We start from the raw sequence: 72,089 nt of genomic DNA, 5'->3' as shown, positions 1-72,089 counted from the left end.
ATTAGGGGTTAATAATTTTAATATAGCTGGCGGCGGTGTAAGGGGCTCACATTAGGGGGTAGTTAATGTAGATGGCGGCGGGGTAGGAGCTCACATTAGGGGGTAGTTAATGTAGATGGCGGCAGGGTAGGAGCTCACATTAGGGGGTAATATAGATAATGTAGGTGGCGGCGGGGTCCGGGAGTGGCGGTTTAGGGGTTAATAACTTTATTAGGTGGCGGCGGGGTCCGGGAGTGGTGGTTTAGGGGTTAATACATTTTTTATTGTTAGGATAGTGAGGGGGATAGCGGATAGAGGGTTAGACGCGTCAGGCTATGTTTGGGAGGCGTGTTAGACAGTACGGGTGATTTTATAACTTAGTCAGTTTTTGTAGGCGCCGGCAGTTTATAAAGTGCCGTAAGTCACTGGCGACTCCAGAAATTTGTACTTACGCAGATTTCTGGACATCACTGGTTTATCAGACTTACGGCACTTTAGCATCTGACGGCACCGTATATAGGATAGCTCGAGTTGCGAGCTGAAACTACGGACGGCGGGGGTTCCCTCGCTGTGCCAAAAACTACGATCTTTATCGGATCGCGCCCCTGATTGGGCCCCTGATCTAATCTAATATCTACAGCACTTCTTTGTGAAACAATGAAACTCTGATACTTCAGACAGCTAATGACCTCATTTGGTGGCTCCAAGGTGTACATAAATGATTTACATAGTGTCTGTCTGTATTTACATATAACTACTATAGATTTAGATATCATATATGAAGGGCATCAGGACATCACTGTAATCATTTGAACTAGTGACTATAAGAGAGAAATTCTTGAAAATTATTTTTAAAACGGCTGAAACATAAAAACACTGCAAACATCTATCTGACTTGGAAAGCAACGTCTAATTTATATGTGAAACATAATATAATAGTGAAAACATTGTCGTTCAAAATGCATCACAGAATTGATTTGCATTCTGGGATGTATTAGAATGGCAAAATAATATAGTGCAGATAAAGCTTTCCTATTAAACTGCAATATGCCACAGGCATGCAAGGGTGTCAATAATGAATTTGGACTGCATAATTTATGTTGTCATCTTGGATTCTGGGATACAAATAGAGAAAGCTAAATCAAACTAGTACTGTGTGGATCTGCTGTGAATGGAAAGTAGGGTATAAATGACAGTTCTATCTATGTTGTGACAGCTTAACCACATATCAAGCTTCCCTGGAAACTATGGGTTAGGTCCTTATATCTCTATTCAAGAGGAATAGGGTTTCAGGAAAAATCAAGTTTATATTATGCTAAAAAGTGATGAAATGACCATATGCTTTTTCATTCCTTTCCTGCTAGATTGGCTTTTAACACATTTAGGAACAATTGGGAGGATAGAGGAAACCCTCAGAAGATGTCAAGAAACTCAATAGGGCTTATCAAAATAAAATACCTGTAACCCTAGAACCCAATTGCTGGCATCACTAACAGCAGACTGAAGCTCCACAGTTTATACCTAACCCTGCAAATGGGCCATACAAAGCATGGCACATAGCATACCATTATAAACTTCATATTTAACCCTTTACACCCAACCAATTAATCATAGCACATTGAATGGCATTAGTAGTAGAGATATAAGGGTGATATTCTAATTATTTAAGGCAGAACTTTTGTCTGGCTAATAAAATATTGGCCCAGATTACAATGGCCCAGATTACAAATGGAGGGCTAGCGATAACGCTGGGTGATATATCAATATCTCTTGAAAGAGAAATTTAGCGTTAAAATTGTTATTACAAGTTCATGGTAAATCAGATTTAGCGCTGGGGAATCTGTTGGTGCTCTACAAATAACCAATAATAATTTACCAGTGAATGTTTCGCATGGATAAGATACCTTTAATGGATATCACAACCACTATAAACACCATTCAAAATATAAGTACAAGCAAAAGTAGCGCTGGAAGAATTAGAGTGACCTGAGATGAAGTAAAATGCTAGGGTTAAAATAAAAGTTTAACAAAACACATGTAAAACATTAAAATAAAGTATTACATTAATATGTAAATATTTTTATTCAAAAATATGTTTAATATTTTTTTTTTAAATGAGCACATGTACATTTATTTTTTTTTTTTAAAGCAACTTTATTGAAGATATTATTTCAGTAATACAATTGGTGGAGACGCAGCTCCTAGTCAGTATTATTTCAATCATTATTGCATTTTATAGAGTTACATTCTTATATTCCTTACATAACTTATTTATTAGAGAAGTCAACTCAGTTTTGCTTCAGTCCTTTTTATAGTTCCTTCCAAATTTGTGAAAGCCGTAATGGCTTTATGAACAATAACAGAAAAAAAATTTGTATAATTGGGATAAAGAAAAAACAAAACTCAAAAGGGGAAAAAATAAAAATTGGGGTCCCGTCCCGTCCAGCCCCTCCCCAGTGTCCTGCTATTTTTAAAAGTGTGTACTCTCTTTGACCCACTTTAATTGGCCATTCTTTGAAGTAATTTAATTGTTCTCTCTGATTTCTTATATTCCTCCCATATCTGGGATAGTTCCGCGTAAATTTCCATCTTTTCGTTTTTTAAATAATAATACTCTTCTAGTTCGACTAGGTCTGAGGTCTTCCTAATCCACATGTCTAATGAGGGGGCATCTCTATGTTTCCAGTTTTTAGCGATTAATATTTTAATTCCATTTGTCATAATTTTAAACAAATTAAGATTGGGTTTGTATTTAATGTTAGGGGGTTTATTCAACAACCATATCAGTGGGTCTAGTGGCATTTCAATGCCTAATATATGTTCTATCTCTGAGATCACCAGTCTCCATAAGTTTTGTATGGTGTTACACCACCACCACATGTGTGCTGTGTCACTATTGATATGGCCGCATCTCCAGCATTGGTTTTTTTGCAAGCGGAATAGTCGGTGAAGTTTTCTGGGAGTGAAGTACCATCTATGTAATAATTTAATGTTTATCTCTACAACGGAGGAGGAGATTGAAGTTTTCAGGGTGGCTTGGAGCATGGAGGTGCTTGTTTGAGGAAGTATAATAACTCCCAAATCCGATTCCCACCTCTCCATATATGGAGGTATATAACCGGGTGGCTTTTGAATTAGTATTTTGTATATGTCGGACAGGGTGTGCCGAAGAGGAGGGGGTAGGTTACACAGGAGCTCAAACTTCGTCAATGGTCTAGTCATATTCTCTCGTCCCTTGTGTTTAAGTATATAGTGTCTTGCTTGCCTGTAGTTATACCAGTCAGAGAAACATTCATGACCGTCCGTTATTAAATCAGTTTGTGTTCGTATGCTTTCGTCAGCGATCATTAATCGTATTGTAAAGTCTCTATTTACTGTCTCTAGTGTAGTGGAGCGTGAGAAAGGTCGTAATGTGTATTCTCCATTTTCTATTAATGAAGTCATTGGTGACGGTATAGAAGAGACAAATAAAGAGGTATCTATTACTTTTTTCCAGACCCGGAATGTTTCTTGGGTTATGGGGTTATTCCATTTCAAGGATTTAAAGTAGTCTGGGTTACACCAGCATAGTCGTCCCAGGTGTGGTCTCTGTGCTATCATGTGTTCCAGGGGGACCCAGCGCTTATAATGGAAGTGGATATTCCAGTCCATTACCCTTTGAAGAAATATGAATTGTCTATATAAATTGAGGTTCGGAACTCCTAGCCCTCCATAGGACTTGGGGGTTTGCATTATGTGTTGACTAATCCTTGGTGTCTTCCTATCCCAAATAAAGTCACTGAATGCTTTTTGTATTGAGTCCAAGTAGTTTCTTGGGAGAGAAATAGGTATTGTCTGGAGGTAATAAAGTATTCTCGGGAAAGCATTCATTTTAATGACTTCAATGCGTCCTAACCAGGTTAACTTTTTGGATCTCCATGAAGAGAGGTCATTAACTATCGTACGTTTAATCGGTACAAAGTTCGAATTGAACAGGCCGTCTATTGTGGGTGATAGTTTTATCCCTAAATAATTTAAGGCTTGTGGGCACCATATAAACGGGGTTAGATTTTTGACGGTGGTCAGTGTGGTACCTTGTAGATTTATGTTTAGGATCTCAGATTTAGTTTCATTTATGGAAAAATTGGATAAGTCATGAAATGTCTCGAATTCAGTCATTAGTTGTGGTATGGATTCCTTTGGATCTGTCAGTGAAAAAAGCATGTCATCTGCAAAGAGGGATACTGTGTATTTCTGAGAATCAATATTTACTCCATGTATTCGGGTATTATGTCTAATGCTTGTCGCCAGTGTTTCTATTACACAGGTAAATAGAAGGGGTGAGAGTGGGCAACCCTGACGTGTACCATTTGTTATGGGAAAGGGGTCTGATAAGGATCCATTTACCATTACTCGTGCACTGGGTTGGGAGTATAGAGAGAAAATTCTATGCATGATGAGGGGTCCCAGTCCCATTTGCAACAAGGTGGCTTCTAAAAAATCCCAGGCAACACGGTCAAAGGCTTTTTCAGCATCTGTTGATAAAAGTACAGTTGGAATATCATGGTTTTTAACATGGTGAATTAGGTGTATGGCCCGGACTGTGTTGTCTTTAGCTTCTCTGCCTGGTATGAAGCCTACTTGGTCTTGGTGAATAATATCAGGGAGGATTTTGTTTAGTCTAAGGGCTAAAACTTTTGCAAAAATTTTAATATCTGTGTTCAGTAATGAAATGGGGCGGTAATTGGCCGGAAATTTAGGTGATTTATTTGGTTTGGGTAGGAGCATTATGTGGGCTTCTAAAGCTGCTTTAGAAAAGGCTTTGGGGGAGTCAATATTGTGGAAATAATTCAGTATATGCGGTGTGAGAATTTCCTGGAATGTTGTATAGTATTTATGTCTGAAGCCATCTGGTCCCGGAGCTTTTCCCGTCGGTAGGTCCTTAATAACTAATTGAATTTCTTCTAGTGTTATAGGTTCCGCTAGTCTATCTTTCTGTTCAGAAGAAATGTTAGGTAGATTTAATTTTTTCAAATAGTCATCTATTTTTTGTGATCTTATAGCGTCTGATATAGAATTGTTTTTGGTTGTCGTTTGTATATTATATAATTTTTTAAAATAATTTTTGAAAGTGTGGGCGATGTTTGGTGTTGAGTAACGTATATGTCCCTGATCGTCTGTGATTTGTAGAATGAATTTCTTGTGTGCTTTGTGTTTGAGGTATCTGGCCAATAAGCGTCCTGACTTGTTGCGTCCTTCATATTGTTTTTGTTGGATTTGTAGTGCTTTCCTTTTGTGTTCTTTAGATAAGTATTGGGCTAGTTTTTGTTTTTCTAGCGTGAGTTCCTGAAGCAAAGTCCTATCAGTCGTGTTTGTTTGTGTCTGAGTTCTAGGTTCTGTATTTTGTCTAGGTATGTTTTTATGGAGTCTCTTTTTATTTTATTGATATGTGCCTTAATGGCCATCAATTCCCCTCTCACTACACTTTTGTGGGCTTCCCACACAAGTTGTGCAGACAATCCATTTACGGCGTTAAATTGGAAATATTCAGTTAATACTTTGTTAATTTTTGAAACGTTGTGTGCGTCTGCTAAGATAGTATCGTCTAACTTCCAAATATAGTCTCGGATGGGTTTTGAGGGCCAGGTTAATGTGCATGTCACTGAGGCATGGTCTGACCATGTTATCGGTTTTATGTCTGATGTCCTAAATAGAGATAAGCCTCCCACATCTGAAAAAACGTACTCAATTCTCGTATATAATTGATGTGGGAAGGAGTAAAATGAATAATCTCTGAGCTGGGGGTGTAATGTCCTCCATACATCATGTGCTACTATCTTTTTTAGGTGTGAGTTTATTTTGTTAATTTTGGTTCGGGGAATCGATGAGTGACCAGATGAACTATCCATTTCAGGGTTCAATGCAACATTGAAATCCCCGCACATGACAAGCACTCCCTTTTGGTAGTCTAATATTTGATTGGTTAGTTTCCTAAAGAAGGGATGTTGACCTGAATTTGGGGCATATAGCGATATGAGGGTTATTGGTCTATTATATAACAGGCCTATTAGGATAATGAATCTTCCTTCTCTATCTCTGATAACTTGCAACTCTGTGAATGGAATGCCCTTTTTAATCAGAATGCCTACTCCCTGTTTTTTAAATTTATCATGGGATGCCCAGTAACATGTACCAAATGCATGGGAAAAAGTGGAGGGTTCCCTACCTTTTCTAAAGTGTGTCTCCTGGAGGCATACTATATCAGCTTTGAAATTCCGGAAATCTTTTAAAGCTATAGTTCTTTTATGAGGGATATTTAGGCCTTTAGCATTGACGGAATATATGTGTAGGTCGTTTGAAGATGGGTGTTGAGTTTGGTGTTTAGCTATAGTTATTTATGATACGTGTGTATATCATTATCATGTTCTCACATTTTAAGCGGTAGTGTCTGGTATGTTTATAAAGACAGGTGCTGGACGGGTCGGGACTAGAACAAAAGAAGATAGAAGAAAAGAGGGAAGGGAATAAAAACAACAGAGAAAAAACGAAGGGGAAATAAATCAAACAGCGACATATTTCCATACAAGAGGTAGCATGTCTCCATTAGTGTCCACAGCTCTTACATAAATTCTATAAAGCAAGGCTAGGGGGGTCCCCCATAACAATTTTTAAACTGGTGGTTTTTTGATTTGTCTGAACTTTATAACTTTCATTGCTGAAACATTAGTCATATACATCTTGGGAAACAGTACAGTTTTCTCATTTCAACTCATTATTCGGCATATTAGGTGGTATATCTATCAATATCTGTGATAAAAACCAAAGTATTAATATCCTTCTCTACCAAAGATAAAGTTGCGTCTTATTTTGAAACTACCATTATACTTGTACCACTAATAAAAGATTTAAGTCTCATCTATAAATAATTAGATAGATAGTACAATGATCCATTATATCCTATGGTTCTTATTGAACTGGGGGATCTAAAAGGTAAACAATTAGGCTGTCATCTTTGTCTACAGACCCTGTCCCTGTGAAGTTTTGGATCATATAATATTGTTTTGAGATCTTTTTTTTTTTTTTTTTTTTTAACCATAGTGTAGCTTGATGAGATCTCTCACAATTAGTATATAACTGAATGGTCTTATGCCTTTAACTTTAGCTATTTGACATTGATGTAATCCCCAGACCAACAATATGCATAACAAACACTGCAAACCATAACTTAATATCTTAAAATTCTAGATCGTGTTTCTAAAGAAATTAAGCAATACCTAAAGAAGCTGATCCTTTGGATCTTGCCATGAAGAACATCACTGTTATAAAATAATGTGGGGTCAGGTTTCATACGTGGATTCTCCTGTCTTTTTCTTCTTGTGTTGTACCGTTGTCCATTGCTGCCTTTGAGGGAGGGGGATGTTTTCTTGTCGTAGATTCGAACTCTGTGGGGTAGAGTCACTTTGCTGTGAAAAAGTGATGTTAAGTCCCTTGGAAAAAGAAATCAGGTCGTCTGGTTCTTTATATATATGCGTTCTTCCTTCTTTTTGGACTATCAGGCTGAATGGGAATCCCCATCGATATTTCACTTTTCTCTCTTGAAGGGTTTGTGTGATATAGCGAATCTCTCGTCGTCTAGCTATGGTGGCTGGACATATATCTTGGAAGATCTGAATACTATAGGTTTGAAACCTAATTTCACGCTGAAGTTTCACTTGTTTCCAGATTGTTTCTTTGTCTAAGTAGTTGGTAAATTTTATTATTATGTCCCTCGGCGGGTTGGGGGGAGTAGGTAAGGGTTTTAGTGCCCTATGAGCCCTTTCCATGGATGAGTCCGTGAGTTTAAGGGCTGGGACTATATATTCGAATAATTGTAGGAGGTAGGAAGTGATAGATTCCCTAGTAGCCTCTTCTGGTACCCCGCGTATTCTCAGGTTACTCCTCCTGTTCCTATTGTCCAGATCTTCTACTTTTAATTGGAGTGATTGTATTATTGTTTCATGTCTTGTGAGTTGGCGATCAACATCAGATAAGTTAGTATTCAAAAATTCTTGGCCTTCTTCTAGGCTTTCTAGTCTATTTCCCATTTCATTGAGATCTTTCCTTAGGGATGACATCTCTGATTTGATGAAGTTTTTTAAGTCCGCTAAGTCTGATTTAGATGGGAGTAGTGAGATGGTAGATTGTATCTGTGCTAGTTGATCAGAATGTGGTGCTGGGACTTCTGACATGTGATCCATTTCTGGGGTATCAACGTCTGGACTGTGCGGTGGGTCTGAGGTTCCTGCCTCTTGTTTATGAAAGAATGTACTCATTGTATTAGACAATGTAGATGTCTGTTTCTTGTCCTGTTTCGTATTTCTTTTAGAGGCCATTGGATGGGCCTGATGTCTGAGGGTGTTAGTTTCAGTGATGAAGGGACTTGTTTCCAATAAAATGACAGTCAGTAATCCTGTTTATCAACACTATTTTTCAGGCCCACAGTATATCATTAAGTTTTGTTAGGACACTGCCACTCTGCTGCTGTTGTGTTCACAGTTTCCTTTTGCTACGTAGTGGGAGTGTGCTGTGTTATGAGGCTAAGATTCTAGGCCTTACAATGATATGATTGGGCAGATTGTCTGGCTTATTTGCTGTGTATCTGTTCCAGGGTAGTGTTACTTAAAGTGAGGGCAGTTATCAAGTGGCCCCCTCGATGACACTTTATCACTTTGTTCCTTCACTACTTCATTTTCATACTGTTTCAGTATGAACGGTTACCTGTCACGTGGTGCGCTGTAATGGCGGCGTTCCTGTCGCCCGATATCTCTCTGTCTTAGAGCGCCGTTCGGTATCCTCTCTTCAACACCTATGCAGTGTCGGCTTCGGGCAGAGGGTTCTAATGAGGGAGCGTTCCCAGCTAGTTACCCAATGGGAGATGGTATTCCGGTTTATCGGTCCGGATCAATCTTTCATATTCCTCCGATACCGCCAAGATGGGCAAGCAGCTGTGAAGCGGTATGACCCCTGTTCTTTCTCACTGACCACTTGTGTCGATTTAGGTTCCCCCTTTCACCTTTTATACTTTAATCTTGCTGGGACTGGAGACATGCACGGAGCTTTTTCAGTTTGCGGCCATGTTCCAGCACGGCTACGCCCCGCCTCGAGCACATGTACATTTATATACATTTATGTTAATATGTATAAATATATATGTGCATGCATCCATACTGTATATTCATTTATTAATATATATATATATATATATATATATATATAAAATTACAAAAGATATACGGTACATACTGTATATACAGTGTATATATATATATATATATATATATATATATATATATATCTGTGTGTATATATATTATTTTTTCAAGAAAAAGAACTTTTTCTTCTAAGTAACGAACAGGTGTTTAAAGTATTGTTAAAGTGAATGTAAATTTTGATGCTGAAGTGCCTGTTTTTTAAAAATTCGATTAAAAACAGTGACACTTTAATTCATCAAAATTTACATTTCACTCGTGTTGTTAAAAAAAATTACCTTTTAATCTTGACAGCAGATCCAGCTTCCTCCACCCGTCGCAAAGCCTCTTCCTGGGTCTAAAATGAGGAATCCGGCTTCCTCTAATCACGGCATTGAATCAGACACTGATTCCCCGGGGGGGAAGCCATGATTGGAGGATGCCCCATCCATCATTTCTGACATCAGAAATAGCTTGCGACGACCGGAGGAAGCTTGAGCAGCTGTCAAGTTTACAAGGTAAGTAGCATCAAAATTTACATTCACTTTAACGCACCTTCAGCTTTAGCGCAGTTGGCGTAGCACACCTTTGCGTTAGTGTGCAAGCGATAAAAAGAAGAGTTTTTTTTAGCAAACCCACAAAAGTCTATGGAGAAAGTGAGTTAGCACAGTTATTATCCGTCCTCCAGATGTTAGAAAGTCTTTCCCTTTAACGATAACTTTTTACTTTTAACTTGTAATACAAGATCAAACATAGTAGAATTATTAATTTACTTTAAACTGTGTTAGTGCTCAAGAAGGCTAAAATAATTATTGATCCTCTTATAATCTAGGCCTCCTATAAGTCTCCAATACAAAGATATAAAAACCTAAAGCTAGTAGATATGTGCAATTCGTTCGGATCGATTCGGAAATTCGGAAAATTCAGCAAATTCGGAGATTCGGATCGAACCGAATTTCTGAATTAAAATACTGTCGAATTTACCGAATAAATACGAATTAGTTCGGATTTATTCGGTAAATTCGGATGGCCATGGATTACACTAGTATTGCACAGTATATTTGGTTATATCACTCTGCTATGGGTTACACTTAATATACAGTACATAATACTAGTCTAATCCCACCTAACACTTACCGAAATTCCGAATTTCCAAACCGAATCCAGCCGAATTTCTTCAAATCCGAAACGAATCCGAACCGAATCGATTCAAAATTTTCCGAATTCGAATCGATCCGAACCAAAATTCGAAAAATTCCGAATCGATCCGAACCGAACCTGAATTTTTTCGCCATGCACATATCTAAAAGCTAGTACATTCCACAGCTCCCTCTATAGGTTGTTTGTATAACTGCTATGTAGGGCTTAATACATGTACACTCTCCACAGGCTCTTTGTATGGTTACATGGAAAGAGCTACGGTTCAGTAAAGGTTTCCAAGGGAAAGATAAATTTTATATTATTTAATTAGACAATACATTTTAAAATGCTGAGAATAAAGCTAATTTTCATTTATTTTAGGGCATGTACACCAACAAATTCATATTTCTTTCCAATTTTTTTAAATTTGTGAATAAATATATTTGTTATCAAAATATCAATTGAAACAGTTAGTTCTATTTAACTGCTCTAAAGGTTGTGCACGTCATTGATTGAAAGAACATAATGTAGAAGGTGCAGCTTGTGAAACACAACTTGTGTGTTTCTATTGATTATGCAACTAGAAGTGCTGGTGCACTATTTCTGACTGAGGTCTTGATGAACTAAAGCTCTTCATTCTGGGGAAATTAAAATAACATGAAATCCCTTTTTATTTATTACATGATTCAAATAGAGCACACACTTTTAAAAACTTTTCAAATGTACTTCTATTATCAAATTAGCTTCTTTCTCTTTGTATCCTTTATTGAAGGAGCAACAATGCACTACTGGGACATAGCTGAACACATTTGGTGAGCCAGTGACAAAGGACATAGCTGTGCAGCCACCAATCACCAGCTAGCTCCATCGTAGTGAATTGCTACCCCTTAGCCTACCTAGATATGTTTTTCTACAAAAGATACCAAGAGAATGGAGCAAATAATACAGATGAAGTAAAATAAAAGTTGTTTAAAACTGTAAGCACTGTCTGAATCATGAAAGTTTCCTATTTCTTTAAGAAATCTCATCTGTACTGCAAGGTACCTTTTTTGAAAGTTTAATTTTAGCTTGAGAGATGTTTAGCTACCCAGGGAACTGGATGTGAGGGAGAGGCACCTACTTTGCAATATAATACTTAAAGGGACAGAAAATCACATTTTTTTTCAGGATTTTGATATAACATACCATTTTAGACAACTTTCCAATTTACTTTTTTATGGAATTTGCTTCATTTTCTTGTTAGCCTTTGCTGAAGGAACAGCATTGCACTACTGGGAACTAGCTGAACACATTTGGGGCGCGATCCGATATAGATCGCAGTTTGCGGCGCAAGCGAGGGAACCCACGTCGCCCGCAGTTTCAGCTCGCAACTCGAGCCATCCAATATGTGGCGCCGTCACTTGCTAAAGTGGCGCAAGTCTCACAAACCAGCGATGTCCAGAAATCTGCGTAAGTACAGATTTTTGGAGTCGCCAGTGACTTGCGCCACGTTAGAAACTGCCGGCGCCTATAAAACCTGACTAAAGTCTAAATCACCCGCACTGTCTAACACGCCTCCCTAACATAGCCCGACACGTCTAACCCTCTATCCGCTATCCCCCCTCACTATCCTAACAATAAAAAAGCTATTAACCCCTAAACCGCCGCTCCCGTACCCCGCCGCAACCTAATAAAGTTATTAACCCCTAAACCGTCACTCCCGTACCCCGCCGCCAGCTATATTATATCTATAATCCCCTAAAGTGAGCCCCTAACACCGCCGCCATCTATATTAAAATTATTAACCCCTAATGTAAGCCCCTTACACCGCCGCCATCTCTATTAAAATGATTAACCCCTAATTTAATCTACCTACCCCGCCGCCAGCTATATTATCTATATTAACCCTAAGTATATTATAGTTAATATAGGTATTACATTATATATATTAACTATATTAACCCTAATTATGGCCTAGATTTAGAGTTTGGCGTTAGCCGTGAAAACCAGCGTTAGAGGCTCCTAACGCTGGTTTTAGGCTACCGCCGGTATTTGGAGTCACTCAAAATAGGGTCTAACGCTCACTTTCCAGCCGCGACTTTTCCATACCGCAGATCCCCTTACGTAAATTGCGTATCCTATCTTTTCAATGGGATTTTTCTAACTCCGGTATTTAGAGTCGTTTCTGAAGTGAGCGTTAGACATCTAACGACAAAACTCCAGCCCCAGGAAAAAAGTCAGTAGTTAAGAGCTTTCTGGGCTAACGCCGGTTTATAAAGCTCTTAACTACTGTGCTCTAAAGTACACTAACACCCATAAACTACCTATGTACCCCTAAACCGAGGTCCCCCCACATCGCCGACACTCGAAAAAAATTGTTTAACCCCTAATCTGCCGACCGCCACCTACGTTATACTTATGTACCCCTAATCTGCTGCCCCTAACACCGCCGACCCCTGTATTATATTTATTAACCCCTAATCTGCCCCCCTCAACGTTGCCTCCACCTGCCTACACTTATTAACCCCTAATCTGCCGACCGCAAAGCGCCGCCACCTACGTTATCCTTATGTACCCCTAATCTGCTGCCCCTAACACCGCCGACCCCTATATTATATTTATTAACCCCTAATCTGCCCCCCACAACGTCGCCTCCACCTGCCTACACTTATTAACCCCTAATCTGCCGACCGGACCTGAGCGCTACTATAATAAAGTTATTAACCCCTAATCCGCCTCACTAACCCTATAATAAATAGTATTAACCCCTAATCTGCCCTCCCTAACATCGCCGACACCTAACTTCAATTATTAACCCTAATCTGCCGACTGGAGCTCACCGCTATTCTAATAAATGTATTAACCCCTAAAGCTAAGTCTAACCCTAATACTAACACCCCCCTAAGTTAAATATAATTTAAATCTAACGAAATTAATTAACTCTTATTAAATAAATTATTCCAATTTAAAGCTAAATACTTACCTGTAAAATAAATCCTAATATAGCTACAATATAAATTATAATTATATTATAGCTATTTTAGGATTTATATTTATTTTACAGGTAATTTTGTATTTATTTTAACCAGGTACAATAGCTATTAAATAGTTAAGAACTATTTAATAGCTAAAATAGTTAAAATAATTACAAATTTACCTGTAAAAGAAATCCTAACCTAAGTTACAAATAAACCTAACACTAGACTATCAATAAATTAATTAAATAAACTACCTACAATTACCTACAATTAACCTAACACTACACTATCAATAAATTAATTAAATACAATTGCTACAAATAAATACAATTAAATAAACTAGCTAAAGTACAAAAAATAAAAAAGAACTAAGTTACAAAAAAAAAAAAAATATTTACAAACATAAGAAAAATATTACAACAATTTTAAACTAATTACACCTACTCTAAGCCCCCTAATAAAATAACAAAGCCCCCAAAAATAAAAAAATGCCCTACCCTATTTTAAATTACTAAAGTTCAAAGCTCTTTTACCTTACCAGCCCTGAACAGGGCCCTTTGCGGGGCATGCCCCAAGAAATTCAGCTCTTTTGCCTGTAAAAAAAAACATACAATACCCCCCCCAACATTACAACCCACCACCCACATACCCCTAATCTAACCCAAACCCCCCTTAAATAAACCTAACACTAAGCCCCTGAAGATCATCCTACCTTGTCTTCACCATACCAGGTTCACCGATCGGTCCAGAAGAGCTCCTCCGATGTCCTGATCCAAGCCCAAGCGGGGGGCTGAAGAGGTCCATGATCCGGCTGAAGTCTTCATCCAAGCGGGCCAGAAGAGGTCTTCCATCCGATTGAAGTCTTCATCTAAGCGGCATCCATCCGGAGTGAAGCGGCAGCATCCTGAAGACCTCCACCGCGGAACATCCATCCTGGCCGACGACTGAACGACGAATGACGGTTCCTTTAAATGACGTCATCCAAGATGGCGTCCCTCAAATTCCGATTGGCTGATAGAATCCTATCAGCCAATCGGAATTAAGGTAGGAATATTCTGATTGGCTGATGGAATCAGCCAATCAGAATCAAGTTCAATCCGATTGGCTGATCCGATCAGCCAATCAGATTGAGCTCGCATTCTATTGGCTGTTCCGATCAGCCAATAGAATGCGAGCTCAATCTGATTGGCTGATTGGATCAGCCAATCGGATTGAACTTGAATCTGATTGGCTGATTCAAGCAGCCAATCAGATTTTTCAAACTTAATTCCGATTGGCTGATAGAATCCTATCAGCCAATCGGAATTCGGTGGACGCCATCTTGGATGACATCATTTAAAGGTACCTCATTCGTCGTTCAGTCGTCGGCCGGGATGGATGCTCCGCGGCGGCGGAGCGAAGAAAGAAGATTGAAGATGCCACCGGAAGAATGAAGACTTTGCTGACGCTTGGAGGAAGACGTCGCCGGAGGAAGAATTCTTCTTTGCCGCTTGGAGGAAGACATCGCTGGAGGAAGAATTCTTCTTTGCCGCTTGGAGGAAGACATCGCCGGAGGAAGAATTCTTCTTTGCCGCTTGGAGGAAGACATCGCCCGGATCGGATGAGGAGTTCGGCCCAGTGTGGTGAAGACAAGGTAGGGAGATCTTCAGGGGGGTAGTGTTAGGCTTTTTTAAGGGGGGTTTGGGTGGTTTTAGAATAGGGGTATGTGGGTGGTGGGTTGTAATGGGGGGGGTTATTGTATTTGTATGCAAAAGAGCTGAATTCTTTGGGGCATGCCCCACAAAAGGCCCTTTTAAGGGCTGGTAAGGTAAAGCGCTTTGAACTTTTTTAATTTAGAATAGGGTAGGGAATTTCTTTTATTTTGGGGGTTTATTATTTTATTAGGGGGCTTAGAATAGGTGTAATTAGCTTAAAAATCTTGTAATCTTTTTTTTATTTTTTGTAATTTAGTGTTTTTTTTTTTTTTTGTAATTTAGTTTAGTTAATTTAATTGTATTTTTAGATAGATGTTTGTAGTTTATTTAATTTATTGATAGTGTAGGTGTATTTGTAACTTAGGTTAGGATTTATTTTACAGGTAATTGGGTAATTATTTTAACTAGGTAGATATTAAATAGTTAATAACTATTTAATAGCTATTATACCTAGTTAAAATAATTAACAATTTACCTGTAATATAAATATTAACCCTAACATAGCTACAATGTAATTATTAATTATATTGTAGCTATCTTAGGGTTTATTTTATAGGTAAGTATTTAGATTTAAATAGGAATATTTTAGTTTATAAATTAATTAGATTAATTTAATATAAATTTAGTTAGGGGTGTTAGGGTTAGATAGAGTTAATATAGTTAATATAAATACTATAGTAACTATATTAACTATATTAACCCTAATATAATTAGGGTTAATATAGTTAATATATATAATGTAATACCTATATTAACTATAATATACTTAGGGTTAATATACATAATATAGCTGGCGGCGGGGTAGGTAGATTAAATTAGGGGTTAATCATTTTAATAGAGATGGCGGCGGTGTAAGGGGCTTACATTAGGGGTTAATAATATTAATATAGCTGGCGGCGGTATAGGGGGATTAGATTAGGGGTTAATAATTTTTATATAGGTGGCGGCGGTGTAAGGGGTCAGATTAGGGGATAGATAAGGTAGATGACAGCGGTGTAAGGGGTTCTAATTAGGGGATAGATAAGGTAGATGGCGGCGGTTTTAGGGGCTCACAGTAGGGGGTTAGTGTATGTAAATGGCGGCGGGGTCCGGGAGCGGCGATTTAGGGGTTAATAACTTTATTAGGGATTTCGGGGGGGGGATCGCGGTTGACAGGTAGATAGACATTGCGCATGCGTTAGGTGTTAGGTTTATTTTAGAAGATCGCGGTTGACAGGTAGATAGACATTGCGCATGCGTTAGGTGTTAGGTTTATTTTAGAAGATCGCGGTTGACAGGGAGATAGACATTGCGCATGCGTTAGGTGTTAGGTTTATTTTAGCAGCCAGTTTAGGGAGTTACGGGGCTCCAATAGTCAGCGTAAGGCTTCTTACGGCTGCTTTTTGTGGCGAGGTGAAAATGGAGTAAGTTTTCTCCATTTTCGCCACGTAAGTCCTTACGCTGCATATTGGATACCAAACTGCGCTGGTTTGGTATACCTGCCTATAGCCCAAAAAACTACGGGCGACGCCAGAAATATACGTGCGTAACTTCTAGGTTACGCCGTATATGTGATACCAAACAGCGTAAATATTGGCGTTGCCGACTTTTGCGGGTGACAATTTTTATCGGATGGACCCCCTAGTTAGCCAATCAAAAGAGACAAATATGTGCAGGCACCAATCAGCAGATAGCTCCCACTAGTGTAGGATATGTGCATATTATTTTTTAACAATGGATACCAAGAGAAATAAGCACATTTGAAAATCAAAGTGAATTTTAAAGTGTCTAAAAATTTCATGCTCTATCTGTATCATGTAAGTTTAATTTTGAATTTCCTATCCCTTTAACAAAAGCCCCCAAAGATGTAGCATGGTTTCTCTCCATGTTGATGCAGACCAACCAGCTTTTAAAGTCTGATGATAAAAACTTGCTAGCATGGAGAGAAATCGCGCACATACTGTATTTAAGTTTTTTTTATTTTTAGAATTATATTTAAAGTATGTTTCTCTCCTTCCCATCCAATTCAGAGCACTGCATAGCAAGATAAATGGTTTTCAAGCTCAAACTGTCTTTCTAAAATTGTTTGAAAAAGGCCGTACTGAGAAGACTTCTTAGATAAATCTTACCCCAGTATAGAGCTTTTGATAACTGTCCCCTTTTACATTCAATCCAAAATTTGCTAACAATTTACCTAAAACAGATCCTAAACAGTCTTTAACATAACATACTGCATTACTGATAGATACACTACAGATTGAGTCTATCTGGTGGTCTTGAAACTCGACCGCTACTCAAGGCCACAGGGATTTTGCCTGGAGGAAGCTGTTCCGCTCCAGAAGGTGTTAAGAAGAAATTGCTGGTATACGAGGCTGCATTATGCCATCCTCATTATATCCTTCTGATATGACAGCAGTATTGTCTCTGCCTTGCTTATGCGGTCCAGTAGGACTAGGTGCATTGAGAGCCTATGGAATCTCAAGTGCAGGATGTTTATAGACTTGTGTGGTTAGATGTTCTGCCACTCACAGGTCCAATCAATTGCGGCAGTAGAGATTGCCTTAAACAACCACAAGATATGAGCGAGGAGCAACCCTCTGAACACAGGTACCCAGTCTCCAGCAAACAGTCCTGTCACCAGGGAGTGGCTTTATACAAATTGACTCTCCAATGCTTAGTTTAGGTAAGTCTTTGGCAGACAAATCGTATGTCAGTTTGGAGATCTGTTTCCTCCATCGCAGTTTCTCCAGTATCCCTGTTAACACACAAGGTTCAAGTAATTTATTTTCCACTGGTAATAAAGTCTTCAGCCTCCTTGACATCAAGCGCTGTGCAGGACTGCTGTCTATGCCTTCAGTTGAGGTGCTCCTCCAATGTAGAATGGCTTTCCATGGGTCATTACCTTCATACTTGGCCTTTTTGCAAAGATTCTTCACTATATTTACAATGATTCCACTTTGCCATTAGCTTGAGGGTGCCATGGGGAAGAGATAAGATGCTCAAACCCCTAATCTGTAGAGAACTGTCTGAATTGTTCACATGCAAACTGAGGTCCATTATCTGAGATGACCCTGTCTGGCTGTCCATGACATGCAAACTGTGCTTTACAACGCTTGATTGTAGTTTCAGCAGACAGGTCGGGAAGGAGCTTAATCTCCCAAAAGCTAGAATAGTGATCAACGATTAGGAGAAAATATTGCCCACCATAATTCAGTAAATCAATGCTTACAATTTGTCAAGGCTGTGTGGGCAGCACATGTGACATCATGGGTTCTTTCTGTTATGCCTGTGCATATTCATTGCATGCTGAACAACGGCTAACAAAGTCTCTAATTTCATTTTGCATGTTAGGCTAATATAGGCTTACTATCTCGTGCCTGCCTATAACATGCTTCTCCACCAATGTGACTGACATGAATACGTGTCAGCATCTCTGATCTTAATGATTTAGGAATGATGACCCTTGACCCCTTTACAGTACACAATCCTGAATGCCGATTTCATCTTGGAAAGTCCAGTATTCTTTTACAATTAATGTCACCTCTGCCTTTGAATCTGGCCAACCATTCAGAACAACATACGTAAGTGCTTGCAAACTCTCATCAATTTCTCTACAGGTTGTTACTATAACTGTACTGAAATCACTGCTACTATGTAGGGCTGAAACAATACATTTGCACCCTACACAGGCTACCTCAGATGCTCAGAGCTGTGGTTCAGTAATGGTTTCCACGAGAAAGAGTTACATTTGGTAATATTTAAATAGACAATAAATTAATTATAATTTAAAATAAAAAAAAATTTCAAATGCTGAAAATTAAGCTCTGACATCATCACTTAGCATATAATTGATGTCAGCACATTTTCAATTATTTTTGAGCATCTAAACCAACAAAATCATCATATTTCTTTTTAACCTTTTTAAATTTGTGAATAAATATATTTCATATCAAAATAATTTGAAACAGTAATTTCCATTTAACAGCTTTAAAGGCTGTGCACATCATTCAAGAGATTGTCTGCTTCTGTATAGACAATTTACAGTTTGAGCAAAAAACATAAATATTGTGTCAGGTGCTGATAAGTGAAAGATGATTTAAATCTTGGGATGATTTATTTTGCAACTGTTCTAGCAAAAAAACATTATTTAGGGCTCCATGTACGAAGCAGCGAAAGCTGCTCCGGAGCCTTTGCGGGGCAGGTTCGCATATGCGAGCCTGCTTCCCGCAATGTAAGAAGCAGCGGTCATTAGACCGCTGCTTCCTACACCCTACGCCACCTCTTAGGTGGCGAAGCAAAATCACCGAGAACACGCTCGCTCTCAGTGATTGACAGCCCCTTCAGTCGCGTGATTAGTCGCGCGACTGAAGGGGCGGGCATTACACACTCCGCTGAGTGTGTAATGATATATACGGGCAAACGGATCAATAGATCCGCTGCCCGTGTGTAGCGGAGGCGGGCAGACAGCTTTGCGAGTTAAGAAGCTGTCCGCCCGCCTCTTAGTACATGGAGCCCTTAGAGGGTGCAACTTGTGAGTTTCTATTGATTACATAACTCGATTTACCAGTGCAGCATTTCTGGCTGAGGTCTTGATAATCAAAAGCTCTCCATTCTGGTGAGATCAAAGGGACATAAATACCAATTTTTTTACATGATTCAAAAATGTTCTTCCTTCTCTTGGTATCCTTTGAGAGCAGACCTCATTATCATACACAGGCAAAGGTGGCCATTTTTAAACAACAAAATAAAGGCAAATGAGCTATTTGTAAACAATTTCATACACTTCAACAGGTAAAATAAATCTCTGGAACATACTAAAGGGGGAACACAAAGTACACTCACTGTCCCTTTAACAATTTCATAAAATACACGTAGTTCTTTTAAACTACATAACATGTAAATATGACAAATGGAAACATTGCAGATTTCTAACTTTAGGTGATCACACAGAAAACAAGTTACACAATCTGAACTTTCATTTTATTGTGTGATTTTACTGATCCATATTGTGATCTGGAGAACAGAATTAAAAAAGTGCCTCACAGTGTCTCATAGTGTGACTAGACAGAGCATGTGATCAGGACTGATCTGATTGGCAGAGATTTGGTAAATCCTTGAAATCCTGTACACATCCATCTTCTTCTGCATTCGGCAGCTAGCAAAGCTGCCAAATGCACATGCCTTATATTTACAGTTCAGTGGACCCATTGATCAGTGTGCCTAGAGAGATATGGGTGCACCTCTCTGACGAGGCCCACAATAGGCCGAAAAGTACATCTGGGGTTTTACCATTTCTCTCGCTCAGAAAGAGATTGGCTGTTATTTTGGGGCTGGACTATACTGTTAAGTCAGGATCAGACTGATAAACAACAGGAAAGTTAAAGGCACATGTTAACAAAAAGAGGCTGCTTCCTGGGTGGTAACTGGCCATAGAACAAGCTATTATGCTATTGTTCGTTCCCAGGTTGAGTGCTTTTCTGTTTTTTTTTATAATATTTACAGTTTGTATACTTTATTTTTAGCATATTTTAAGGTATTTGATTTCTTTGCACTGTGAATAAAATCAAACGTGACCTATTTAAAATCAACAAAAATGCATGGCTGGAACAAAATTTAGCCTTAGCAATAGGAATTTGGAGGATTTGAGTCCAGTATACCCATGGGCATTTAATTACACATAAAAACAACTAGGAATATATATAAAGGTTAAAGGGACTGTCTACCCAAAAAGGTTTATGGTTTAAAAATATATACAATCCCTTAATTACCCAGTCCCCAGTTGTGCATAACCAACGCTGCTATATTAGTACACTTTTTACCTTTGTGATTACGTTGTATCTAAGCCTCTGCAGACTGCCACTTTATCTCAGTGCTTTTTACAGACTTGCATTTTAGCCAATTAGTGCTGCTTCATAAATAACTCCAAAGGAGTTTGCACAATGTTATCTTTATCGCACATATGAACTAACACTGTCTGACTAAAAAAATTTGATAAAATGTACGAAAAAACAGTCAGAATTGTAAATGTTTAAAGTTTATAAAGTATATTAATAAAACAATGTTGGTTGTGTAAATCTCCTTTCCTCCAGCCCTAAATTGAGACCTCTTTTCAAAAACAATTTTCTTGGAATAAATAGAGCTTCTGCCAGCTCTGTATATGGGCATTAAAGGGAACCATAACACCTGCTTCAAATATTCTAAACTAACTTGTTCTAATACTGCAAAATAAACTAACAATTATGTATGCAGTCTTCATCTTTTAATTCTGTTGTAGAAAACCAGCCTCATAATTTAAACAGCTTAATCTGCAGCCTAGCACTTTGTATGTAAGCTGCCATGTTATAACGTGCGTTCTACATCAGTACTGTAGGTCACGTGACTCACACGGCACCTCCTTTTTCTAATGCTGAGGAAGCAGAGCATGACTGCAGTGTCTAAGAAGAACGGCTTCAGGCACTGCTATGATTATAAATACCAAGAGCAGGGGAGGAAGGGGGAGGGAGACTCCTGAGACTGTGAGTAACTTAGATGAATGCAGATGTTTCTTTTTACATTTATATCTGCAGCAAGAGTTTGGGTTCTGTCTCCGGAGTTTTTCTTCCCCCTGTGCATTCCTCTCCCCCTCCCACTTCCTTCCCTGCTCTTGGTATCTATAATTATAGCAGTGCCTGATGCCGTTCTTCTCAGACACTGAATGTTATCACTCTGCTTTCTCAGTGTTAGTAATAGAGGAAGGTGACGTTTTTGTCACATGACCCACTGTAGTGGAAAGTAATTGCCAATATGGCAACATACATAGCAGATTGTAGTCTGCAGATTAACATTAAAATTATAAAGGTGTTTTCTGCAACAGAATGCAGTAAATTGATGACCACACACAGAATTGTAGTTAGTTTATTTTGCATAATCAGAAAAAGTTAGTAAAAAACATTTCAAAGCAGGCATTATGGTTCCCTTTAAATAAAGTTATATAAAGTAATCATGTCACCTCTCAAAGACCTTTTTATAGAGAAAATAGACCCAGTTTGGCTAACCTGTCCTCATAGCTTAAATTCTCCATTCCCTTTATTAGCTTTATGACTTTTTTCTATGCATGTCTTTTTTTGAGATTGGTCCCCAGAACTGCACTCCATACTCAAGTGTGAATTCTTACCAGGGATTTATATAGTGACAGAATTATGCTTTCCTCCCTTGCATCAATGCTTCTTTTAATTAATTTTTGTATCTTATTAGCCTTAGAAGCCGCTGCCCTGTAATGTGCACCCATCTTTAGCTTGTTATCTATTACTACTCCCAAATCCCTTTCCTCCTCTGTTTAGCTAAGTCTTGTCCCATTTAAATAATAGATTGCCTGCTTATTCTAAAATGTATAACCTTGCATTTTCCAGCATTACATCTAATTTTCCATTTACCTGCCCATTCTTCTCATTTTTGTAGTTCCTCTTGCAAAGCAAATTCATCCTGCCCTGACCTAATGAACTTACACAACTTAGTTAGTATCATCTGCAAAAATAGAGATGTTGCTATTTAATCCTTGCTCCAAGTCCTTACTTCCTTGTAGAATCTAATTAGATTAGTTTAACATAATCTATTTCTCCTAAAAACATGCTGATTTGAACTCATAATCTTGTTTACGTGAATATACTCATCAATATAATCCCTTATAATGCCTTCAAGTATCTTCCCCCATATTGACATCAGACTAACTGTCCATAAAGAAGCAAAGACCCAGATAAAAGACATTCTTTATTGATGAAGTTAAAAAACGAATAAATCCCATCACACATTAAAAATAGGTTGCAGGTGCACCTACAGGCATAGGTAAAGAAAAAGACAAAATGAGGTCAGGTAGCCCTCACATCTGACGCGTTTTGGCAGTACCCGTAATCATATATAGTTAGTTCAAGTAATGTCTCCTTTATATAGTAGATACTCTTGTCTGATAGCCCCCTATGCTTGAGAGATCATTATATTTATAAATAGCATTAGATGCAAATCTGGACAAAGATACATAATTACAAAAAATACATTACATATTATTTATAGAGCACATATATTCATATAACATTAGCGGTTTACATCACTCATTGCAAAATGTAATTAATTTCATATGCTCAATGTGTTAACTCATAGATGCAATACTACAAAACAATGTCTCCTAAGCAGAGGGTTACGCTATATCTAAAAACTGCTTGACACACAAAGGCCTACTTATCAAGCCGTCAACTGTGCTACATTCGCCAGCACCAATATGCTCGCCTGATATCACCTAACTTCGCTGCCGCAGACCTGAAAATGTTCTCCATATTTAACAAAAAAGCTGTCAAAAAGCCACGCACCAAGTACGGGGCGATGAGCAGCGGACTGTTGTTAACTAACAGTCATTGATCTCGCTGCTATTCGGCTTTTTCCCAGCTTTATTTGTATACTGTCACTAAACACCCACACTCCCGCTCCCGGACCCCTGCCGCAAATAAATAAAGTTATTAACCCCTAAACCGCCGCTCCCGGAGCCCACCGCCACTCTAAGAAACTTATTAACCCCTATTCCTCTGCTCCCGGAGCCCACCGCCACCTACATTATAAGTATTAACCCCTAATCTGCTGCCCCCTACACTGCCGCCGCCTACATAAAGTCATTAACCCCCTGCTGCTCCTGGAGCCCACCACAACTAAATAAATGTATTAACCCCTAAACCACCAGCCCCCCACATCGCTTAGATTTAAATAAAACTATATTAAACTATTAATTAACCTATTCTAACTATTATAATAAAATTAAATTGAACTATATTAAATTAATAATTTACCTAACCTAACTAATATAATAAAATTGCATTAAACTATATTAAATTAATGATTAATCCAACCTAACTTTTAAACTAAAATTACATTAAACTATATTAAAAGAAAAATTAATCTAACCTAACTGTTATACTAAAATTACATAAAACTACAATTTAAATTAAATATATTATATATTTAATCACATAACCCTACTCAAATAATTTAAATCAACACTAAAAAAAATACAAAGTTACAAAAAAGTAACTAAGTTACAAAAAATAACAAACACTAAGTTACACAAAAAAATAAACACTAAGGATTTTTTCAACCTTAATTCCAGTTGGCTGATAGACAATCGGAATCTAAGGGACGCCATCTTGGATGATGTCATTTAAAGGAACCTTCATTCGCCTTATATCCACCAACTATATGAGGGCCCTTTAGTCAAAAATCCAAAGTATGCAAAATACCAACAGTCTGAAAAGACAACAGCTTCCAGAGGTATTGCTGTGTATTCTAGGTCAAACAACAAGTTTTACTTTATACAATTCCAAAGTACAATGACCTCCCTTTACCAGGGTTCTCACTCCTTTTCTTTTTGGTCCCCCTTATCTATGGTATTTAAGACCTAGCCCCATATATATTTATAACCTCCTAGGAAGGGGAACATATTTACATTTAATACCTCCATATTTTTACAAATTTTTATCCTTCCTTTGATATGGGGCTCCATTCGTTACTGTTCCAGGTAGCTCCAGGTCTTGTTTAGCAGGCTGATGCATCTGCTGTTTTACGGTGTGTTAGTTATGCCACTCATGGTGACTCTATGCGCGTTTGTCTTGCGCTGTGGTATCCGGTCGAGAAAAAGTAGGTCTCCTTGTTTCCCTCCTCGGTTGTCCCCCCTACTGCACAGGGTTCAAGGCATACTTCAAACCAAACGCCAAGGATTAGCGAGGCTGGCTTTTCCAAGCTCAGCGCAAGTGCAGCTCCTCTCTCCTGCGTCAGCTCCGCCCACCGGATATCTGACCAGCTGTACAATTAATGTCACAAGTACAATAATTAGTATTGGTTTGGTATTTAGCCAGCTCTGGTAATGTTAATTTAAGAAAAGATATCAGGATATGTGTGACACTCAAGTGTTTTTCTAAATTTCAAATAAGTAAAACAAAACACTAACTGATTGGAGAAGCCTAAACACCATCAAAGATACCTGCAGAAGCTACATTTATAAGGGTAAAGACACCATCAACATTGAAGATAGAGTTACAAACAAATGCTTGATTTATATGCAGTCAGTTCTGGCAATTTTAATTCACCACTGGAACTGATTAAAAAAAAGCTCTAGCAATGACTGTGAAATAATTTACTATGGGCTAGATTACTAGTGGAGCGCTATTTTAACGTGCTCTCTTAAAGGGGCAAATTTGCCCCTTTACAGGCGCACATTAAATAACCAGCCTTTACAAGTGACTGGTTAATGCTCTCCCGAGCTTGCGATTTAACTTTGCGCTTAGCGCAATTAACCAGAGGTCAGACCTCTGGTTAATGAAAAAAATGTGCCCCAATTGCCTCCACAATAAAGAGGACAGTACTGTACAAATTAAAAAAAAAATATGAGCATCTTTATTTTTATTTAAAAAACTTAGCAAAGCAGTAATACAGGGTTAAAGTGAGGGGATGTGGGGTGTTAGAAAAAAAAAAGCACTAAAAGTGCCTTTTATATTGACATCTGCGGGGGACTATGTTTTCACTTTAAATGAATCTGTATATGCTTATATACATAAATATGTACAGTATGTGTTAATGTGTGTATATACACACATATAAACACATAAATATGTATGTATTATATATATTCATATACGTATATTTTTTTTATTTTGCTGCCCAACGCTTTCACAAATTGCCACCTAGTAAGCAGTTTATTATATAATTATAAAAGTATTGTAAGGAAAAGAGTAAGGAAGAGATCTGGGGGTCGATCCGATAAAAATCGTCGCCCACAAAAGTTGGCGACACCAATATTTGTGCGGGTTTGGTATCCTATATACGGCTTAAGCTAGAAGTTACGCGCGTAGATTTCTGGCGTCGCCCGTAGTTTTTTGGCCCATAGACTGACATACAAAACACGCGCAATTTGCTATCCAATATACGGCGTAAGGACTTACGCTCGCAGATTTCACAAAATCTACTCCATTCTCAGCTCGCCACAAATTGAAGGCGCAGGAACCCTTGCACTGACTTAGAAACCAACGTAACTCTCTGAAGGCCTAACAAATGCATGCTTAACAATATACATAGCAGCAGCTTGATCACAAATAGTTAACCTCTTAAAAGCATTTATTATTCCTGCCCCTGCAAGTGTGTCAAACCAATCACAAACAGCACAACCTCTCAACTGCAGCCTTAAAACACCTGCAAATGCACACCCTCATTAGCCACCATGTTTCCCTTGCAGTATATTGCATTTAGAGTAAGACAGTGTCGTGGGGCACAAGGGGTGCTGGAACCCTTACAAGCCCCTGTTTTGGATGGTATCCCTGCTGCTGAGGTCCCTGGTCATGGTGCTGTAGCTGTCCCTGCTCCAGCTGCTGCTGCTGCCCTCCCTGCTCCTCCTGCTGTTGTCCCTGTTCCTGGTGCTCCCCATGCTGCTGTTGCTGCAGCTGGCCATAGGCCAGCAGGGCCTATAAGACGAAGGCATCAGCAGAGGGGAAGAGCACCAAGGGTACACAGGGTTAGGGTCACCCTGTTTGGGATGACAGAAGTGGAGGTCAGGGAAAAGTATCGCTTGACTTCTGCAAGCCTCATTAACCTATATGAGGTCTTGAAGGATGATATTGACCCTCAAGCGTATAGGAACCGAGCTCTGACTGGTATGCAGAAGCTGTTGTGTGTTGTACACTTCCTGGCAACCGGCTCATACCAGTCAACAGAGGGACTTGTGTCTGGCCTAGCGCAGTCTACCTTCTCCAGGATTCTAGGGGAGGTTCTGACTGCTCTAGATAACCAGACACAACAATACATTAATTTCCCCCGTACCCCCCAGGAATGGAACCGTCTTAAACAAGGCTTCTATCGACTGGGGGGTATTCCCAATGTCATGGGGGCAATTGATTGCACACATGTGCATATCGTGGCCCCACATGAGGAGACAATCCTCTATATTAACAGGAAAGGGTTTCACTCATTGAATTGCCAGATGGTCTGCGATACCAATCTGAAATTCTTACATGTGTATGCAGGCTTCCCGGGGAGTGCACATGATTCCTACATCCTGCCCCAGACCTCCTTATTCAATATGTTTGAAAATGGAACACTCGGGAGGATGGCTGCTTGGTGAGTACCTTCATTCTGTCTGTATATTTCTAATAAAGGGACACGAAACACAAATATTAATCTCATGTTTCAGATAGAGAATACAATGTTAAACAGCATTACAATTCACTTCTATTATCTCATTTTATTTATTCTTTAGATATCTTATTTTTACAAAAATAGCAATGCACATAGATGAGCCAATCATATGAGGCTTCTATGTGCAGCCACCAATCAGCAGCTATTGAGCATATCTAATATGCTTGTCATCAAAAGTTATCTATAGAATGGAGAAAATGATCTAATCTAAGTAACTTATAAAGCTGATAACAATTGCAGGTTCTTATTAAATGGACAGTCTAGTATAAATTGCACTTTTATTATTCATATAGGACTTTTAATTTTAATAAACTCTCCAAATTACTTCCATTAACAAAATGTGCACAGTATTTGTATCTTTTATATTTTTGAGTCACCAGCTCCTACTGACCATGTGCAAGAATAAGTGTGTATGCATTTGTGAATGGCTGATGGATGTCACATGGTACAGGGGGAGTTTCAAAATACATAACACTTTAAATTGTCATAAAAAATAACTTTGATATTACACTAAGTGCTATTGCATTGTCTTGTTATCTTGCATAATGAAAATCTACTGTGTTGACTGGTCCTTTACAATAGATTTTTGGTCTAGAATAATACTGGCATAACAGTAGATTGCTTATAATGCACAAATTTAATGTTTTTATTAAATCTATCTTTTATATGAAATCCATGTTGTGTCCCTTTAAAGCACATGATGTACCTGTAGTAATCCAAACACATATGTTACATGACAGGTGACGCAGGGTACGGCTGCAGACCATGGCTATTAACCCCCTTGGTGCACCCCATTACAGAGCCACAACTCAGGTACCAGGAGGCACACATAAGAACAAGGAATGTCATTGAAAGGAGCTTTGGCCTATTAAAAACCAGGTTCAGGTGTCTGGATGTTACAGGCGGAGCACTACAGTATAACCCCAACAAAGTGTGTTCCATTGTCAATGCTTGCTGTATTCTACACAACATTGCTGTGGACACACGTTTGTTGGGGGACATTGACCCAGAGCAGCAGCAGCAGCTGGTTCCTGTACCTGAGGATGTGGACAGGGGGACACTGAGGGGGAATGAAGTGAGGGATTATGTCATCCGGGAATACTTCACCTGTAAGTTACTTATTCATAAGTACAGTAAACCGTAACATTCACATGTCGATTTGCATGTTGGAAATGACTCTCAGCATTTGTGATTGGATTTGTACCATAGCAGTTACAGATGCTGCCATGTCCCTTTGCAGCTCAATGGAACGCTGTTGTAATCGCTGTTGGCTCCTATGGAACCTGCGTTGGTCCCTCTGCATTCTCTCGCAGGTTGACGTTAGACTCTCACAGGTCAATGTTTGTTAGACTCTCACAGGAAATGTATTCTTCACCCATGGTGGAAGTCAGTGGATCCATGGGCTCTTCCCCAGCAGCGACTAGTCCCATTGGCTGCTGGTGTGCATCCACTCAGCCTGCTGGTAGAATCCCTGAGTGGCATGATATTCTTGTGGGGGGGGTAAAGACATCTACCCTTTGGGGCTGGCTTGGCTCCCCCTCCAAGCCAAAGGAATATTCCTCCGGCCAGGGCTCCTGCCAGGTATCCTCCTGTAATGTAGACGGCATAACATTGGAATTCTCAATTGAGGCAGTCCAACCCATGTCATGCCTGGCATACTCCTGCTGGTCTCTCTGGACCGGTGGCCGAGGTGGAGATATACTTTGATCCGGTGTTGGAGGGGGATGCATGGGCGTTGGCACCCTGGTGACTGGAGGTTCTGTGGAGGAGTCAAATGATGAGAGGGATTAGTACAGTCAGATATATATCCATGTGGGCATACAATGTACATGCTAGGGCCTATCCACATTCTCATGTCAAACTCTATAACATGCATGTGCACATTGAGATTTGTGATATGATGGGTTTTAATATGCAAAGTATACATGTATGTGCTTCATACAATAGTTCTGTGTACATGTCAGTGATGGAGAAAATGTGTTCTTTAAGTGACACTATGGTTATGATGACTATAGTGTCCATTTACTGAAAAGTCTACATGTGGCTTGTGGCCTGTGTTACTCTGAGACATGTTAGTATTTCACTATTCCACCTCATATCATGAATTTCAATGTGTTAAGTAGCATTAAATTGACATGCAACCCATATTTATTCTTTCATGATTTAGCTAGCCAAGCATGGAATTTTAAACAACTTTGTAATTTACTTCCATTAGCTAATTTGCTTCATTCTCTTGATATTCTTAGCTGAAAAGCATTTCTAGATAGGCTCATAAGCTGATGATTGGTGGCTGCACATCAATGCCTCGTGTGATTGCCTCACCCATGTGCATTGATATTTAATAAACTAAGATTATGAAAATAATGATGAAAAATAGATAATAGAAGTAAATTGGGATGTTGTTGAAAACTGTATTCTCTATCTGAATAATGAAATAAAATTATTTGGGTTTCATGTCCCTTTAATGTTAAAACTCATTGTATATTTTGTTGTTAGTAAGCAAAATACCATGCTCATCATTGTGTACATGAATGTGTGACAATATAGGATGTTATAACTCAAATACATATAATACTGGTGTGTGGGATGTTACTCACCAGCATGCTGTGCTGATGTTGCAGCCCCTGAGTCACGAGCCCCTGGAAGTCCACGGACTGCTGTGACGCTCAGGGACCTACGAATCAGCTCCTGCCACTCATTGTATTCCGCCTCATAGTGAGGCCCACCTCCTGTTGCCCTCTGGGACATTGCTTCCTGGCCCATCTTCTCCTTGACTCTCCTCTTACAATCATTCCACCTCTTCTTTAGGCCATCCACATTCCTCCTCTGTTGGGACACACCATTGACGGCCTCCACCACCTTCTGCCAAGCATCTTTACGCCTACCGGCAACTCCTTTACCCTTCTCTTGTCCAAAGAGGGCAGTATGGTTCTCCAGGACAGCCTGGACTAGAGCAAGGTTTTCTGCAAAAGTGAAGTTAGGACACCTCATACGCTCCTCGTCCTGGGCCGCCTGGCTCCCTCCCTGGGATGTCCCTGGTGTGGGTTCCTCCCTATCCTCTCCCTCCTCCCCCCTTCTATCCCCATGTGCACCCTCTATCCCTCTTCTAAGTGTGCCTGGCCTTGGGGCAACCCCACTCCCATCCTCCCTTCTGGCTCTCCCTCTCCCCACTCCGCTCACTCCCTGACGGGGACCCTGCTGCTCCTCCTGTCCATAATCCTCTCCCTGCAACTCCCCTTCCCTCCTCCCCCCAGCCCTAGCTCTCCCTGACATCCTCACACTACACACACTCACACACTCACTCCCACTTCAATCACACACAATCACAACCAGACACTCAGCCTTTCAAACTGTAAAAGATAAATAAAATGTGTAAGGTGTTATCAAAAAAAAGTGTTGTGTATTTTGTATATGTGTGTATGCAAAATGTGTGCAATATGTAAAAAAGTGACAGTAAATGTACAAGCTTATCAAATCCTCCAAATCCGACCTAACTAAATATTATGCAATGCGCCTCTCTCTCTACTCTATCGACTTTCTCCTACTCACTGTAGTGTGCTGTAGCTCCAAGAACCAACCAAACACACTAAAGAAAATGGCGGCTGCGCAGGGGTTTAAGTATGAATTTTGAATCTCGTCATTACGTGGCGCATCTCTTAGAACTGGCATTATTTTTTACGAGTCGTAGGCTAATTTGCATAAAACTACACTTTATTGAGAGTTTACGTGAACAAAATACAGGCGCAAGTACTTGCGACGACTAAAATGTGTATTTGCGCACATTTTGCCTGCTCGCCGGTTTTTCCTACTTACGCCAGTTTAGCATCTGACGGCGCTGAATATTGGATAGCTAGAGTTGCGAGCTGAAACTGCGGGCGACGCGGGTTACCTCGCTTGCGCCGCAAACTACGATCTATATCGGATCGACCCCCAGACATCCAATTCCTCTCTTTTTACATTTAGGACATGTGCTCAAATATTTCCTATGCTTTATCAGCATATTTTTCTCTTGCATGTGTCTAACCTTTTAGAATTTTATTTATTATATTTACTTATTCTTAAAAATCTACCTGGAGTATAGACAATAACATACATTTAAAAGAAAATATCCATCATTGTGTCCTTAAAAACTTGTTTTTATATCACCAAATTAGTATAATCTCCATTTATACATCACTTAATAATAAGCCATTTTCCTAACAGCTGCTGAAAGTATAAACATTATACAGTATTGTAATGTTGATACAATATGTTGGTTCCCACATCTAGTAAACATTTCTTTGATTAAGTAGTCATTTTCAAACATGCGGTAGAGGCTGTTTCTAGATGTAGCCGTATTACTTTTTTCTTGTATTCTAAATTGCCTACTTCCAGCGTAAGCTTAATTATATTACGTTTTCAGAAAGTCATTCAGAATGCGGTTCACCTGCAATATATTACTATTGAAGCACATAGGGAGATGGGTTAAAGTCCCTAAGAAGTACACTGAGTGTAAACTACCATTGAAATTGATGCCTCGAGAGAATTATAGCTGAGAAATCTGCTATTTAACATCTGCTAAATTGGATAATTGAATAATTCTATCCACTGCTGCAATTTTTTTTTTAAAACTATCTAAATGCAAACTAAATAAACATAAGGATTTTGTGTTGCCTTCTATGTCATTTTTCAAGACTTGAGGAGACAGTCGTATGTTATGCAGATAATATCTTAAGCCATTTTCCTTCTTTTTATACCATTTTTTTTTGCTGTGAAGACATTAAATTAAATTATGTATGTTCTATAACTGAGAAAAAACTGCTGCAACTTTTACATTAGGAAAGAAGTCCTGGGGCTGGAGCAGATGTTTCTCGTGGGTCTTTTCTTTGTTCTTTATTTCCTTGCAAATCTGGAATAGATGTAGAATTTTTTTATTTTTTTTATTTCAGCTATCACTACAAGTTAAAGTGATTTTCTTCACAGGCTAAAGGAGTTTGTTTGCATTAACAACGCAATATAATGATGCAAGGAAGTAGATATAGAACGATTTTACCATACAATTATATAAATCAGTGGGTTATAATAATGTCTTCTTTTTTAATGTAACCGAATATCTCTCTTTAATCGGAGCCAATATGCTAACGTCTAATGTCTTTTTCTTTTTAATGCAGTGGCTAAGAACATTAGAAACCTTCTGTTTCCGTAAAGGCATAGAAAACTGTAAACATTTCTATCATGCTTATGAAAAAGCACGATTTAGATATGTTCACAGAAAAAGGTTAAATTATAGGTGTTTCTTTTCATTTTGAACCTAGCAGAAATGTAATTGAGTGTTAAAAGTCAATAAACTTTTATAATTTGGTGTGTATTTTTTTAAGACCCCTTAATGTTCACCTTTGTTATCAAATTTACTTTTTTTTGTTGGTATCTTTTGTTGAAAAGCATATGTACATATCAGCAGCAGCAATCCACCTCTGGGAGCTAGCTGCCTATTGGTGGTTACACACATATGTCTTTTGTTACTGGTGTTGACCTTTCTCCAAGAACTTAGGTTTTGCAGTAATGTTGGATAATAAAATTATTTATTTTCCAATAAAGGGCAAGATTATGAGTGGATCACTATGTTGCACTCCTGCTCACACTTTAATTCTGCTTGACTGAGGCTTTTGCATGCGTTGGGTTGCGCTCATATTGCAAATTGAAAATAAAAAGTTTGCGCATGAGCACAACCCAACGCAGAAAAAAGATAGACTTCACAAAGTTGCATATTCCCCCATAGACTTCAATGAAGCATGCAAACTAAAACAAAACTTAACAAAAATACTCGCTCATTAACCCACATCACAATAAGCCCCCTACTCTATTAACCCCTAAACAGCCATTTAGCTCCCAGCAAATCACCCCGCTACACTATGAACCCCTAAAACACAGCATATGCCACTGTCAATTGCTCCGCTACACTATTAACCCCTTAACCACCACATAGCAACAGCAAATCACTCCACTACACTAGTAACCCCTAACCACTACAACCCCCATAACAAAATAGCCCCTAACCTCCTAACAGCTAACCTCCCAACACCCCTAACCTAACACCACTTGGATTAAAAAAAAAATACCATTACTGAAAATAAAAAAAATCTCAACCCTCCCCAACTAGTAAGACCTATCCTAAAACTAAAGTCCCCTTAAAAACAGCCCACCCCTAAAAAAATGCCTAAACTCACTCTAAAAAATAAAAAACCTATCATTACAAAAAATAAAAACCTACCATTACAGAAAATAAAAAAAATACCAGTAAGACCTATCCTAAAACAAAAATCTCCTTGTAAAGACCCCACCCCTAAAAAACCCTAAACTAACACTAAACCCTACTCTAAAAATTGCCCCCCCCAAAAAAAACTCTTTAAAAAAATACCCTTAAAAAATTGCCTTGAGGAGGGCATTTGTGTGGCTGTGCCGTAAGCAATCATAGCTCATTTTGTTTACATAAAATTGATATTTTTTAAAAATCGTGTCTTAATAAAAATCTTATCCTATGCTAAAAAAAACTAACTGGCAAAAAAAGTATGCCCTGAAAAGGGCATAAGTGATTATAGCTCTTTTTACAGTAAAAAAAATAAAAATAAAAATATTCTAAAAAAAAAACATATGCTAAAAAAATCTAACTTGTAAAAAAGTGTGCCATGAAAAGGGCATGAGTGATTATAACTTTTTTGCTAGTTAAAAAACAACTGTCAAAAAAGTATGCTCTGAAAAGGCTGATTTTCAAATACAAATTCAAATCAGCCAATACTAAAAGCGTTCATTCTATTGGCTGGTTTGAATTTAGAAATCAGCCAATAGGAATGCAAGGGCACCCTTTATAAGGGGGAACCTCACATTCAAGTTTTAGTGAGCTGCAGATACTGCATGAAGTGGATGTCGAATGGAAGATCAGAAGAAGTGAAGAGGCATCGGATGGAAGATGAATACTGGGTGGAAGAGGACAGCCCCAGAGGAGCACCGCCATGAATGAAGATAAATGAAGACCGCTACCATAGATGAAGAGGAACACCGCCAGAGCTGATCACAAAGGAGTCGGATTTAAGTTGAGTGAGTAGAAACCTTTTTTTAGCATAGGGATTTTCTATTTTTTTATTGAAAAAAGAGCTGTAATTGCTTTAGGGCAATGCCCTACGAAATGCCTCAGGACAATCTTTTTTAGAATACAGTTTGTTTTATTTCATTTTTTCTGCAAAAGAGCTTTATCACTTTAGGGCAAGGCGATGCCATACAAAATGCCCTTTTACAGGGCAATCTTTTTTTTTTTAGGGTAGTTTTTTTATGTAATGCAAAAGAACTATAGTTACTTTATGGCCCAGCCCGACAAATTCCTTTCTCAAGGCAATTTTTTAGGATAGAGGTTACTTTGGATTTAGGATAGGGTTCTTTATGCAAAAGAGTTATAACAACTTCAACTATGTCACTGCCCAACAAATCCCTTTTCCAGGGCAATTTGTAAAGTAGTTTTCAGTGTTTTTTTTAGGGGTGTGCTTTTTTTAAGGGGACTTTAGTTTTAGGATAGGTCTTACTGGTTGGGGGGGGGGGGTTGGTTATATTTTTTTAAGGTAGGATTTTTATTTTTTGTAATGTTAGTTTTGTTTTCATTGGTAACATTGGGGGTATTAGGTTAGGGGTGTTGTAGGGGTTAGGAGATTATAGGGTATTTTGTGATGGGTTATTGGCAGTTAGGGGTAATTAGTGTATTGGGGTGTTTTTGGCAGTTTAGGGGCTAATAGTGTAGCAGGGTGATGTGCGGTGGGCTTTATGATGGTTTAGGGGTTAATAGTGTAGTGGGGATATTTTGGTTGGTTATGTGGCAGTTCAGGGCTTAATAGTGTAGTGGTGTGATTTACAGTGGGCTACGTGGAGGTTTATGGGTGCTTAGTGCAACTTTTTTCTAAGCCCAAACTCTTTATGTGAGCTTTGAATTCACATAAAAAGTTTGATGTGATTGTGCCCGAGCCATCGCAACTTGTAATACGAACACACATTAAATCTCTCTACCATCGATATAAAATATGGGGACCGTAAATTAAAGCAAGTTTGCGCAAACAAAAATGCAGTAAATTAAACACCATGCCACTTTTAATACAGAGTCAATCACTAAAAATTCCAGAATCTCGCAATCGCGTTTGTGCTACTTACGCAATTCGTCGCACTCTAACTGCAATCTAGCCCATATCGGGAGACAATGGGGTCCATTTATTAATGTGCGGGCGGACATGATCCGATATAGCACGCTGTCGGCACTAATCATTGCACCAGCAGTTCTTGTAAACTGCTGGTGCAATTCCACCCCCTGCAGATTCACGGCCAATCGGCCGCTAGCAGGGGTGTCAATCAGCCCGATCGTATTCAATCGAGTGGATTGCTGTCCGCCACCTCATAGGTGGCGGACAAGTTAAGGAGCAGTGGTCTTAGGACTAATGCTTCTTAACTTCCGCTTCAGCCGGAACTGAAGCGGAGTGGCTCAGAGGTAGTATCCGCTGCTTCTTAAATAGACCCCAATGTATCAGTACAGGAATAGTTGGCACAGTCTGATGTTTAGCATGACTTATAAAGCCAAGTATACATCACAGTTAAGTAAAGTCAGCATATGTTATAAACTATTACGAATTTGGTTTTAACATTACCTGATTCTCAAACATTCTTTAACATACACTTAAAACCATGTTTGGACAGGATAGTGTAGCTTACCCTTGTTAAAAGACATATTGCTTTATCATATATGAAACCTTTCTCCATTTTTTCAATAAGATCCTTATTTATTGTCATGTCTACATAGGTGCCACACACGTGCACACATACACACACACACCAAGACAACTTTTTAGTAATGTTTGTCACTGACTCACCAGATATGTTCAGCTAACTCCCAGTAATGGATTGCTGCTCTGAAGCTAACTTTTAATTAGATGTTTACATGTATAAACATTAAAAAGCTTACACTTTATAAAAAAAGTACTACTTAATTGAGTTAAAATGGTACATTACATCTGTTTTAACCTTAGATGTGGGTTCAATTCTCAGCTTAATACTTTGGATAACTAAATTCTGTTATAGTGCATAAAGTATGATAACAATAGGGTATGGACTTAATTCCTACCATGGACCAGACACAAGCTGCCAAATTATGAACTGTCTGTAACCCATAAGATGCATTGTACCTAAAATACAAGGGATTCACTTCAAGCATTGAGGAATATGGAAATGTATTGGCAAAGCTGTCGAAGTTTCCTTGTTCTGTATGATCTTCTCAATGGTGATGAACATGGCTGTACCAGGGTTAATAACAATATTTATCTGGTCTCAAGATTTAGTCATCCAAGGTATTTGTCAATAAAACATTTTTATACAGTTCTGGGTAGTTTTGTGGTAGTCTGAATGTGTGCCAGAAGAGGTACAATTATTTTCCTTTTATTCAAGAAGAATGACAAATTGTGAAGAGGGGATTTTATGCACACGGAGTAATGTTCAAAATCCAGGGATCCTTAGATTACTTCATGTGACAAAGCAACCTCCTAAGATCAAAAGATGCTTCACAGGAAATGTATTTAATCAATGTAGCTATGGTACCATTCAATGCTCGTATATATAAATATATGATTCAGCGTAAATATAGATAGAAGGTATATGTATATTTAATTATACCTATTATTAGTTGGTTTTATTATATACAGTATTAGATTAATACAGTATGTATATTTTTTTTAGATTTGTTTTCTAGATCTCATGACATTTAACACATTTTAATTGGTTTACTGTCAGCAGTCTTATTTGTAATTTTTATTGGACAACAAATTGTTTACTTACTTATACTGGTCGGCCCTGTCTATATTTAAGTCAGGTCAGTGATTGATCAAATATGACTTTGTTCACACAAGTCATGCTACCTGTGTGTTTAAAGATAAGTTAGTACTGGATGTAGTACAAACCCATTTGTGATGTTGTTACTAAGGGCCAGATTACGAGTGGAGCGAACAATTGCGCTTTCATGAGTTCAAGAGAACTCAGTTGAAATACAATGCCTGTTCTAAACACTGATAAGAGGGGTGGAGTTGGCTGCTCCAGGCAACTAAGCAATGTAATTAATGTTGCTATTTTTGAAAATTATTTTAAAATACTTTTTTAACGTTTTTAAACAAATTTTTTATGCAAACTATTTTTAATGAATTAGCCCTTTTAGGATATGCACAGATCTCAACCTGTTTTATGTCCATTTAAGCAAAATGCAAACAATAGGAGCCTCGTTCTCAGGCCAAAAGTCCCGGCTGAGTCATGCAGCGATGGGCAGAAAAGCTTTTTTTCTAGCAACCCGCACCCGCACATTTAACCCCTTAAATTTGCTTCATGCAGTTTAAAAAAAAAAATGGTACAATATTTTTTTTTAATTTAAAAAGCATAATACACTGTATTTTGGGTGCTATTGGGGGACATTTTTAAAATTAAGCAGAGATCTGACCTCTGGTCAATTTTATGATCTTGTGGTAGGATTAACCAGCCACTTGTAATGGCTCGTTATTTATTGTGTGCCCAATAACGGGTTAATCTGACCGTTTACAGGTGCATGTTAAATTAGCGCTCCACTTGTAATCTAGCCCTGCTTGTGTCTAAGTTGTTTTTTAAACTGAACAATGTTATATGCTTTTGGAAAAGATAAATCGTATTAAGTTATTTAAGAAAAACTGGGTATATGAGAGAGATGAGAATAATCAAGTCCCCAAGTTTTGTCTAAAATTGGAATAATTATCTAGGAGTAAGAATAAAATAAATTCTCTGAAATGGGGAACATCAGACTAGCTAATTGTTTTTATAGTATAGCAAATTTAAAGAATGTTTAAAAAAACAATGATGTGTTGGAAATATATGCACATGTATGATTATCCACCCATGAATAAAGTATATGATGCATGTTTTATCTTTTATTCTTTATTTTTGTACTTCATATTTTCTTAATAAAGCTTTTAAAAAAAAAAAAAAAACTGCTTCATGCAGTTATATCTTAACAAAATAAAAATGATACAATAGTTTGCTTAATTTAAAAAAGAACAATAAACTGCATTGTGGGGTAATTGGGGACTTTTTGAAAATAAACCAGAGATCTAACCTCTGGTTAATTTTCGGAGCTCGTGGAAGCATTAACCAGCCACTTGTAATGGCTGGTAATTTAACGTGTGACCATAAATGGGCAAACTTAAACGTTTACGGGCACACGTTAAATTAGGTTTTCACTTGTAATCTAACCCTGCTTGTTTCTAAGTGGAAAGGATAATCCTAGGCGCCAAATACAGGCTAAGGTATACAAGAATTTATTACGACAGGAGTACAGGGTATTAAAATATAAAATACAATAAAAAATACAATGTTTTAAAAGTAAGTAGACATGGATCCACGCTAGTACAAATGTAATAAAAACAGGTTTGAATAAAAAATATATACTGTGACAGTATGACAATATATACAGTTCAATTCTTGATAGACAGCTATGTCAGGTATGTTATAAAGTGCAATACTCCAGAGTGCTAAAATTTGTGTTTAAAATAGCAATCAAATGAAAATCAATGTCAATCAATAAAATCAAATAAATCAAATAAAGTAGTTTCCAGTGGATGTGGAAGAAGTGTGTAAAACGAAAATAAAAAACAAAAATAGAATGCAAAAAATACAGTGGTAGTCAGTATGTGTTAATCCAAAAGAAGAAGAAGAAAGGAAAGTCACAACACAAGTCCAAAATGGATCCGCTGGGGTGCTTCTAAAGATGTTTATCCAAATGGTGCTAGTGTTTTGCGGGTGTCCAGTTGATAAAAACCAAATAAAAACCAAAAGAAAAATATAATAGTCAATGGTGTCCAAAAAATGTCAATAAATGTCAGTGAATCTCCCTCGATGGGGGTGTTGCCAGCCTGGATAGGCTGGTTTAGGTGAGGAAAGGTGGCACACTAAAAAACAGTGTACAAAAAAAGTAAAAATATAAATATAAAAATATATGAGAACAAAAGACCTGTGAAGAGAAAAATAAAATACAATGTGTAGAAAGTTCACAATATGTTCTTTCCAATTAGAATAAGGCTTACCAGTGCTGTCTACGCGTTTCGGCCTTCTCTAGGCCTTTATCAAGACTGGTGTGTGTTACATACTGATGGCCTTATATAGGGGTTGTATGATTGCAGCCGGAAGTGCTTTGGATTAGTCATTTCCGGTTTGACGAATTTCTATATATGTATACAAAGTGCTTAATATGGTGCATAAAGCCTATTTTCTACTAAAATTGGTGGTGTTTAGTAATAGTCACTATTTGGGGAGTCTTTGTTTGTAATCCATTGTTTTTCTATAAGTCCTCCGTGTGTCTGTGACGTCACTTCCGGTATGTAATTTCTCATACGGACTTACGTAGTGTATGTAATTATATAGCTTTCGCTCAGATACCTTTGTTATTTTTTTATTTGGCCAATCGATAATGTATGGCCACACGTTTAAATGTGGTTATATCAATTTATCAAGTATGTTTCTTATCCGTTTTTCCTGTGTCCTGATTGGTTGTGACGTAAGGACTTTCGTCCAATCAGTGATGAGCTACACAGCAATGTCAATCATTAACATATAGCTCCGTGTGTTCTAAAATGATCTGTAGTGTTTCAGTATATGGTATTAATAATGTGCATAATAGATGATGTATTAATTGTATCCTTAGAGCGATGAGGCACTACGGGATAAGTGAGAGCGAGTTACGGTCAAAGAACTGCTTTGTAAATAATGCATAAAATGTCTTCAGAGAGTTGGGGCTGAAAGATGCTACAGCTTATGTGCGGTCTTGTGATTATTTCGTTGTTATATACTGTATGCAAATACTGAAAATAAAGTTAGGAACTTTTCTGTCTATATATGATCATGTATATTTGGGAGTTAATATTTTTAACTTTGTTAATATTATTGTCCTTACGGATACGATATGATTAGGTATCTTTGTATTAGTTTTAAACCATTCTATATATGGTCTGCTACTGATCATGTTATATATAAAAAAGGGGGGGGTAGGGAAGAAAGGGTTATGGTTGTCAATGTCATACTTATAGTTATCCATATCTGGATAAATAATAATAGCAGGTTTAGATTAGGTTGAACGATGTGTACTTATAGACCGAATTCTTAGTTTAGATATATACAGCTCAAAGTATAATATAGAAAGCAGTACTCTGAATATAATTATTCAGTACTCTGAATATAAATATAATTCCTGAATATAATTAATATCAGTTAGTCGTCTTTAAAGGGATGTATATGGCTTGTGAGTGTCCTGTATATATATATTCATAGATTGTCAGAGATATGTAAAATAGACAAATTATTAGATGCCAGTACGGTGGCATAATAAAATAAAATAAAATAAAATAATTGGCCAAGTGTTGGATTGGCTAAATGTTGAAATATTTAATTATTAAATATTTCTGACCTATTGTTAGGGACTGAGGATGAATGAAATTTGCTGTAAGGGGACCTAATTCCTGATACGTTCCCATATGGCTTTAGAATAGAATAGTTATAAAGCTTAAATGGATTAGTTCGGATAAATGCTGTAGAACATAATATTGCTGTGTGTCCTATATTATCTATCTGGGTTAGATCATTCCTAGACCTCAGTGGAGAGGAGGATAGTAGATCTGTATTGTATGGTTCTATATAGAGACCAATGTCTTGGAGAAGGAGATTCAGGAGAATATTTATGTCTAATTTAGACATTTCAGGTAGGCTGTTTTTTTTTATATAGTTTCTCTTCGATAAATTATAGAAACTTCTTTGCTTTTTGATCATAGAAGCTTATCTGCTTCTTTCTATGTGGAAGATAGAGAGTCAGAGTTTAGAACAACTACCTAGAGAAGAGAGATATACAGATTGTTATGTCATGTTAAATAAGTGGGAGAGGTCTTCCTTGTGTGGAAGATAGAGAGTCAGAATTGAGAACAACTACCTAGAGAGGAGAGATATACAGATTGTTATGTCATGTTAAATAAGTGGGAGAGGTCTTCCTTGTTGTTTAGCCCTTTGGGGTACAGACAGTCCAAATTAAAAATCCACTTCGATTCGGCGATAAGCAATTTTTTTGTGTAATTGCCGCCTCTCCAGTCCTTTCGTACCTTCTGTATGCCCATATATGTTAAATCCTTTATATTTCCCTTGTGTTTAGTTGTGAAGTGCCTGTATAGGGCAGTATCTGTGTTTAGTTTTTCAATGAGTCGTATGTGTTCACGTATCCTTTCTTTTAGGATCCTCGACGTCTGGCCTACATATTGTAGTCCACATGAACACTGCAACATGTAGATCACTCCACTGTCTTGGCATCTAATCAACTCATTTACTTTATATTTTTCTTTCGTATTGAAACTGTTAAATGTGGTGGATTTGATACCACTTTTGCATGCTTTACAAGATACACATGGGAAGAAGCCCTTCACCTCTTTTCCAAATGTATCTCTAATTCCTGGTTTCTTCTTTCTTTCTATGCTGGGTGCAAGTTTGTTCTGTAAGTTCTTGGTTTTCCCGTAGACAAATTTAGGTCTTGCTGGTAATTTTTCGCCAATCAGGTCATCAACTTTCAGGATTGACCAGTGTTTTTGAAATATTTTCTCAATGATGCTCTTGTTTTCACTGTATTCTGTAATCATTAATACATTGAAGGAGTCATTTTCTGTCTGTGATGTTTTTTCTTTATACTTCAAAAGTTCACTTCTGTTGATGTTATTGACTTCTTCAGTTTTCTTTTCCAACAGGCTCTCCTGATATCCTCTCTCTAGGAACTTTGTTTTAATGATGTTAGCTTGTTGGTTCCATTTTTCTTCTGTCGAACAATTCTTTTTAATCCTTACCAGCTGTCCTTTCAGGATATTTTCCTTCCAGTTCTTATGGTGGCAGCTCATGCTGTGGATATAGGTATTACTGTCCACTGCTTTAAAATGAGTAGAAGTTTCAATCCTGCCATCTATGACCTCTATTTTCAAATCTAAAAAGATAAGTTCAGTGTTGCTCCATGAGTGAGTGAATTTCAGACTGTTGGTACTTCTTTTCATAACTTTGATGGTGTAGTTTAGGTACTCCTGAGTCCCTTTCCAGATGATAATGATGTCATCTATATAACGGCGGTAGAGGACCAGGTCCGCGCTCGCTGGGCATGAGTCCCAGAAGATGTTTTCCCATTTGCCCATAAATAGGTTCGCATAGCTGGGCGCGAACCTGGTCCCCATTGCTGTGCCGCAAATTTGCTGGTAATAGTTTCCATCATCATGGAAATAATTGTGGCTAAGGGTGTACTGAGTTCCATCCAAAATAAAATCTTTCTGAACCTCAGGGATTTCTGGATCTTTTTCGAGAAAGAACTTGACTGCTTCTAGTCCTTCTTCATGGGGGATACAAGTGTACAGTGACATCACGTCACATGTTGCTAAAATGTAGCCTTCTTCCCATGGAGTTTCTTGCAAGAGATTTAATATCTGAGTGGAGTCTTTGAGGTATGAGGGTAACTGTTTTACATATCTCTGGAGGTTGATGTCAATGTATTCTGACAGGTTGCTGCTTAAGGAGCCAATACCTGAAATTATTGGCCTTCATGGTGGTCTCTGTAATGATTTATGAATCTTCGGCAGATGGTATAGTACCGGTGTGATGGGATAACTGATGTTGATGTAATTATATTCCTTAGTAGTTAGTATTCCTTGTTCCTTGGCTGGGTCCAATATCTGCAGTAGTTCCTTTTTATAGATCTCTACTGGATTTGAGGGCAGTTTTTGATATGTATCCTGATCATTCAAAATTCTGGCATTTTCGGATTTTTTATCTTTTTTGTCCATGATAACAATCCCGCCCCCCTTATCGGCGGGCTTGATGATCAGGTTATGATTTTCTTCCAATCTTTTAATAGTCGCAATCTGTTGTCTGGAGAGATTATGTTTATTATGCAAAGAAATCAAAGACCTACAGTCTAAGAAATTGAGATTAAGAAAACATAATGTCTCCAGACAACAGATTGTGACTATTAAAAGATTGGAAGAAAATCATAACCTGATCATGAAGCCCGCCGATAAGGGGGGCGGGATTGTTATCATGGACAAAAAAGATTACAAATCCGAAAATGCCAGAATTTTGAATGATCAGGATACATATCAAAAACTGCCCTCAAATCCAGTAGAGATCTATAAAAAGGAACTACTGCAGATATTGGACCCAGCCAAGGAACAAGGAATACTAACTACTAAGGAATATAATTACATCAACATCAGTTATCCCATCACACCGGTACTCTACCATCTGCCGAAGATTCATAAATCATTACAGAGACCACCAGGAAGGCCGATCATTTCAGGTATTGGCTCCTTAAGCAGCAATCTGTCAGAATACATTGACCTCAACCTCCAGAGATATGTAAAACAGTTACCCTCATACCTCAAAGACTCCACTCAGATATTAAATCTCTTGCAAGAAACTCCATGGGAAGAAGGCTACATTTTAGCAACATGTGACGTGATGTCACTGTACACTTGTATCCCCCATGAAGAAGGACTAGAAGCAGTCAAGTTCTTTCTCGAAAAAGATCCAGAAATCCCTGAGGTTCAGAAAGATTTTATTTTGGATGGAATCCAGTACATCCTTAGCCACAATTATTTCCATGATGATGGAAACTATTACCAGCAAATTTGCGGCACAGCAATGGGGACCAGGTTCGCGCCCAGCTATGCGAACCTATTTATGGGCAAATGGGAAAACATCTTCTGGGACTCATGCCCAGCGAGCGCGGACCTGGTCCTCTACCGCCGTTATATAGATGACATCATTATCATCTGGAAAGGGACTCAGGAGGACCTAAACTACACCATCGAAGTTATGAACAGAAGTACCAACAGTCTGAAATTCACTCACTCATGGAGCAACACTGAACTTATCTTTTTAGATTTGAAAATAGAGGTCATAGATGGCAGGATTGAAACTTCTACTCATTTTAAAGCAGTGGACAGTAATACCTATATCCACAGCATGAGCTGCCACCATAAGAACTGGAAGGAAAATATCCCGAAGGGACAGCTGGTAAGGATTAAAAAGAATTGTTCGACAGAAGAAAAATGGAACCAACAAGCTAACATCATTAAAACAAAGTTCCTAGAGAGAGGATATCAGGAGAGCCTGTTGGAAAAGAAAACTGAAGAAGTCAATAACATCAACAGAAGTGAACTTTTGAAGTATAAAGAAAAAACATCACAGACAGAAAATGACTCCTTCAATGTATTAATGATTACAGAATACAGTGAAAACAAGAGCATCATTGAGAAAATATTTCAAAAACACTGGTCAATCCTGAAAGATGATGACCTGATTGGCGAAAAATTACCAGCAAGACCAAAATTTGTCTACAGGAAAACCAAGAACTTACAGAACAAACTTGCACCCAGCATAGAAAGAAAGAAGAAACCGGGAATTAGAGATACATTTGGAAAAGAGGTGAAGGGCTTCTTCCCATGTGTATCTTGTAAAGCATGCAAAAGTGGTATCAAATCCACCACATTTAACAGTTTCAATACGAAAGAAAAATATAAAGTAAATGAGTTGATTAGACAGTGGAGTGATCTACATGTTGCAGTGTTCATGTGGACTACAATATGTAGGCCAGACGTCGAGGATCCTAAAAGAAAGGATACGTGAACACATACGACTCATTGAAAAACTAAACACAGATACCGCCCTATACAGGCACTTCACAACTAAACACAAGGGAAATATAAAGGATTTAACATATATGGGCATACAGAAGGTACGAAAGGACTGGAGAGGCGGCAATTACACAAAAAAATTGCTTATCGCCAAATCGAAGTGGATTTTTAATTTGGACTGTCTGTACCCCAAAGGGCTAAACAACAAGGAAGACCTCTCCCACTTATTTAACATGACATAACAATCTGTATATCTCTCCTCTCTAGGTAGTTGTTCTCAATTCTGACTCTCTATCTTCCACACAACCTCTCCCACTTATTTAACATGACATAACAATCTGTATATCTCTCTTCTCTAGGTAGTTGTTCTAAACTCTGACTCTCTATCTTCCACATAGAAAGAAGCAGATAAGCTTCTATGATCAAAAAGCAAAGAAGTTTCTATAATTTATCGAAGAGAAACTATATATAAAAAAAACCAGCCTACCTGAAATGTCTAAATTAGACATAAATATTCTCCTGAATCTCCTTCTCCAAGACATTGGTATAGAACCATACAATACAGATCTACTATCCTCCTCTCCACTGAGGTCTAGGAACGATCTAACCCAGATAGATAATATAGGACACACACCAATATTATGTTCTACAGCATTTATCCGAACTAATCCATTTAAGCTTTATAACTATTCTATTCTAAAGCCATATGGCAACGTATCAGGAATTAGGTCCCCTTACAGCAAATTTCATTCATCCTCAGTCCCTAACAATAGGTCAGAAATATTTAATAATTAAATATTTCAACATTTAGCCAATCCAACACTTGGCCAATTATTTTATTTTATTTTATTTTATTATGCCACCGTACTGGCATCTAATAATTCGTCTATTTTACATATCTCTGACAATCTATGAATATATATATACAGGACACTCACAAGCCGTATACATCCCTTTAAAGACGACTAACTGATATTAATTATATTCAGGAATTATATTTATATTCAGAGTACTGAATAATTATATTCAGAGTACTGCTTTCTATATTATACTTTGAGCTGTATATATCTAAACTAAGAATTCGGTCTATAATTCGGTCTATAAGTACACATCGTACACATCGTTCAACCTAATTTAAACCTGCTATTATGTATGTATTAAGTATGACATTGACAACCATAACCCTTTCTTCCCTACCCCCCCCCCCTTTTTTTATATATAACATGATCAGTAGCAGACCATATATAGAATGGTTTAAAACTAATACAAAGATACCTAATCATATCGTATCCGTAAGGACAATAATATTAACAAAGTTAAAAATATTAACTCCCAAATATACATGATCATATATAGACAGAAAAGTTCCTAACTTTATTTTCAGTATTTGCATACAGTATATAACAACGAAATAATCACAAGACCGCACATAAGCTGTAGCATCTTTCAGCCCCAACTCTCTGAAGACATTTTATGCATTATTTACAAAGCAGTTCTTTGACTGTAACTCGCTCTCACTTATCCCGTAGTGCCTCATCGCTCTAAGGATACAATTAATACATCATCTATTATGCACATTATTAATACCATATACTGAAACACTACAGATCATTTTAGAACACACGGAGCTATATGTTAATGATTGACATTGCTGTGTAGCTCATCACTGATTGGACGAAAGTCCTTACGTCATGACCAATCAGGACACAGGAAAAACGGATAAGAAACATACTTGATAAATTGATATAACCACATTTAAACGTGTGGCCATACATTATCGATTGGCCAAATCAAAAAATAACAAAGGTATCTGAGCGAAAGTTATATAATTACATACACTACGTAAGTCCGTATGAGAAATTACATACCGGAAGTGACGTCACAGACACACGGAGGACTTATAGAAAAACAATGGATTACAAACAAAGACTCCCCAAATAGTGACTATTACTAAACACCACCAATTTTAGTAGAAAATAGGCTTTATGCACCATATTAAGCACTTTGTATACATATATAGAAATTCGTCAAACCGGAAATGACTAATCCAAAGCACTTCCGGCTGCAATCACACAACCCCTATATAAGGCCATCAGTATGTAACACACACCAGTCTTGATAAAGGCCTAGAGAAGGCCGAAACGCGTAGACAGCACTGGTAAGCCTTATTCTAATTGGAAAGAACATATTGTGAACTTTCTACACATTGTATTTTATTTTTCTCTTCACAGGTCTTTTGTTCTCATATATTTTTATATTTATATTTTTACTTTTTTTGTACACTGTTTTTTAGTGTGCCACCTTTCCTCACCTAAACCAGCCTATCCAGGCTGGCAACACCCCCATCGAGGGAGATTCACTGACATTTATTGACATTTTTTGGACACCATTGACTATTATATTTTTCTTTTGGTTTTTATTTGGTTTTTATCAACTGGACACCCGCAATACACTAGCACCATTTGGATACACATCTTTAGAAGCACCCCAGCGGATCCATTTTGGACTTGTGTTGTGACTTTCCTTTCTTCTTCTTCTTTTGGATTAACACATACTGACTACCACTGTATTTTTTGCATTCTATTTTTGTTTTTTATTTTCGTTTTACACACTTCCTCCACATCCACTGGAAACTACTTTATTTGATTTATTTGATTTTATTGATTGACATTGATTTTCATTTGATTGCTATTTTAAACACAAATTTTAGCACTCTGGAGTATTGCACTTTATAACATACCTGACATAGCTGTCTATCAAGAATTGAACTGTATATATTGTCATACTGTCACAGTATATATTTTTTATTCAAACCTGTTTTTATTACATTTGTACTAGCGTGGATCCATGTCTACTTACTTTTAAAACATTGTATTTTTTATTGTATTTTATATTTTAATACCCTGTACTCCTGTCGTAATAAATTCTTGTATACCTTAGCCTGTATTTGGCGCCTAGGATTATCCTTTCCACGTATCATTGTATTTGGGTGATAACTAGGTATCCCCCTCCTGGGCCAACAAGGTTTAGTGGGCGCTGGGGTATCTTTGCATTGTCGCCTGCTTGTTTCTAAGTAGGTTTTTAAACTGAACTGTTAAGCTTGAAGAAACAACAGGAATTCACAGAGAAACGTGTTGAGAATACGTTATTGAGCACCCAACATTCTAATTGTGCTAGAAGTAAGCTGTTTGCACATGTCGGGTTAGCGCAAGAGCGTAAACTTTTTACTTTCAACTCATAATATGAGCTCAACCCGACGCAAGCTAAATGTTTACTTCTCAAGCAATTAAAATATTGCATGCACTATAACTTATTCCCCCATAGAAGTAAATGGAGCAAAAAAAAGTGGAAAAAAAACACCCTACTCGCGCGCTAACCTTACCTCCTATTCTGATATGCGCTAACCCGATCGCATGTTCTCTACTGTGCTAACCCATCATGAAAATAAAAATATTTCACATTCCAATGTTCTCCACATAGAAGAATATGTTATATTTATTGATTAATAAATATTTCTACGTATATCTAATGTTTTCTTGGTACAATATATATCTATACCTATATATGTACATGATTATATATAGGTATAGATATATACAGATATCTATAGGAATATTTATTTATAAATACTTAGAACATATTCTGCTATGTGCAGAATATTGGAATGTGAAATATTTACATTAAATACACATTATTAAATATAAATATTGCATAAATATGAATTTTAATATTTTCATCTACTTAACTGCAAATGGCCCCAATGCATATATATATATATATATATATATATATATATACTAGCACTAAATAAGCTCTCTCTGGTTTTGTAAAACTAATAGTATATTTAACTAGCGTGATGTTTCAAAATATTCACCCCTTCCTCTGACTGAAGAAGAGGTGAATACCTTGAAAGGTCACACTAGTTAAATATACTATTTGCAATACAAATCCAGTGCGTGCTTATTTCTTGCTGGTCTATTATTCCTATTTTTGCACCCTGGTGTCTACCTGACCAGTTTGGTGAGAGTGCTTATTAACCTAAAGATAGATATATATGTATGGAAACGGTTATACATTATACATATGTGTAAATCATGATTCACAAACATTAAGCACAATAATCACATATTTCAATGTGGACTCTCATGTCATTATAGTTACAATTGTGCCCTATAGAAAACACTGTAGTTCCAATTTGGTGTTTAGGCCTTTTGGGGCTAATGTGTCCAGGTGGCAAATCCATCTACTTTCTCTCTGTAGAAGCATACCCCTATCCCCTCCTCTACTTAGGGGTGGGATATGGTCAATTATTATTTATCTCAAATAAGACATTGTATGTTTTGATTTCACAAAAATGCCTTGATTTTGGCTATAACTCTACTTGCACATGCGCAGTAGCACGTGTTGGACGCTGTGGCACTGTTTTCAAACAGGCAGAGCTGTAAACATGGGGTATAAGAAGGTACTTAAGGGTGGTAAGTAACACTTGTTTTTTGTGTATTTGAGGATGGGGAGCCCCAGAAAACGTTCATATGAATAAAGTAACTATTTTGATAATGAAAAGCCAGTGAGTACTTTTAAACTTGGACTCTCTCTCTGTATATATATTACAAAAAAATATGAGAGACAGAAAAGAAGCATTCCCTAAGCACAGACACCTAAATTACGAGTTTTGCGCTAAGCAGGGTGCAAAATTAATGCCAAAAAGTTGCCAAAAAGTTGCGTTATTTCATTCTCCATAGCGCTGCCATTATGAGTTATTGAAAAGCCTCCTTGTGCGTGTGATATGGTGGCGTTAAGCTCCATACCACACAAAATCCAAGGGCTGCTTTTACATGCTCGTGCACACTTTCCCCCATAGTCGGGAGAGAGTGTTAGAAAAAAACCTAATACCTGTAATGTCCCATTAACTGGAACTCCACCCCTAAAGCCTTTATAACCTCATTCTCACATCAACTCATTGCTTGATTATTTTGTTGCTTTGAGTAGTGCTAACCTTACTCATTTATTTGACGAGTCAAGTCTCTAATTTCTGAAAGGTGTAACTTTGCTCTGTGTTACTTCAAAACCTAGCTACCTAATTATTGCCTAATTTACACCTACCTGTTTGCTGATTCTGGTATTCATCTGAGTCTCCCTGTCAGCCCTGCACTACCTGTTTGGATCTACATTCCTGGCGTATTCATCCGCCTGTTTCCTTTCACACTGAGGACTTCACACGCTGCAGCAGCACGCTAAGGATCTCAGCCGCTGTTCCTGTTCTCTTCTGGAAGTCCGTCTCTCCTAGTATCTACACCGGATCATTCTCCTATTTGCCTAACTGTTCCACGCTAGAGCTACCGGTCACGCAAGTACTTTTGTTCTGAATACAAATTATTCTGCCATGCTGCTCTTTTCAATCATGCTTGCTAAATGTGCATTGTCTACACTGTCTGCAGTATACTTTGTCTAAGCAACTTAACTACAGCCTGTACTAACTACTAGCTCTCTGGGTCAATTGCTTCCATGTGTGCATAACTCTACTACCTGCTTCTCAAACCAGCCTAAGTGTATAAACCTGCTTGCTTCAACCTGCTAAGTGCTGCATATACAGACTTTACATTATTATTTGTGCATGCTACTTACCAACTACAGATAAATTAGTATTCAGACTCTCCTAATTAATCTTATTATTTAACTCATTCCACCTATACTTTCATATATATATATATATATATATATATTCCTTTATTCATATATATATATATATATATATATATATATATATATATATATATATATATATATATATATATATATATATATATATTCCTACTGCTGGGACTCAATTACTGAAGTAACTGCTGTAATTAATTAACCCTTTTGTTACAGACTTATAACATTAGGTGTTCCACTTTACAGCTACAATTAATCTGTTTTTCATTATATGAGAATTATAAACAGGTTATTACAAAATAATCAAGCCATAAAACCAGCAGTATGGAACCTCAATCTGTGCAAAAAGAGTTAGACACTCTAAACCATAAGGTGGATTACCTTGCAAGAGCACTCACTGACCTACAAACAGAAACCACAACTCTAAGAAATGTAGTTAAAGAATTGACTGTAACAAGAGTCCCAGAACCTCCAGAACCTCAGATCAACCCGCCAGCTTTATTTTCAGGGAAAAGGAGTGATTTCAGGGATTTTAAAAATGCTTGTTTACTGCTATATGCAATGAAGCCTAAGACCTACTGTACTGAAAAAATTAAAGTTTGCACTACAATCTCATATCTCATAGGTGAGCCAAGGTCATGGGCAAATCGATTTTTTGAGTCCAATGACTCTATTTTGGATTCCTTAGATTTGTTTTTCACAGCTATGAGTGCACTTTATGAAGATTGTAACACTCAAATTCAGGCTGAAACAAAATTAAGAGCTCTCAGACAAGGAAAGAGGCCTGTTGAGGACTTTATAACTGAATTCCAGATGTGGGCTACCGATTCACTCTGGAATGATATTACATTAAAAAACCAATTTAGATTAGGCCTAAATGAAGCTTTAAAAGATGAGATCTCTAGATTGGAGATGCCTGATAACTTACACGGCTTAATAAAACTAGCCACAACACTAGACCGCAGAATAAGAGAAAGAAGGTTAGAAAGGTACACATCAGACACACCTCTCAAAAGATTGCCAGTAAGCCCTACAGAAAAGATACATAACCCACATACACCTATGGAGACAGGAGTAATTAAAGGTCCTCTGACCCCTGAGGAAAAAAACAGACGACGCCTAGCAAACCTCTGTCTTTACTGCGCTAGTAAAGAACATACTGTAATATCCTGTCCCATTTTACATAGACAGAGAAAGGGTAAGCTACTAACTCTTAGTTGTACTACTACACACATAAGACAAAAGTCATTGACACTCTCTCTCTCTCCATACAGTGGGACCAACAACGAATCAAGACTGAGGCGATAGTAGACTCTGGGGCTTCTGACTGCTTTATTGATGCTACATATGTTGAGCTTAATAAAATACCTTGTGTCACTAAACAAAATCCTGTGTTCATAAGATTAATTGATGGTTCTTTGATACATAAAGGTCCCATAACAAAACACACTATACCCCTATTAATCTCTACTTCTGAAGGACATACTGAACACATAAGTTTTGATTTAATTCCAACTGCACTTCATACTCTGATATTGGGTTACACTTGGTTAACTAAACATAACCCTAGCATAGATTGGGTTACACCCACTGTCACATTTAATTCCTCGTATTGTTCTTCTACATGTTTCCCGCATCAGATCTTGGGCACTGTAGACCCAGAGATACCTGTTCACTATCATGATTTATTAGATGTGTTTGATTTAAAGGAGGCTGAGGTTCTACCCTCCCATAGAACCTTTGATTGCCCCATAGATTTAATCCCAGGGGCTAAGGTTCCTTTTGGGAAAGTTTATCCTCTCTCACAGAAAGAGTTACAGTATCTGCGAGAATATTTAGACAATAACATTCGGAAAGGATTTATAGTCCCCTCTACATCGCCTGCTGCAGCAGGGTTGTTCTTTGTGACTAACAAAGATAAGACCTTAAGACCCATCATCGATTAAAGGGCCCTCAATGCAGTTACTGTAAAGAATCGGTATCCATTGCCTCTCATCCCCGAACTCCTTGAATGCCTAAACGGTGCCACCATCTTCACTAAACTTGACTTAAAGGGCGCGTATAATTTAATACGTATCAAGGAGGGGGATGAGTGGAAAACTGCATTTCGAACCAGATACGGACTCTTTAAGTACCGAGTGATGCCTTTTGGGCTCTGTAACGCCCCTGCTACATTCCAGCATTTTATTAATGAGATTTTCAAAGATCTAACAGATGTATGCATCATAATTTATTTGGACGACATACTAATTTACTGTAAAACAACAGAGGAACATATAAAACATGTGAGATGGGTTCTTACACGATTACGTGATCACAGACTCTTTGCAAAGGCTGAAAAATGCCAATTTCATGTACAAAGGATAATATTTTTAGGGTATATCATAACACTCGATAAGGCACAGATGGACCCAGAAAAGTTATTAGCTATTAAGAATTGGCCAGTACCCACTATTCTTAGATCTCTCCAGTGATTCTTGGGGTTCGCCAATTTTTATCGTAGATTTATTCACAATTTTTCTATGAAAGTAAAACCCCTTACTTCTTTAACTAAGAAAAATTCTAAATTTCATTGGACACCTGAAGCAGATCAATCCTTCAATTATTTGAAGACCTGTTTTACTACAGCCCCAATATTAAGTTTGCCTGATCATTCATGTCAGTTCATTGTGGAGGTTGATGCCTCTGACACTGGTATAGGAGCAGTTCTATCCCAAAGAATTAAAGACCAACATGAAACTCACCCTATAGCCTACTTTTCAAGAACCCTTTTACCAGCTGAGGTACATTACTCTGTGGGTGATAAAGAACTTCTAGCCATAAAATGTGCTTTAGAGGTATGGAGACATATATTAGAGGGAGTTGACAAACCTTTCTTAATATTCACAGACCACAAAAACCTTCAATACTTGAAACAGAACAAGACCTTATCCTCTCGTCAAGTAAGATGGTCCCTATTTCTTGACAGATTCAATTTCCATATAACATATAGACCGGGTAAGCTCAATGGTAAGGCAGATGCCCTATCCCGACAAAATGATGACAAACCTATAAGTGACTGTTTCTCACAACTTATACCTAGTCACAAAATCATAGCAGCTCTAAGTACTTTGGAGCTCGACATTCTAACAGCTTTAGCAACTGATAACATACCCACTCCTACTCAGTTAATAAAGGAACCAACTGGCCTGTACACTTTTCATAACAAGCTATACATCCCACAGACTCTTAGACAGAGACTCCTCTCTCATTTCCATGATAACCCCTTATCTGGACATCAAGGAGTCTTCAAAACTAAAGAACTCTTACACAGAGACTTTTGGTGGCCACACATGGGCGAGACCATTCAGAAATACGTGTCCACTTGTGATGTCTGTGCAAGATACAAAACAGAGAAAAAGAAACCCATTGGTTATCTCACTCCTGTATCTATTCCTGATAACCCATGGAGTGTTATCTCTATGGATTTCATTGTTGAGCTTCCCCCTTCACAGGATCACAATACCATCATGGTTGTTGTTGATCACCTGACTAAGCTGGCTCATTTCATCGCTATCAAATCACTACCTACTGCCAGTGACACAGCTACAGCTTTCCTTAAACATGTCGTACGATTACATGGGATACCACACTCTATCATAACGGATCGTGGATCTCGGTTCACTTCCAATTTTTGGAAAGACCTCTGTAAGTCACTCTCCATTCATCCTAGACTATCTACGTCTTATCATCCCCAGACAAATGGACTCACAGAGAGAGTAAATGGTATACTTGAACAGTATCTTAGATGCTATGTTTCTCATCTACAGGATGACTGGTTGGAACATCTTCCGTTAGCCGAATTTTCTTACAACAATTCAGTTTCTAGTTCCACCAAGATGACTCCGTTTTATGCCACCTACGGATACCACCCACAGTCTATTCGACTTACACAAACCAACACCAACACTCCTTCCGCTAATTCCTATCTCACCAACTTACAGGATAGTTTGATTCTTCTAAAAGAACATCTACAGAAAGCTAAGACCGATCAGCAGTATTATTATAATGCTAGACATAGTCCTGAATACAAATTGGGTGACCTGGTATGGCTTTCTACCAAGAATCTGAAACTCTCTATACCATCCAGAAAGTTGGGTAGTCAGTTTGTTGGACCTTTTAAGATTAAACGTATTCTCAACCCTTCAGCTGTTGTTCTGGATCTTCCATCTAAATACGGCTTACACCCATCATTTCATGTTTCTCTTCTACAGCCTTATAGGACGAGTAGTGAATTCACTCGTAGGACGGGTCCTCCTCCTCCAGTGATTTTGGATGAGCATGAAGAATATGAAGTTGAATCTATACTCGACTCCCGAATGCTACGAGGACGATTGCAGTATCTAATCCGCTGGAAGGGTTACGGTCCGGAGGAGGATTCGTGGGTTCGTCATTCCCAGGTTCATGCCCCTATGCGGGTAGCTGCGTTCCACAAGCGCTATCCCCTCAAACCATCCCTGGCATCTTCGGAGCTGATGCCTTGAAGGGGGGGATCTGTAATGTCCCTTTAACTGGAACTCCACCCCTAAAGCCTTTATAACCTCATTCTCACATCAACTCATTGCTTGATTATTTTGTTGCTTTGAGTAGTGCTAACCTTACTCATTTATTTGACGAGTCAAGTCTCTAATTCCTGAAAGGTGTAACTTTGCTCTGTGTTACTTCAAAACCTAGCTACCTAATTATTGCCTAATTTACACCTACCTGTTTGCTGATTCTGGTATTCATCTGAGTCTCCCTGTCAGCCCTGCACTACCTGTTTGGATCTACATTCCTGGCGTATTCATCCGCCTGTTTCCTTTCACACTGAGGACTTCACACGCTAAGGATCTCAGCCGCTGTTCCTGTTCTCTTCTGGAAGTCCGTCTCTCCTAGTATCTACACCGGATCATTCTCCTATTTGCCTAACTGTTCCACGCTAGAGCTACCAGTCACGCAAGTACTTTTGTTCTGAATACAAATTATTCTGCCATGCTGCTCTTTTCAATCATGCTTGCTAAATGTGCATTGTCTACACTGTCTGCAGTATACTTTGTCTAAGCAACTTAACTACAGCCTGTACTTACTACTAGCTTTCTGGGTCAATTGCTTCTATGTGTGCATAACTCTACTACCTGCTTCTCAAACCAGCCTAAGTGTATAAACCTGCTTGCTTCGACCTGCTAAGTGCTGCATATACAGACTTTACATTATTATTTGTGCATGCTACTTACCAACTACAGATAAATTAGTATTCAGACTCTCCTAATGAATCTTATTATTTAACTCATTCCCCCTATACTTTCATATATATATATAAAAAATCTCTGTAACACAACCCCATTGATGTCTATGGGGGAAAAAAGTTACACCCTAACATAAATCCCTAGTCTAAACACCCCTAATCTGCCGCCTGACATTGTCGACACCGAAATAAAGTTATTAACCCCTATTCAGCCACTCTCCGACATCGACGAAACTATAATAAAGTTATTAACCCCTATTCCACCGCTCCCCGGCATTGCCGACACTAATAAAAGCTATTAACCCCTAATTCGCTGCTCCCCAACATTGCTGCCACTATAATAAAGTTATTAACCCCTTAGCCTCCTGCCTCCCACATTGCCACCACTAAATAAACCTATTAACCCCTAAACCGCCAGCGCCCCACATCGCAAAACACTAAATTGAACTATTACCTCCTAAACCTAACACTACCCTAAAAAATAAAATTACAATACTACTATATTTAAATAAATAAAATCTTACCTGTGAAATAAAAATAAACACTGTTTTCATTTATATATATGTGGTGGCAAACTTTTTTAGTCACGGGGACGTCCGTTTTTAGTTCCATAGTGTATTTTCATTGCTAATTTGTCTTGTTGTTTGTCCATTAAATTTTAGTCAGAGCCTTGACTAGCACTTAAAATATTTTTGTCATCATTTATCACTTAGTTTTTGATGCTCATTTTGTAATTTTGATTTTGCACAGACTATTCGCAAGTGTGAATTTTTCATTGTCACGCCACATTATTATCATTATTGTATATTCCCCTTCACACCAATTTTTTATGTGTTTACACTTTTCTATATCATTTATAATTTACACCCACCTATAAGGTTTTTCACTTCAGTAATAGCACTATAAGTTCATAGTTCCAAGCACCTTTAGCTATAGCGCTCCTGTCTACTGATATTCCTATTGAAATAAAAAATAAACCTAAGTTTAAACTTTAAATTAACCTAAACTTGCTATTCTATTAAAATTAAAAAATCTAAATTACAAAAAATAAAAAAACACTAAGCTTACAAAAAATAATAAACGAAATTATCAAAAAATAGAAACAATTACACCTAATCTAATAGCCCTATAAAAATAAAAAGCCCCCCAAAATAAAAACACCCCTAGCCTACAAAAAACTACCAATAGCCCTTAAAAGGTCCTTTTGTAGGGCATTGCTCTAAGTTTAACAGCTCTTTTACCTGTTAAAAAATACTAAGTCCGCCAACAGTAAAACCCACCAGCCAACCAACCCCCCAAAATAAAAAACCTAACTCTAAAAAAAACCTAAGCTACCCATTGCCCCTAAAGTGGCATTTAAATGGGCATTGCATTCAGCTCTTTTTTACTGCCCTTAAAAAGGCATTCAGCTCTTTTACAAAAGCCCAAAGCCCTAATCTAAAAGAAAACCCACTTAAAAAAAAAAAAAAAAAACTAACACTAACCCCAGAATATCTACTCATGGTTCCTGAAGTCTGGACATCCATCTTCATCCAGGCGGCGACACCTTCATCCATCTCAGGGACGTCTTCAATTTTCATCCCTGCGACGTCGAGCGGAGCCATCCTGGAAGCCGATCCCAATCTGGGTTGAGCGCCCACTTCATACGGTCACCGCCGTTCACTGACGTTGAATGCTAGGTAGCCATTTTGAAATGGCGTACCTTGCATTCCTATTGGCTGATTTGAATCTTAAAATTCAAATCAGCCAATAGAACCTTGAAGTTGAATGCAAAGTAGCCGTTCCAAAATTGCATACCTTGCATTCCTATTGGCTGATTTGAAGAGAGAGAGAGACTTTTTACTTTTGACTTGTAATATGCGTGCTAACCTGCCCACCGTTAAAAGTTTTCTTTGATTGAAGTCAGTACACAAACAAAATGTTGGTTATAGAGTATTAAATCTCAAAACTTTAAAATTAGACATCAGTATTATTTATTACGTTTCTAGAAATTGGGATATTGACCTATTTCTAATCAAATAGAACTATGTCAGATATTCCTAATATATTTTAGCTGATTTTTTTATTAAGATGTTTTCTGTGAATATATGGAAGAGAGTACTTGATTGGCAAGCTTATCCAAAGTAATGGTTTAATGACTGATAATGATTCAAAGCACTACAGAATATGATCTTTAAAATAAATAAAAATGTATTACCTGGTTACATTATATTCTGGTCTAGACAGGGCTTGTGTTTATCCATTGGCTACTAAAATGATAAAGTGAAATTTATGTATTTTTTACATGTGTATTTATTTAGTTTAGATTGTTGCCAAAAATCTAAGCTAACCAAAATCATGTAACCTATAACACACCACCTACAATAGTTTGTTATGATCTTTTGACTACTGCTGGATGAGTCTGTGATTGCATAAAATATTGATATTCCAATTAGAAAGCATATTTAATTTTGATTGTGCCTTTTAAATTGAATTGTTGTGGAAGAAAGCCAAGCCAAAAATGAAAATGCATCATTATAAAATTGTCACTGATCTACACATTAAAACTAAATTCAACAACATAGTGTGATTGCAGTAAACAAAAACAGAATTCCTATTTTAAATTTCAGACAAACAATTTATTACTATATCTTAGAGTTTTATAAAGACAACATCTTTATGTTAAGGTTTCATGTTATTTACTCAATATTACTGGGATTAGCACCAACTTTTTTTTTTTTTTTTGGAAGGGCACTTTTAGTAGAGCAAAATAATTTTTGCCTTTGTACATTTTTGGCCGACATACCAGAAATGTATTTAGCTTCAGAAATACACTATCAGCATGAAACGTACTAGCGCCATTTAGCAACAAATATCTTTTTATCAATAACAAGACTTGACACAATTTCCATTTTTATAGCAAGTATCACTCATGAACTCATTTATAAGCAAATTTCATTTTTTGCTTCTCACAGAAATAGCTGAGATTTTTGATCTTCGACAGGTTACTGAACACATTCCAACTGCAGTGACATTGCCATCTAAAAAAAAAACAAGCATACTGAATTGTTAAATATCATAAAAATGGAATATCAAATGACAGAGTGAGAGTGTATTTAAATTGTATTGTGCCAATGTCAGAAAAGAAAAGATAAGACCTTAGTGACAGAATATAGAGCACCAAAGTGCCTAGTGCAACTAACAATTTATCTGCTCTATTATGTTGAATGCTTTCAAAGGGAAAAATGTTAAAGTAGTAACTGGCTGTGCTCACTAGAAAAGTACATTTCTCACCTTTTTTCCAGATAGATTTTTATTATTTATTTTTTACTGCTGACATCTAAAGAAGCCAATATGGCCACTTGGAAGATAAAATATAATGGTTTGAAGATTTGGGCTGTAATGCTTTCTGGCATCAAAGAGAAAGCCACTAAAAAAGCTATTAAAGATCAGGTTGATCACAAAATGGAGGGCTATAGGTTCAAGAAACATTTTAAAAAGCAATTATTTACAAAAAGGGTGTTTCGTTAATGTAGCAAACTTCCATTAGAGATGTTAAGGACAAGTAATTCTGGAAATAATGCCTGGGATAAGCATAAGGCTATCCCAAGATATGTTTAAGCTTATAAACTACAGAAAGTAACATGGGTAGACTTGATGAGTGCTCTCTTTCTTCTCTGCTGTCATAAAATATGTTTCTATGTTATCATTTAGTGATTGGGTGACAATCTAAGAAAGTACTAAAATTAGCGTGACCATATTGCCGCTTTAAAAATTGACACATATGAAAAATACATATGTCAGCGTTCTTATACAAAACATTTCTTTAAACAGCCCTGCCATATGTATTTTTCATATGTGTCCCTTTTTAAAGCGGCAATATGGTCACCCTTACTAAAATGCTCCTTTTATTTATTTTCTGAACTTTATCCAACTGTAAATTATGATGTGGCTAGGAAAATATTAGAAGCAGTAGTGTCTAGTGCTACTAATGAAAATATTTCATCAGTGGGGGGCGGAGCCAACCACGCTACTGACAGGACGCATCTCTGCTTAGCCCCGTATCCCAAGTGCTATTACCCTGTAATATATCACCCAATTTCCAGTAAATTCCCTTCTATTTTTGTTTTTCTATTTTATTCATTCCCCCCTAACAACTACCATCAGACCGAGACTTCCCTCCGAAGTGAGTGTCACTGACCGGGAGCCGCATAACAAAGCCGGCGGTTTGGGCCGCAACTACCCTCACTTACAGAAAGCCGGAACGGAAGCACCCAATATCGCGGCTCCCCAAAGACACAAACATAACCCGGTGTGTCACTTACCCTCTTTTGCCGCTCACTCCTTTTCTTGCCGCGCTGCGGCTCTAATTGACTGCCTGCTCCCTGACGCATAATAGCGGAGGTTCCTAGTGGTCGGCTGCTCGGCCAGTTGACTTACCAGTGGGGGAAAACAAATAAAGCTGAGTGTCACAGACCTACGGCCCTGGAGATAAATTGTAGATACCGGTCTTTGAACCTCAGCTCCTCTCCACTCCATACAAACATCCTGGGGCCTTGTAGTGCACGATCCTACAATCAAAGTACAGCAGGCACTTTCCCCTGTGAAGCACCCACGTGGCTATCAGAGAAGGCCTCACCCTGGGACTGCATTACATGGTGAGTCAACACTGAAGGCAACCTTTGTGCACCTCATCCCCGAAGCCTCCCTTCTCCTAATACTTTAAAAAAGGTAATATCTTAGGCTGCTGTTTTTCTGGAGGAAGACTCCTATAGATGCTCTGCAGCTCACATAATATTGTCATCCAAACACAACTGCAGCTAATCTACTGACACCATTACTTTCCTCCCAGGGACTGTGAGACTGCTCTACTTATATTTCTCTTCTATGGCAGCCTAGATCACACTTGAAGAATCCATATTTACCTATCTAACAACACCAGCTCAGTCTAAGAGGATCTACCTGACATTTATTTCAGCTACTACCAAACAGGGGTGCATAACTAAATAATTTCTTGCTGGGAATACAATTATTGGTCCAAAGCACTCTGCAATCCTCTGCCCTTCTCACTCTACATAAGCTTAATCTCTTAACCTCCTTACCTCCCTTTCCCGTAGGCCTCATTTGCCTATGGGTCATATCCCTCTATCCTTTTACCCAACCTGCTCAGGGAGAGCATTTGCCCCAGGTGAGTGAGGAAGAGCTTTATTGTTGGGCACATAGCCACCCACCATCTATATTGGGGATATAAAACATATACAACAAGCATCTCCCCCACCCCCCAATCTCCTTTCTTAGCATCCCAACAGGAGGGATGATGTGCTAGGTGCACTTTGCAGGGGGGGGTGCCGAATCTACACTCTTTGACCATTGCTTATCATTGGAGGGAGCAACTACCTAATTAGCACCTCTGTCATTGCTTCCCACTCTATCTGCATCCAATATGTCACTTTCACAAAAAAAGAAATCAAAGTATACAGAACTTCCGAAAAGAGCCCTATCTGATCATTTTCTCCATAAGGCCGCATACGAACAAGACATGTCAGACGAGGACTCTAGGGACTCTCTCACAACCACTAAGGAGCTACATAGATCTGCTTCCCATTCCGCAGACCCCGCACTCCTCTATCTTAGAGTCTATCAAAGAATGATCTGACAAAATGGATTCCCACCATTCTTCCCTAAAACAAGAACTCAAAGCCTCAGTTTTGGAACTTAAAAGAGATATCTCTCTTCTAGGAGAAAGGACTGAAAATCTGGAAAAAAAAGAAAGAGGATCTACACTTAGATCACTCTAATCTCCTGGTGTACACGCAGTCACTTGCAGAAATGATTACCGACCTTGAGACAAAACTGGCGGACCTCGAGGATAGGTCGCACCGCAATAACATTAGAATCCGCGGCATTCCAGAGGAAGTGGGCACTACAGACCTCCCTAAATATCTTGCAGAGCTGTTTAAAGAATTGCTTGGTTCAGTACAAGAACAAGAGGCCCTGATTGATAGAGCCCACCGTGCTCTGCGTCCAAGAACTGCCCCCTCTGGTTCCTCCAGAGATGTGATCCTAAGACTACACTATTTCACCTTTAAGGAGAAGCTACTCAGAGCCTCATACCAAAATAAAAAACTAAAAGACCTATACCAAGCCATCCAGATCTTTCCTGACTTATCCACGCACACGTTGAATAAAAGACGCTCCTTCCAGCAAATAACTCAGACCTTATGCCAAAATAATATCAAATATAGATGGGGCTTCCCGGTCAAGCTATTTTTTAAGATAGAAGATCAGTCATATACTGTATCCACCCTTGAACAAGGATGTAAGATTCTACAATCAACCGGCCTCCTTCGTTCTCAAAATGATATAAAGGGTTCTGCAGCCCAGCCTGGGAAACTTAATGCCACTGCAATGGAATGGCGTCCTCTCCTACAACGATTCAGCTACCAAGCTAAAAGAAAAGAGGTTCATTCCACACAAGAAGATCCCTGATGCAGCTCAGAGTGGAAAGTCTTTTTACAGTCCAATCCTTGATCTTCATATCAGCGGATTGTTTTTTCTTTTTTTTTTTTTTTTTGATACCGCTTAGAATATGAAGGACTATTCACATGTCAGTCCTTGGTCTCTATTATTTTATTTAATGTGGATAAAACAGTCAATCTCACGTTTTAGGGACCACATCTTTGATGGACACTACTGTTGGTAAAGTAACAAGATCTGCTATGCTCTCTGTTATGATGTTGTCAGTTTCGTTAATGTTTTGTTTCTGCTTCTTTTTAACTCTTGTTTCACTAAGTTCTAACCCAGATACTTAACATCCGTTTTCTCATCTATGGTTGTTCCCCTATGATAGTTTCCTTAATTTCTCCCTGTAGTGGTCACATAATAGAAAGTGCGCTAACTTAACTCCCAATATAGTATTTTTCTTCCCTGGACATGACTCAGGTCATTGCAAATTTTGAATAGCCAAATCCCCCTCTAGTCTGCTTAAAGCTGTTAGCCACGCACTGAGGTCCAAATTTTATCTCCCCTATTCAATAACAAAAACCCTTTTTTTTTTCCTCTTTCTACCTGGGTATGACAGGTTATTTTTACTCATAGCAAATAGATGTTGTAATGTATTGTTATTCCTTATGAGGTTAACTAGATTATATAACTATAATTATCATCCATATCTAAATTTTTTCGCCTACTTTTTGTTGCCAAAACTCAGAAATTTGATGTTCCACAATTCATTTGTATTAACTAATAACCTCCCTCTGCACTGTATTCTGGTACCCCCCCTTTCCCTATGTGCTCCCCTTTTTATTACTCTAGCAAGCTATCTCCTTTCTTAATCTCTAATCTTTGACAGATAGATATACTAATCTTCTCATATAATATCCCTACCTCCAACTACCTATAGCACTTGGTTTACAAAAAATTCTATAGCACGGTGTACCTGTTATATTGTCTTTTTATCTGTTTCTTTCCTGGCCTCATTATCTCTACAGTTACACATCATTCTAACCCCCCATCCCCTATCCCTTTTACATACGAGCGGCTCTCGCCCGCTGAATTCCCCCCCTTATTTGATGTTTATAGCAATGTCATGCATATGTTCTAATTTACTCCTTTCGTAGGTTAACTAGCATTTTATATCGAATTTTCCCCCATCCAAATTTTTTTTTCTTCTCTCTTCCTCTCCCCACACTCCTTCCCCCTTCCCCTCCCCTCTCCTAGTTATGACTCAGTTCCGCATGTTAACACTCAATACTCAGGGCCTGAACTCTCCCACCAAGTGTAGCCTTATGTTGGGTATGTTACAGAGTTCCAGAATAGACGTAGCTCTCCTTCAAGAAACCCATTGGCTCACTCTATATGCATATAAGGCCAAGGACGCACTGGATACCTACTTAGATATATGGCGTCCATGGGCGGAGAAGTTCACCACCTAAAACTCCTCGTATCAATGAGACTAACTCTGTTTAAATCTCCTTCCCCAACCCCTTCCACCTCCCCCCTCCTACCCCCTCTCTTTTTATTTCTCTTTTTTTTTTTTCTTCCCCTCCCACCCCTGGTTTTATACGAGAGTATTATATATATTTAAAAGTTTAGCATCTATTGTTTAATATCAGGAAAATGAGAAGTTCTGCTAGTAACCTTGAAGACTGATTTCTAATTATTTTTTGGAGGTGTTCTCCATTTTTTATTGTTATCTTTCACAGTTTGTTCTGGACAATTTCATAGCCTTGTCTTCGAATATATGGATAATGTACCTTCACGAACATTTTTTTTTTTTTTTTTTTTTAATATTTTTTATTGAGGTTCCATTAAAGGCATACAAATCATAAAACACATTTTTACATCTCATAAAATGAGACAACATTTTTACAGAAGGCATGAACAGTAAAATAAAAAGAAAAGAAGCATCAAGCCAGCATTTTACATATCATATAGACATAATGTAGATAGAATGCCAATAATCTAGAAACCTTCTAGCTAACACTTTATTCCTCTCTTGGGCCTTCACAAGCAATAGGAGATAATAAGACGAAAGAAGGTGTTTGTAAATATAAGAGATCGTCTGCGGATCTCAATGAGAAACCTTGATTTTATGGGTTTTTAAACGGCTCATCTTGGAAATGAAATTAATCATGCTAGCTAAGCCAAGTGTAATGGTGAGAGTCAATGCTATGGGAGTGTGTGGTATCTAAGAATGCGGCATAGGCAAGAAAAGCCGCAGATTTAGCCCTCCTTAAAAAAGAGGTACATTATTGGTTTTATTGGGGGGGAGGTGGGCATGTAGGTTTGATAGATAACAAATACTAATAATCATGTTAATGAAACCTTAGGAACTATCAAAACTTAATACATGTATGGACCTTACATATTGCGAGACTCAAAAGGCATGGGAGAACTTAATACAGGAAAGAAAGGCCTATATTATAAATATGTATCAGGATAACTAGGATAGGAGAGACTACTTATTATAGGAGGTGTAGCAAGAGCTTAATGGGACCAATCCAAATGAGGCTTATAAGATTGCATAAGTACAGAAACTGATTAGGTGCCAACCTATCATAGATAAACAGGGTCAATACATAAGTCTCATGAATCAGCCATGTCCGCAAAACAAATATGAAAATATGGTGTTGAAAACATGGTCACAGCTTTATCATACAAAAAATAAATAAACCCCCGCCCACACATGCTGATCTATATTGCAATAAAAAACTGTATCTGAGACATTTCTATGGGGCTATATATTTATAAAATATGGGTATCACGCTGCCTCGGCCGGTGGCAGCAATGCATCACAGCTAAATGTAATACCTAACCTCCATGCAGATATATATAAGTCATAAAAAAAAACATAGACACAGAAATATTAAATAATGCAACACCTAAAGTCTACCATACTCATATTAGGTGCAAATAAACATTGGGAAGCTTGAAGTTATAAGGCCTCAAACACATGTGGGCAGGGACCTGTGTGGAGCTCAAATCTTTAGGTTATCAACATGGTACTCTAGTAAAGTAGTATGTGGCTGCAGATAGCAGCTTTAAAGAGGCATGGCAAACACATAGGACCCATGATGATATGTCAAAGTCCAACAGCAATCTAGGAGATCCTGTAAATGTTCAGCACTTATTATAGGAACAAAGTAAGTCTCATAATATATTTAGCATGGTTAAGTCTCAGAAAGAAAAAAACAGCCAATCCGTCCCTGCATGACGTATAGCATCAGTCTTATATGGTTTAGGAGAAACAATTCTTTCTCTCATTAGATATGTCATGCCATATAACTTTATATAACTAAATAACAACTTTCAAACACTTAGGGGAAAACATAATCGTTATTAGCCTTCAGAATCGATTCTAACAGGATTATACCCAGAGACAGGGGCAATTACATATAAAGTACAACAAGATGAAATGTGAGTGTCCAATATATCTTACACAGTGTCTAATGGCACAAAACCCACTATTAGTGTTGGGATCATCCTGCTTCATAGCAGGTCAAGCTTACAGAAGAGCCAGTCTCAAGTCGCGGTGCTAGTTGGAAAGGACAGGGAGACAAACCCCCAGGGTTCCACTGCAGTTTCGGCAAATGTGCGTGGCGGGAGTAGCAGCAGGGATGACAAGCTAGGAGCCAGTAATAGCTGAGTGTGGGGTAACTCCAATAGCGATGTCCCTTGTGCAGGTAAAATAGATACAGTGGGCTCTCCTTTCTGGTATGCTGCGCTAGCCAGTCAAGCAGGCCTAAGTGCGTGGGCAGGTATAGGGCCTTATTGTCATTGCAGCTGTTCCAGAACTCACCCAAGAACTTTACTGAAGCGTGGATGGTTGGCGGTGCGTCCCTTAGGTTGAGAGCTTCTGTCTGCAGGTCATGCCGCTCCGTATCCGAGATCTGCGCAAGTTCGGCTCCCTGTGCCCCTGAGGCCACCACTTCTTGAGGCAATGCAGCGTGTCTCGCATTTATAGTCCAAAATGGCGGCTCTTGCGGATGATCAGTGATTCCCAAGCACTTCTCCTCACAGTCAGTCAGGGTAGATGAGAGAGTGTTAAGAGCAATGAGGGGCTTGAAAGCCTCAGACACTGCATGCAAGAGAGCAGCAGTATGGTTGTCTAGTAGCTCCTGTAGCTGTTTGTAAAAAAGAGCCGCCATAGTTATGTAGATGCGATGTGACAGGCAAAGCAAGAGAAAAAGGTCCTTCAGGAATATCCTGCCCTATCAAGCCACCCTCTCAATAGAGGGATGATAGTACAATATACAGGGCTCTGAAATAGGGCTGCAGAAGGACAAAACACTCCTAAAATCCTTGATAAATATAAGATAAGTTAGGAGCTCCTTAGATGTGCGACCTGCTCCATTGCTAGTTGGCTCCGCCCCCCTTCACGAACATTTTGTCATCCCTGCATGGATGCTGAGGTTATGTCTATGTGTACCTAAGTTTCTCAATAAAAAAACATTTATTTAAAAAAATATTTCATCAGTATTGTACTTAAAAAAAAAAAACATTTGTTATGCTATGCAATATTTTAATATGTTAAATATGTTCGATAATGTTAAATTTAAATTTTAGCAAAAAGGTTAAATCAGTTATGCTATATTTTAACTGAACCGAGGAAGAAGTGCAGGTTGCACACCTAGGGCCAGATTACGAGTGTCATGCTAACAGTTACGTGTGACCCTGCAGGCGTGGCACTTGCATTACAAGTTGAAAGCAAATGCGAACGCATGAGCAAAATCGCAATTTATGCTAGAATGATTGCTGTGTCCTCAGAGCTCTTATTAACTTTTTCATAAAATAAAAAAAAAACACACACACACAAAAAAAATTAAAAGTACAATTACATTTACAATAACACGATCTAATAAAAATTATTTAAAAAAAATATTGCACAAAGGGTTCACTTTATTTATATTGATTTTTTTTTTGTATACACTTTAGCCCTTTTGGTGTGGCACTCTTCTTATGTACAATACAATATGACGTCTCAGGCAAAAGGGTTTTAACATTGAGATACATACATATACATGACTAAATATGTATTTTTATTTATATATGTGTGTATATATATATATAAAAGAGAGTATAGAAAGTCAGCTATCCCAATTTAAGAAAGAGTAGATTAACCCCTAATATAAAAGTAATGGTATTAGGAGGTGCACAGGAGCATTAATAATAAGTGCAATCAAAAAAGAAAAGGAAGGGAGGAAAGATAAGGGAACAGGAAAAGGAAAAAAACAAGTGAAAATAATGCTCTATGTGAGCACAAATCAATATACTGAATAATGAATATAAGCCCTACAGGTCAGTGTCTGACCAATGTCACTAAGGAAATAGAAAGCCCCTCCTAATTTATTAGCATAGACATCAGACATAGGTATTAAGCAAAATACATATAAATTTAATTTATCAATTATATAGACAAACAAGTAATATCATAGAATGGTAATAGCAAGAACAACCTAAATACCAATGGCCATTGGAGTTAGAAAAATTAGTACTAATGTGCACAATGTCCATAAAGAACAATTGATAATATGTCCTTTAATCTGAAAAGACAAGTCAGTCTCAGAAATATATCATAATGTGCAGCAAGTATGTCCAAGAGTTAAGTGCAGTCTGCAGGCTGTATTGCATAGGAGATAGCAGAGGTAATGGTATAAAGCAATGTGATGCTCAGCAATGAATGCAATAAGCAACGTTGCAATGTGGCATAGCAATGTGATAGGCAGATGGTAAAGCAGATGATATTGCGAATCAGGTTGCGGTCATGTAGCATGAAAGTATGATGACAGTGTTTATATATAACCAAACAATGCTTGCTGCAGGGTGCTACCTTCTGAGGGATAACCCTCGCTTCAAGGGACCCACAGTGCAGACAAATGCAAATGGATCGATCTCACCCACTCAGTTCCAGTAGTAGTAGTAGTCAAGTCGTTCCTCAAAGTAAATGTCCATTACGTCTCTTGTGTGCCTGTCAGCTGCGATCGTTATACTTGCAATCCTCCAACGGTCCAAAGGTTACAGAGCCCTCAGCCGGCCTAGCTGAGGTGTAATACGGCAAACTACGCTTACACGTGTTTCGCCGCCAGGGCAACTCAGTGCAGCTTTTTCAAAGCGTGCCTTTCCTGTTTGATTATGCTCCCCGCCAGTAATTTAAACTCTATTCCGAAGTTCTGCTCCTGGTACTTCCTGTGAGTGGTGTGTTCTGTTGTTAAGGTGTTATCTTGCTAATTAAGAGGGTATTTATCCAATCTATGTATTCTCAGAAAAACTTGTTCAATTAATTCATATTGCACAATAATGTCAACCTATTACTATGATTATTTACATGCCTATATACATTATAAAAAATGTTATAGAAGGGGCTCAGGTCTGATAAATATAATATTACATGGAAATCCATCTAACACATTATGAATATATTAATAAAATTGCGAAGGAAATGTACATATAGTATATCTTGATCCTATCATTCTACTATTGATAATTACATGTGCACCATATAATGGTCATTTATATATGGTATTCAGACATATGTATGATAATTTACATGGTATTCCAGTATATGCAGATAGAACCTATTTTTATAAAAATGGGGCAAAATTTATCTCTTCATTCATGCCTTTGGGTTTGAGTGTATTCATGTTGTATATCCATTTACATTCCATCTGGAATAATTTTTTGTCCAGATCACCTCCTCTACCCTGCAAGTCTATGAGTTCCAACCCCATCGCTTTAAGATCTGTTGGAGAGCTATTGTGATGTGTGAAGAAGTGTCGTGCTATGCTACTATCATCAAGATTCTTGTTTTTAATATCTCTCATATGTTCCAATATTCTCTCTTTGAGAGTTCTATAGGTTTTCCCTACATAGAATAGGGGACATGAGCAAGATATGGCGTATACTACCCCTTCACTTTTGCAAGTTATATGCCCTTTTATTTTGTGTCTTTTGTTCTCTGCATCTATTATATAGGTGCCTTTGTGTATGTGTTTACATACACTGCATTTACCACATATGTAGTTACCATCTTTTGTTTTGTAATTTTGTAACCAATTGTTACTTTTTGTAATGTTAGTAAAATGACTATGAACTAATTTATCATGAAGATTTGGTGATCTTCTGGGGGTCATCAAGGGGATGTCACCCACTATTGTTTTTATTACTGGATCTATCATCAGAACTTCCCAATGTTTAGATAATATTAATCTTATATCATTCCATTTGTTGTGATATGTTGATATGAATCTTACTCTACTGTTTGTGACTTGTATGTTGTCATTTCTATTGTACAATATGCTATCCCTAGATTTTTCTTTGGCTTTGTGGTAGCTTTTTTTAAGTTATTATGCGAGTAACCCCTATCTAGAAGTCTATTTGTCAAAGTTTTAGCATGGTTTTCAAAGGTTACCAATGTAGAGCAGTTCCTTTTGCATTTCAAATATTGGCCATAGGGGATACCTTTTACCACTGACTCTATGTGATGACTGTCGGCTGATAGCACCGTATTGGCTGCTGTATCTTTTCTATACATTTCTGTAATAATCATTCCATCTCTGATTATGATCTGTAGATCTAAGAAATTGAAAAGATCAAAGAGAGGAAGTCCCAGTAGCATAAAATTAAATCCTTTATTCTTGGTTCAAATAAAATCAAACATGGATATTCACAGCAAAGACGATGTGGAAGGTGCTGAGGGCGCAGCACTAACTGGCTTACATGTTTCGGAAATGATCCGTAGTCATAGCCTGTAGTGCTGAGCCCCACACCTGTTTAAAAACAATTCAAACAAATGTGATAGGTTAAAAAATACAACAACGCCCTCAAACTAAACCTGTGCACACCTGAATATTAACTAGATGCCTGTACTGCTAACACTAATTAGCATACTGAAAGGATGTAATGTTGATAGTAGAAAACTGGCAGTAATATATACATAAGTAGACAAAAAACATAAACGGAATACTGCAAAGTAATTAGATCAGGGACTGTATATGTATGCCTGAATCTTACCTAAAAAAAGTGTCATGTAAAATATGCAAAAAATTAATGGATATGTTCCACTGAACTAGATTAAAACTAAACAACTAGCCTGCAATTGTAAACCCGAATACAAATGTGTATATCTAATCAAATGATAAGGTAGATAGTATATACTAGTAGTGCTAAGTGTATATCTAATCAAATGATAAGGTAAATAGTGTATACTGGGAGTGCCATGCTGACACCTTTGCTGCATAATGACATTCAATATACAATGAATAATAACCAAAGAAATGTCCAAACGGATAAGCCCAAAAAGTATATTAATGGGAAAATCTAATGCCATATAGATCATAAAATATGTTAAACCCATTGAGGTATATAATTAAGGCTGTTCAATGTGGATGATTGTAAATGCCTGTAAAATTCCAAATTCATATTTGGGAGAATCCTAGATATGGACAAGACTTAGATATATTAGTCATTCTGGGAACAAAATACCATAGGAAAAATTAGACAGTATAAGTGGGCAGTTGATAATAGTCTAAGCTGACACCTACATGTTACTGTGTAAGATAAGTATAGATAATAGTTTGAAAGGAGGCATGAATATTAGTCTATGCCAGAACTAACATGTTGGAGAGTAAAATGACAATGGCTTATTCTTTTATACCCTGTAGTATAACTGCCTAGGTGAAGAGACATAAATGTATACCTGTTGGATATATAGATGTGTAAGATACATAATCATTGGGATCCACTGTGCCAACCCACTATACTATCAGGCTACAATCTTACAGTAATTAAACACAATAACTCTCTCATTGTATACTGGAGACAATCACTTAGGAGAATGTATACAAAAATATATAAATATAATATGTGGCTAGTGTTGCGTGTAAAGTCTGATGCCAAGGCCTATCGCCACGTTATTGATGGTAATGTTACACTAGGCAGAATGGAATACTAGGATGCCAATATCTAATGCATTTTGAATCTGATTGAGAAGATTGAATGGAGTGATGGATTTAAATGGCTCACTGTGGATGCTGTTTCACTGTACTCTAGCATCCCACACCAGGTGGGAGTACAAGCCATAGCGTTTTTTCTGGAACACGAGTCTGATTACAATGAGACCTTTATCGAGTATGTGATTAAAGTAACCACTTTTCTACTTACACACAACTTTTTTAAGTTTGAGGATGTTTACTATCTCCAAAGATGTGGCACTGCCATGGGAGCCAAATTTGCACCATCATTCGCAAATCTATTCTTAGGATGGTGGGAGCTTTGCCATATCTTTGGGGATAGTAATCCTTACAGAGATTGTATCTCCTTTTATAGGAGGTACATCGATGACCTCCTCTTTGTATGGACAGGGGACCTAACCAGTATTTCTCTGTTTATAAATGTTCTCAACAACAATGAGTTTGGCCTCAGATTCACTTATGAACTTAATGACAAATTCATTAATTATCTTGACCTTACTTTAGAGGCCACAGATAATGGCACAGTCAAATCGACTATCTATCGCAAACCCATTTCGGGTAATTCTCTACTTTTGGGTTCCAGTTGCCACCCCAAACATGTCCCTTTTGCTATAGCAAAGGGTGAATACACTAGGCTAAAGAGGAACTGTACTCTGCACACTGATTTCCAGAGAGAATCCAGAGGACTGGACAAGAGACTTAGGGATAGGAATTATCCACCCAAGGCCATAAAAAAAGCCAGGGAACAGGTTCAAACCATTCCCAGGGAAAAGTTGCTGGGAACAAAACAGGACACCACGCAAAGGAAACAGGGGGTTACTTTTGTTACCACTCATAGTGTCCAATATCCAT

This window comes from Bombina bombina, chromosome 1 (genome assembly GCF_027579735.1).
Source record: "Bombina bombina isolate aBomBom1 chromosome 1, aBomBom1.pri, whole genome shotgun sequence".
In the NCBI taxonomy this organism is placed as follows: domain Eukaryota; kingdom Metazoa; phylum Chordata; class Amphibia; order Anura; family Bombinatoridae; genus Bombina; species Bombina bombina.
The sequence above is the reverse complement of the archived record's forward strand: the minus strand, read 5'-3'. Positions refer to the sequence as shown.